The sequence below is a fragment of the Odocoileus virginianus genome, chromosome 17, assembly GCF_023699985.2.
Source record: "Odocoileus virginianus isolate 20LAN1187 ecotype Illinois chromosome 17, Ovbor_1.2, whole genome shotgun sequence".
Taxonomy (NCBI): Eukaryota; Metazoa; Chordata; class Mammalia; order Artiodactyla; family Cervidae; genus Odocoileus; species Odocoileus virginianus.
The window spans coordinates 3,587,403-3,659,491 of NC_069690.1; the positions used below are offsets into that span (position 1 = coordinate 3,587,403).

The 72,089-nt window shown below is 37.6% G+C and overlaps 1 pseudogene; it reads left to right on the plus strand.

The window, feature by feature from the left end:
* Positions 1–6,867: 6,867 nt before the first annotated feature.
* On the plus strand, positions 6,868–30,936 carry LOC110126645 (large ribosomal subunit protein uL3 pseudogene; annotated as a pseudogene).
* The last annotated feature ends 41,153 nt before the right edge of the window (positions 30,937–72,089 follow it).

Sequence of the window (72,089 nt, forward strand, 5' to 3'; positions counted from 1 at the left end):
AAGGAACACAGCCCCACCCATCAACAGAAAATTGGATTAAAGATTTACTGAGAATGGCCTGCCCATCAGAAAAAGACCCAGTCAGCCACTCCCATCAGGAAGGTCCTGTAAGCCTCTTGTCCTTACCTGTCAGAGGGCGAGAGAATGAAAACCACAATCACAGAAAACTAATCAAACTGATCACATGGACCACAGTCTTGTCTAACTCAATGAAACTGTGAGCCATGCCATGTGGGGCCATGACCCAAGACAGATGGGTCATGGTGGAAAGTTCTCAGGAAACGTGGTCCACTGGAGAAAGGGATGGCAAACCACCTCAATATTCTTTCCTTGAGAACCCCACAAACAGTAGGAAAACACAAAAAAAGATTAGGCACAGGACTCCATTATAACAGTGACAATGTCAGAGAAGGCTGAACTTTCAGCCTCGGTAAGCCTCCTGTGCTAAAGTCAGGGCCTGGATAGGGAAGAGTTAGGGTATTGACACGGGATGGGTAGATGCACTTAAAGTTAAGTCCTCTGATTACTCTGATACTGCTGGGTTTGCAGAAATGAGCCACTCACTCCTTGCCCCCTCACCACCTTTTGTTCAGTTGTACCATATGTCGTTATCTTAGTTATGGTGGTAGTGGTAAAGAACCTGCCTGCCAATGCAGAAGATGTAAAAGATCCCTGGGTTGGGAAGATTCCCCTGGAGAATGAAATAGCAGTCCACTCTAATATTCTTGCCTGGAGAATCCCATGGCTAGAGAAGCCTGAAGAGATACGGTCCATGGGTTCGCAAAGAGTCATGCTTGACCGGAGCGACTTAGCACGCATGCATGACTTACTTATACTTTCAGGTACACAACAGTAATTTTCGAAACTTTTAAAGATTGCATGCAAAAAAAATAAACAAATTAATTAAGATTGCATGCCATATGAAGTTATTTTATTGGCTACATCCCCTCTGCTGCACATTGTATCCTTGTAGCGTTGATTTATAACTGGTAACTTGTACTTCTAAATCCCTTTCACCTATTTCACCACTCCCTCCACCCTTCTTCCTTCTGGTAACCACTAGTTTTTGCTCTGTACCTGTGAGTCTGGTTCTGTTTTGTTATATTGGTTCAGTTTTTGTTTGTTTTTTAGATTCTACATACAAATGTAAACATAGCATGCTTGTATTTCTCCATGTGACTTGTTTCACCAAGTGTAATACACTCCATGTACATTCATGTTGCCACCAATGGCACTATTTCATTATTTTTAATGGTTGAGAAATATTGCAATAGTTTTATACATATATTTTGTATATATGTTTTATATATGTATGTGCATTATATAAAATAATATAATTATACTATATTAACATATTATATTAATTTTATTATATATGAGGATACAATCATTAATTGTATTATTAATGTATATTTGTATAATAATACATATTAAATATATTGTTTAACTATTGTGGTATTATTATGTATATAGCACATATACATATATAAAACATATAAGTGATATATATGTATAAATCTATTGTAAAAGATTTTACAATAGATTTTACAAAGTATCTGGGAGAAAAAAAAAAAAGATATTGCTAAAGCTATGGTTTTTCCAGTAGTCGGATGTGCGGATGGAATAGTTGGAGTATAAAGAAAGCTGAGCACCAAAGAATTGATGCTTTTGAACTGTGGTGTTGGAGAAGACTCTTGAGAGTCCCTTGGACTGCAAGGAGATCCAACCAGTCCACCCTAAAGGAAATCAGTCCTGAATATTCATTGGAAGGACTGATGCTGAAGCTGGAACTCCAATCCTTTGGCCACCTGATGCGAAGAACTGACTTACTGGGAAAGACCCTGATGCTGAGAAAGATTGAAGGTGGAAGGAGAAGGGGATGACAGAGGATGAGATGGTTGAATGGCATCACCGACTCAGCAGATGAGAGTTTGAGTAAGCTCCGGGAGTTGGTGATGGACAGGGAAGTCTGGAGTGCTGCAGTACATGGGGTTGCAAAAAGTCGGACACTCCTGAGTGACTGAATTGAAATGATTATATATATATGTATGTGTTTTATATGTATATGTGTATACACACACACACACCCCATATCTTCTTTATAGATTCATATTTTGATGGACTTTGATTGCATCTATATGTTGGCTAATGTAAATATGCTGCTGTAAACACTATGGTGCATATATCTTTTCTAATTAGTGTTTTCATTTACTTCAGATAAATATCCAGGTGTCTAATTGCTGAATCATACAGTAGTTCTATTTTTAATTATTTCAGGACACTCCATACTGTTTTCCATAGTGGTTGCACCAATCTGCATTTCCAGCAACAGTGTACTAGGGTTCCTTTTTATCCACACCCTTACCAACAAGTGTTATTTCTTGTCTTTTGATAATAGATGTTCTAATAGATGTGAGATGGTATCTTATTGTGGCTTTCATTTTCATTTCTCTGATGACTATGTTGAGCATCATTTCATGTGTCTGTTGGCCATCATGCATCTTCATTGGAAAAATGCCCATTCAAACCCTCTACCTACATTTTAATTGGATTGTTTGGTTTCTTTTGATGTTGAGTTGTGTGACTGCTTATATATTTTGAATATTAAGTCCTTATGATATATATCACTGGCAAGTATCTTATCCCATTCAGCAGGTGGTCTTTTCATTTATTGGTGGTTTTCTTTGCTGGACAAAAGCTCTTTAGTTTGATTAGATTCCATTTGTTTCTTTTTATTGTTGTTTCCCTTGCCTGAGGAGACAGATCCAAAAAAAATATTGCTAAGACTGCCAAAGAGGATTCTGTCTATATTGTCTTCTAAGAGTTTCACATCTTTAGGTCTTAAATGTAAACTTTAATGCATTTTGAGTTAATTTTTATGGTGAGAGAATATGTTCTAATTTCTTTGTTTCTTTCTTTACTTTCTTTCTTTCCCCCCCCCCTTTTATTTATTTTTTTTTTTTTTGCATATAGCTGTCCAGTTTTTCATGATTGCAGCCATGAAATTAAAAGACACTTGCTCCTTGGGGGAAAAAAAAAAAAAAAACTATGCTAAAGCTAGACAGCATATTCAAAAGCAGAAACATTACTTTGCCAATAAACATCCATCTAGTCAAATCTATGTTTTCAGTAGTCGTGTATGGATGTGAAAGCTGGACCATAAAGGAAACTGAGCACTGAAGAATGATGCTTTTGAACTGTGGTGTTAGATAAGACTCTTGTGAGTCCCTTGGACTGTAAGGAGATCAAACCAGTCAATTCTAAAGGAAACCAATCCTGAATATTCATTAGAAGGGCTTGTGCTGAAGCTGAAACTCCAATACTTTGGCCACCTGATGAGAAGAACTGACTCTTTGGAAAGTACCCTGATGATGGGAAAGATTGATGGCAGGAGGAGAAGGGGACAACAGAGGATGAGATGGTTGGATGGCATCACCAACTCGATGGACATGAATTTGAGCATGCTTTGGGAGTTGGTGATGAACAGGGAAACCTGGCATGCCGCAATCCATGAGGTCACAAAAGGTCAGACACGACTGAGCAACTAAACTGAATTGTCCAGTTTTCAAGATACCACTTATTGAGGAAACTGTCTTTTCCCTCTTTTATATTCTTGCCTCTTTTGTCCTAGATTAATTGACCATATGTGTGAGGGTTTATTTCTTAGCTCTTTATTCTGTTCCATTGACCTAGTGTCCATTACATGTGCCAGTACCACATATTTTATTACTGTAACTTTGTATATAGTTTTAAGTCAGGGACTGTGATATGTCAGGTTTTATTCTTTTTTTCTCAAAATTTCTTTGGCTATTCAGGGTAATTTGTGTTTCCATATGAATTTTAGTTCTAGTTTTGTGAAAAAATGCTGTATTTTGATAGGGATTGCATTAAATTTGTAGATTATTTGAGTGGTGTGGATACTTTAGCAATATTAATTAATCAATTCTTTGAATATAGAATATATTTTAATCCCTTTGTATCATCTTCAGTTTCCTTCAGTCTTATAGTTTTCAGAGTATGTGTCTTCTACCTACTTGGTTAAATTTATTCCAAGGCATTTTATTATTTTTGGTTTGACTGCAAATTGAATTGTTTTCTTGATTTTTCTTTCAGGTAGTTCATTTTTAGAGTATAGAAATGCAGCTTATTTCTATATATTAATTTTATATTTTATAACTTTACAATATTTATTAGTTCTAATAGTTTTTGTTAGTGTCTTTAGGGTTTTCAGTAAATAATATTGTGTCATCCGCAAATAGTTACTGTTTTATTTTTTCTCTTCAAGTTTGGATGCATTTAATTTTTTTTTTAATTTTAATCATCTGCTTACTATGGCTAGGACTCCCAATATCATGTTAAATAAAATTAGTGAGAGTTCACATCCTTGTTTTGCTTCTTATCTTAGAGGAAAAGCATTCATTTTTCATCATTGAGTATTATGTTAGCTGTGAGTTTATCATAAATGGCATTTACTACGTTATATGTTCCCACTATACAAATTTTGTTAAGGGTTTTTATCATGAATGCATTTAAATTTTGTCAAGAGCTTTTTCTGCCTCTATTGAAATGATAAGGTGACTTTTATGCTTCATTTTCATAATGTGGTGTATCACATTGATTTCCTAATATTGACATTCTTGCAAACCTGGAATAAATCCCATTTGATCGTGATATATGGTCCTTTTTATATGTGAGTGAATTTGTTTTACTAATATTGTTGAGGAGTTATTGAGGAGGTTTGCATTTACATACACCAGTAATACTGACCTGTTAGTTTTTGTTTGTTGTTGTTGTTGTTGTTTTGTTTTTGTAGAATCTTTGGTATTAATATCAGGCTGACCTTATAAAATGAGTTTGGAAGTGTCCCTTCCTCGTCACATTTCTGGAGTAGTTGGAGAAATATAAGCATTAACTCTTCTTTAAAAGTTGTGATAGAATGCCTCTGTATAGCCATCTGGTCCTGAAATTTTGTTTGTTGGGAGTTTTGTTTTGTTTTGTTTGTCTGATACTGGTAATTGGTCCATTCACATTGTATATTTGTTTTTGTTTCAGTCTTTGCAGAGTATACATTTTTAAGAATTTGTCCATTTTTTTTTTCTTGGTTGTCCATTTTATTGGTGTTTCTATTTTTTATTTCTAATCTGATCTTTATTATTTTCCTCTTTCTTCTTATTTTGAGATTTGTTTGTTGTTTTCTAATTTCTATAGGGTGAAAGTTAATTTTATTTGAGATTTTTTTCATGTTCTTGAAGTAGGCCTATATCACTGTAAACTTCCCTCTTAAAACTGCTTTTGATATGTTTCATAGATTTTGCAAAGTTATATGTCTATTTCCATTGACTTCAAGTCATTTTTGTCTTCCTCTTGATTTCTTTGTTGATCAGTTGATTTTTGGTAGCACGTTGTTTAGTCTCCAGGTGTTTGGATTTTTTCATTTATTTCCTGTGTTTGAATTATATTTCATACCATGTAGTTAGAAAAGATGTTCAATGTGATTTCAATCTTAAAATTATTGAAACTTGTTTTGTGGTCTTGGATGTGATCTGTTCTGGAGAATGTTTATTGTGCAGTAGAATAGAATATGTATTCTGCTATTTTTGAAAGGAATGTTCTATAGATGGGCTTCCCAGGTGGCACCACTGGTGAAGAACCCAATTCAAGAGGTGTAAGAGATGCAGGTTCAATCCCTGGGTCAGGAAGATCCCTTGGAGGAGGATATGGCAACCTACTTCAGTATTCTTGCCCGGAGAATCCCATGGACAGAGGAGGCTGGCAGGCTACAGTCCATAGGGTCTCACAGAGTCAGACACAATTGAAGCAACTTAGCACGCACACAGGCACATTCTGTAGATACCTCTTAAGTACATCTGGTATCATATGCCATTTTATACACTGCTTCCTTATTGTATGTTCTGTATTTTCTGTATCTTTATTGTTTTTTTCTGTCTGGATGGTGTATTCTTTGTTGTAGAAGAGCCATTCTGTAAGTCTTTTGGTCATTTTCAGAGAAAGTTGCTCTATATGTGGCTGCAGTTTTAACGTATTTGTGGGAGGAGACAAGTTCAAGGTCTTCCTATTCTGTTATCTTGATCGCACTTCCCACTGCCCCTTGTTGGAAAATGAAGCCCTTGTCTTTTGCTGAAAGATGACACAGAAGCCTCAATTAGACAGTTGCCATATAGCACAATGCTTGCCTTTCTCAGGGTGCTTCCATCTCCCCTCCTAGCTACTAGACCCAAAATAAAGGTCAAATCTCAGCATTACCTGGGTCTACTAAGGGATAAGAGTGAATATAAGTACATGAACTTCCATTCCTAGTTAATATACTGGCAGGAACCAAGATAGTATATCAAAGAGTGAATTCTGAGAGACCTGGCTCATGGAAGTTAAAATATATACCTAGATAAGGAAGATTTTTGTTAATATGGGAGCACCACAGGTGTGCCTCATTTTATTGCACTTTATTTTACTGCACGTTACAAATACTGATTTTTTTTTTTTTTTTTTTTACAAATTGAAGGTTTGTGGCAACCCTGCATTGTCAAATGATGGTTAGCATCTTTTAGAAAAAATACTTTTTAACAAAGATATGTAAAAAAATAATTTTAGACATAATGGTATTGCACTTAATAGACTGCATCATATTATAAACATAACTTTTATACACACCAGGAAACCAAAAAATTCATGTGACTCACTTTGTTGCAATTTTTGCTTTATTGTGGTGATATGGAACAAAACTGTCAATATCCCTGAGTTTTGCCTACATTGTGACACAGGATTTAATATTCTAGCAAGAGCTTCAGGAGAGGATTCTAGTATGCTGTTGGAATGGTGCTTGGAAGCTCAGAACAAGTAAAAGTACAGATGGCGGAAGTGCCAATAGCAGACTATGAAGAAAAAGATCAACAGGCTCAGAAAGTGATCCCTTTAAAAATAAGTTTGCTTTATAAGGTAAAAAAACAAAGTCAAAAAGAATTAGTTAACTCATTTCTCAGTAGGTCCCAGGGTACATTCCATTCCATTTACAAAGCTGATAAGGAATGCTGAGGAGAGGGCTGCCAGTGTGATTTAGAGCCTTGGGATAGCTTAGCTATGTAAGCAGTACCAACAATGGGCGAAACTATCACAAACTGCACCCTCTAGTAACAGTGGGTATGATAAGATGCTAGGAAAACAGAGGCCAGGTGGCAACACTTAGATGTCAGAAGCAAAGTGGGTGTAATTATAATGGTCCAGATCAGCATGGTAGCTGCAAGGCTTACTCACAGAGATGTATGGAGACAGTTAATAGAAAAGGACATTCTTAGGAACAGATAGATAAGGACCAGCATGGGCACTTTTTAATACATAGAATGAAAAGAAATTCAGAATAATTGGGCAGAAAGCTGAGGTCAGCTTCCCTGCAGAAAGCCACAGACCCCTATCCAATCCCCAGCACTAAGAAGTCCTTAAACCCAGAACGAAACAGCTGAAAACCTGGTGGCATCCCAGTGAAAAAAGAACCTACAAAACTACAGCAAGAGCAGGCAGTAGTGATTCCCCCCAAAGGACCTATGACTTTAACCTCCAGTAGCCACGCCCTGGAGAAGGAGGGGAAACCTGACCTTTTGAGCATCGTTGGATACAGGCTTAAGTTAATGCTGCTGTAGGTAGAACAGAAATGTGTGAGGAATGGGTCAGATGATGAATAGAGCCCTGGCCCATGACTCATTGGCAGCCTTCTCATTGTTCCCTTGATTGTGTAGATTCTTGTGTAATTCTGATTTTTCTATAGTTTTCAAATATATTATGCCAAGTATGCCAGATATGCCAAATAAATGCCAAGTATGATCAAGATTAGATTCTATGTCAGGAAAAAAAAAACACACACACAATCTTTTGTTATTAAGGACAATAGGAAGGCAGTTGGTCAAACTTAAATAAGGTCTGTGATAACAGTATTATGTCTTTGTTAATTTCCTGGTTTTGATAACTGTAGTATGGTTAACTTAAATATATTGGAGTATTACATATTTACAGGTAAGGGAATGGTATATCTGAGATAGAAAGAAACTATGGTAAAATATTTGGGTAATCTGGGTGAAGTGTATATGAGAATTCTTTGTAATAATTTTGCAACTTTTCTGTAAGGCTGAAATTATTTCATAATAAAAACTTAAAAAAAAAACATACAAAATTTGTAATTCTTCAAAGGAGTATATTTTTTTCATTCACAGTGGCATTTATATTTTAGTATTTTGTTGTCAACTTATAATGCTAATATATCTGGTAATAGCATAAGCATACCAAACACTTACTTCAAATTATCTCTGTATTGAAAAAGACTTTGCATGACAGGAGAAAAAGAGTGTAGAAAACAAGTAGCAGTTTATTTACATCAGCCTTCTTCCTTTAAGCACATCTGACACAATATATATGGACCACTAAATCAAACCATGGATCCCCCTGTGGTCTCCATGGCTGTCCCCAATACACTTTCTGATTTGATTTTATGTATGGCTTTGATTCTTGTCTCCAAATTCCATAGAGTCTTCATTTACTGTTCCTTGGATTTGGTGTCATTGTATTTTATTTGTTCATTCATCTGTAATTACTTACTGATGGTATAGTAGGTGCCAAATAACTGGAAATAGAGTTTTAAAAGATTGACATAGCCTCTTGCAGTCTTCAAACTGGCCTGTAAGTGACATTAATTTCTCTCTAAAAGCACTGACTTGTAGTCAACTACCTTGATTTGTCACAATTTGAGTATCTTTATAAGGATATTTTAATTCTTCAGAGCGTAACCTCAACCCTCTGATCCATATCTTATGCAATCATTCCAGTAACCTGCAAAGGGAAAATGAATTAAATAAAATCCAATGGATATTTCAATGAGATTTCCATCTGACCAATCTTCTTGATACGTTTCTTGAACAAATTTAAGCGATCAAAGAAAATATGTATATTGAAAATATGTCAAGGTATGTTAGTAGAAAACTATTTCAAGCTAAAATCTACACAAGATAGTGTTTTCACAAGCCAAATAGATGTAACACACTAAGGAAATAAAAAACAGCAAAAAATGTTTTTTTTAATTTCACAGTATTGGAAAATAATATTGGTCATGTTCCTAGACTTCCTTTGGGCAATTAGAGGGAAATTTGAGTGCTTTTTGAGGTTGAGAATGTCTGGTGAACAAAAGCACTGATTTTATTCAATGAAGTTATGACCACCCCACGATAGTTTTAACTTATTTCTCTGCCTAACAGAAGAATATTGATCCCTAAACACTAAACCCCTTTTTTTTTATGTTGTATATTTTGTCCAGAGACTTGTCTCATTCCAAAATATATTATTTCATCTTTTTCACAGTAAAGAGTGACACGGTCCTATAGGTAAATTAAAATAAATAAAACAAAAATTTGCTTAAAATTCTATAATTGTCAGAGCTAAATAATAGTGGTATTATTGATAAATCCACTCAAGCTATAGAAAGCACATGTATTTCTTTCCCCCCTAAGAATCATAAATTGTAAACTTTTGAGTAAATACTAAAATATTAACGATAAACTTTAATTTAATCAGTGGTACCTCAGCACTCTCTGGAACTGTAGCATCTAGTAGAGCTCATTTATTGTATAAAATAACTTGCCTGGACCCCCTAATTCCTTGTCATCTGACTCTGAAGTTGATATAGCAACAAGTCAGTGAAATTATCTATCTCTAACCCATATCAAGAGCAAGGTATGTTCTCTACATTCCTGAGTAAATTACATCATTGGCTATTTTGATGAGGTAAAAAAACTTGCTCACAAATTCTAGGGAATTGGCATTTATGGATTTTACCACTGCTGCCTTCAAAAAATCCATAAGACCCTGCATTTTAGGCAGGACTACTAAGGCAAATTAGTAATGAAATTAAAAGATGCTTGCTCCTTGGAAGAAAAGTTATGACCAACCTAAACAGCATATTAAAAAGCAGAGACATCACTTTGCCAACAAAGGTCTGTCTAGTCAAAGCTATGGTTTTTTCAGTAGTCATGTATGTATACGAGAGTTGGACTATAAAGAAAGCTGAGCGCCAAAGAATTGATGCTTTTGAACTGTGGTGTTGGAGAAGACTCTTGAAGAGTCCCTTGGACTGCAAGGAGATCCAACCAGTCCACCCTAAAGGAAATCAGTCCTGAATATTCATTGGAAGGACTGATGCTGAAGCTGAAACTCCCATACTTTGGTCACCTGATGCGAAGAGCTTACTCATTTGAAAAGACCCTGATGCTGGGAAAGATTGAAGGTGGGAGGAGAAGGGGATGACAGAGGATGAGATGGTTGGATGGTATCAGTGACTCGATAGACATGAGTTTGAGTAAACTCCAGGAGTTGTTGATGGACAGGGAGGCCTGGCATGCTGCAGTCCATGGGGTCGAAAGAGTTGGACATGACTGAGAGGCTGAACTGAACTGAACTAATGCAAAAAACAAACAAACAAACTTGTATTTATCCCACTGGTGTTGAATTCAAATGGTTAAGGTAGAAAGAAACTCTAGCAATTAATTCATGTAGTATTCTCATAAGGTCAAGAGATAAAATAAAGTCATAATCTGTATGAAATTTGGCTCAATCCTCACATTTTCATTTTCTTGAATTCCAATATTCTTGTCAGGCTTTTCTTTCTCAAAGTCATAAATTGTTGTATCTATTTCTCATTCTTTTTGATTTTACAAAATTTGTGATCTCTTAACCTTGAATTACCCTGCATTTTTTCCTGTATTTACACTCCCTTGGGATCTTACATATTCTCAAAACTTTGAATATCATATGCATATCCAAGTTCCCAAAATTATATCTTTATCTCATTCCTTTCCCTGAACTCCAGACTCATTTATCCAATGTGTACTTGACATCTCCACTTGAATACCAAATAGTTACATTAAAGTTAACATGCCCAAGACTCTATTCATAAGTTTCTCCCTCAAACTTCCATCTTTACATCTTTCTTCCACATCTCACCTAATGACAATTCAAACTGCCTACTTTCTAGAAGTACAAATCTTAGAGAGATTTATGGTTATGTTGAGTCCTCTCTTTCTCAAACCTTTATCCAATAAATTCAGAATATACACAGATCTCACTTCTATAAATATATACACAGATCTCACTTCTATAAATATATCTAAGACAAACATCATAATTGTTGTAGATAATACCATAACAATAGCAGCAGAAGAATAAAGTACCTAGGAATAAACCAAAACGCGAGAGATCTGTTGTTCAGTCACTAAGTTGAGTTCAATTCTTAGAGTCCTCATGGAATACAGCACACCAGCCTTCCCTGTTCTTCACTATCTACTTGAGTTTGCTCAAACTCATGTCCATTGAGTCAGTGTTGCCATCTAAGCCTTTCATCCTCTGTCACCCCTTCTCCTCTTGCCCTCAATTTTTCCCAGCATCAGGATTTTTCTAATGAGTCAGCTCTTCGCATCAGGTGGCCAAAGTATTGGAGCTTCAGTTTCAGCATCAGTCTTTCCAATGAAGCAGTTTAATTCAGTCACTCAGTCATGTTTGACTCTGCAATCCCAGGGACTGCAGCACGCTAGGCCTCCTTGTCCATCACCAACTCCTGGAGTTTGCACAAACTCACGTCCATTGAGTGGTGATGCCATCCAACCATCTCCAATAGTCAGGGTTCATTTCCTTTAGGATTGACTGATTTGATCTTGCTGTCCAAGGGACTCTCAAGAGTCTTCTCCAGCACTATAGTTCAAAAGTGTCAATTTTTCAGCACTCAGCCTTGTTTATGGTCCAACTTTCACATCTATACATGACTACAAAAAAAAACATAGCTTTGACTATAAGGACATTTCTTGGCAAAGTGATGTCTCTGCTTTTTAAAATGCTGTCTAGATTTGACATAGCTATTCTTCCAAGGCATTTTCTAGCCTGGAAATTCTTTCTAGCCCAGCATTTTTCATGTACTCCACACAAAAGTTATATAAATTAAACAAGCAGGGTGACAATATACAGCCTTGACATACTCCTTTCCCAATTTTGAGCCAGTCCATTGTTCCATGTACAGTTCTAACTGTTGCTTCTTGTCCTGCATACAGGTTTCTCTGGAGGAGGTTAGGTGGTTTAGCAACCCCATCTCTTTAAGAATATTCCACAGTTTGTTTTGATGCACACAATCAAAGGCTTTAGCATAGTCAGTGAAAAAGAAGTAGATTTATATTTTGGAATTTCCTTGCTTTTTCTATGACCCAACAGATGTTGACAATTTGATCTCTGGTTCCTCTGCCTTTTCTAAATCTAGCTTGTACATCTGAAAGTTCTTGGTTCATGTGCTGCTGAAGCCTTGTTTGAAGGATTTTGAGCATAATCTTGCTGGCATGTGAAATGAGTGCAATTGTAGGGTAATTTGAGCATTCTTTGACATTGCTTTTCTTTGGGATTGTAATGAAACCTGACCTTTTCTGGTCCTGTGGCCACGGCTGAGTTTTCCAAATTTGTTGTCATAATGAGTGCAGCACTTTAATGGCATCATCTTTTAAGATGTGAAATAACTCCACTGGAATCCCATCACCTCCACTAGCTTTGTTCATAGTAATGCTTCCTAAGGCCCACTTGACTTTACACTCCAGATGTCTGGCTCTAGGTGAGTGACCACATCATCATGGTTAACTCAGTCATTAAGAGATTTTCTGTGCATTTTTTCTGTGTATTCTTGACACCTTTTTCTTAATTTCATCTGCTTCTGTTAGGTCCTTACTCTTTTTGTCCTTTATTGTGCCTATCTTTGTATGAATTGTTCCCTTGGTAACTCCAATTTTCTTAGAGATCTCTAGTCTTTCCCATTCTATTGTTTTCCTTTATTTCTTTGCATTGTTCACTGAGGAAGGTTTTCTTATCTCTCCTTGCTATTCTCTGGAACTCTGCATTCAAGTTGAGTATATGTTTCCCTTTCTCTATTGCTTTTGCTCATTTTAACTTCTCAGCTATTTGTAAGGCCTCCACAGACAAATATTTTGCCTTTTGCAATTCTTTTTCTTGGGGATGATTTCGGAGATCTGCACATGAAAACAATAAAACTGATGAAAGAAATTGAAGAAGACAAATAAATGAAAAGATGATCCATGTTTATGGATTGAAAAAATTAATATTTTTAAAATGTCCATTCTACAAGAGCAATCTACAAATGAGCAAAAGCAAAGAGGCGATGCAATTTCTTTCAAAATGTCAATAACATTTTTCACAGATATAGAAAAAAAATTCTATAGTTTATATGGGAGAAAATACAGAGAGTCCTAGCTTACAGAAACACAGGCTTGCCAGTAGAAACCACAGTGCAAGCTAGTGCCTGAGTAGAAAAGCCTGAACTATAATTGATGATTTGCTGGAGGCTCAGTGTAGGCAAAGCTGAGAGTTGAAACTCCAGAGGGACCCAGTCTTGAGGGGAACCCCACAATATTGTGAGCTTTGCCTACAGGAGTTTGATCAGGTGCCACAGAAACATTATAGAAAAATTCCATTGTGCTTCTAATAGGAAGAGAAGAAAAGTAACCATTTTAAAACCGTCAGAACACTCTTCTTAACAAGGTTTGACCTCAGGGTAACTAGTTAACCATAATATCATTTTAACTATATTAGTCTGTTGGACTGACACTGGGCAAGGGAAATACTCAACTGCAGCTGATTCTAGTCTTTCATATGGGAAAAGGAAAATATTCAGCTCCAGTCCACTCTCGCCATTCTGCTACACCTAAGAGGGGAAGAGGAAAAAACAGAAACACGTGAATTTCACATTCCAAAGGCACAGGCTCACCGAAAGACTGATACCTAATCATAGGTCTCCTACCCCTGCTCCTCACCACAACACTACTGAAGATCAATTATAGTGGGCCAGTACATCATGTCAGACTATCAACAAAATTACAAGGCATATGAAAGGCAAAAAATACAGCTTGAAGAGACAGAGCAAGCATCAGAACCAGACATGGAATTAGACTGGGAATTTAAAACAGTTACGATTAATTTGGTAAGGGCTCTAATGGATGAAGTAGACAGCACACAGGATCAGATTTTTATTAATAGTGTAAATAGAGAAATGGAAATCTCAAGAATCAAAAAGAAATGCTAGAGATAAAAAAGATACTGTAACAGAAATGAAGGATACTTTTGGTGGGTTCATTAGCAAACCAGACACGGCTGAGGAAACTCTGAGCTAGAGGTTGTATCAATACGATTCAGAAAAGAAAAGAGCAAAGAGCAAAGACTAACAAACATAACACAACAGAATATCCAAAGACGGTGGGACAACTAAAAAGGGTAGTTTTCATTTTGCTAGCATCCTGTTTCACTCAGAGTAAAAGCCCAAGCTCTTAACAGTAGCTTAGAAACGCTGTTGCACTATCTGGCCTCATTATTGCTCTGACCTCATCTCACTCCCTCCACCCCAACCACACTGATTTTTTGCTGTCCCAGGAATACATCCTAACAGACCACAATTGTTCTCCTTGCCTGAAATGTTCTCACTCACCATTAGTGTGGCTTACTCTTATACTCTTTAAACCTTTGCTCAAACTTCACCTTCTCTGAGATTCCTCGTACATAATTTAAACATGTATCCCCCTCTTTTCCAGCTCAAAGTATATGTGCTATTTTATTTTTATTCATAGCCTTAGCAGATAGCTTACTAATTGATAATTGTATTTATTTTCTGTCTTTGCACTAGAATATAATCTCCTCTTAAGGGCAGAGACTTCCATTGATTTTAGTCACTACTACATCTTCCAAATTTAGAAAAGTGCTTGACAGATAACTCAATATTTTCTGCAGGTATAAATGAATTTCTTTTTGTATATGAATCACTCCTCTCATCTCTGAATCATCCTGGCAACTGCTCTGACAGCATCCTCTTAACATAACTCTGAATCAAAAATGTGTACATGTAGCAAATTTCACTAAAAATTTTGGTCAGCAGAGAAAGACTAAGTTGTTTCCCAGAAAAGAAGACTTCCCTGCTCCAAAAATGTCTGCACACACCCTGCATAGGGTTTCTTCCTTACTCTGTTTCCCTGCAGGCTCTAACCCTTTGTCATGCAGTTTATTTCCTCCTCCCTCTCTCACCACCTTACCTTCATCTACTCTGCTCTGCTCATATGTCGTTCCCCCAAGCTGTTCCCCATGTTCCAACATGTTGCTCACCATGTTGTTCTTTTAACCTGTTATGCAGAGTATTTAGTTACTTCTTTTAGTGCTATCTTTCTTTAGATCATGCTTTTTGTTAATATTGTGTTCACAATTTCAAAACCTAGCCAAGATGTGCTCATAGCCAAAGACAGTCCTCTCCTCAGGAGGAATTTTGGCTCAAGCTGTTTAAAATACAAAATCTGCTTTGCTGCATAAATTAAAAGCAGTAGCACAAGGAATTCTAGGATGCTTTTGATACCAAATTTCTCTGGAGCACCAAAACATAGACATGGATGTCAGCCAAATCTTCCCAGAGAGTCACTTTGTTGGAATTGTTTCCAAAAAAAAATCTCTGTAGATGTTACTGTCCCACAAATGTAGACATTGTGGTTCTGACCTTGAGAGTGATCATTTTGTGACAAAACAAAGTAAGGTGTTAGGCCCTTCAGTTGTGCCTGACTGTTTGTGACACCATGGACTGTAGCCCACCAGGGTCTGCTCTCCATGGGATTCTCCAGGCAAGAATACTGGAGCATGGAGCCACTCCCTTCTCCAGGGGATCCTCCCAATCCAGGGACTGAACCTGAGTCTCCTGCATTGCAGGCAGATTCCCCCATCTGAGCCACCAGGGAAGCCCCCACGGTGTGATACTTGGGTATATCAGCTTTGTGAAGAAAGTTATTTGGTTTTTAAAAAAAATACAAATTTATATAGAAAACTCACATTTGTTAATTGAATTTAAACAAGTCCAAACTATTAAGCCTTTTCATAATCAAAGCTTTGTTTTTTCCAGTGAGATGGACCATAAAGAATGCTGAGTGCCAAAAGGCTGATGCTTTCAAACTGTGGTGCTGGAGAAGACTCTTGAGAGTCCCTTGGACAGCAGGGAAATCAAACCAGTCCATCCTAAAGGAAATCAGTCCTGAATATTCATCTCAAGTATTGATGCTGAAGCTCCAATATTTTGGCAACCTGATGAGAAGAGCTGAGTCATTGGAAGAGACCCTGATGCTGGGAAAGATTGAAAGCAAGAGGAGAAGGGGTCAACAAAAGACGAGATGGTTGGATGGCATCACCGACTCAATGGACATGAGTTTGAGCAAACTCTGGGAGATGGTGAAGGGCAGGGAAGCCTGGTGTGCAGTTCATGGGGTCACAAAGGGTGGGACACAACTTAGTGACTAAACAGCAAAAACAGCAACATACGGCTAGCAGTTTATCTTTCTAATTAATGCTTAACATAATTTAACATTAGGCAAGTCACATTTCAGACTGGCTTGTTTCTCTCCAGTTTTTAGACCTTGTTTCCTTTGACAAATTGGTATGGCATTTCCTAAAATTCTGCCTCACTCCACAGATTGAGCTATAGAAACTTTTCTAAAGGTGTAATTGACCCTTGAGATTATAAATTATTCATTATGAAACTTTTCACAGCATGTCATCTTATTTGAACCATAATGTAGGAGAGTTTTGTTTATGAAAATCAGATCTTTTAATATATGCCCAAGGAATAATGCTTGAGAAAAAAAAAAAATATATATATATATAGCTTTGAAAGTTGTATCCAGAAATGATAACAATAACACACTGCCTCAGGGACCTCAGATTTAAATTAAGAATATTGCTTTTATTGCACTATGAACTATATTTTTTGGCTCAAGTTGAGACATTCAGCGACTAACAATGTTGCTGTTAATTGCTTTAAAAGTAAACTAGGGAATTTCTTTGTGTAAAGACACCAAAATGGGGAACATGCTGTAATCATATTGTATTTCTTAATGGGGCCATAGAGAAATGGACAAAGAACAAATATATACATAGATAAAACCCTTAGATATACCATAGACTATCTCTTATAAAATAATTTAATATAGATACATCTTTATAACAATCAACATTGCCTCAGGAAGGTAACACCACAAACTATTTTATCTGCCATAGAGTGAATACTGCAGAATTTCATAAATGTACTCCAAGCTCTTTGCAGACAAGGCAAAGTACAAGTTAGTTAAATTAATAAGTGATGCAATGATTGGCTAGAGAACTGTGTCCAAATGATAGAGCTGACTGTGTTATGAATAGGTTAATTATTTATCAGAAATATGGCTTTTAAATATAGGCTTCTTGGTAAGATCACATTTTCAACTCATTTATGACACAATTGACCTTAAGAATCAGTATGATGACTTTCTTATATTCATAAAGGGCCTTATATACATTTTCCTAATTTTGTCTTTGTAATTTTTAAAAATGCATTAGAAAAGATAATACCCTGGTCCACAATGACTATAAATTACCTGAATATAGAATCACCTTCAACTTCTCTGTGGAGAGGTTTCCTTTGAAACATAACCCAAGTTTTTCTGGGTTCTATATCATGTGTAGATGTCTAATACAACATGAAAAACAGTTAATGGATCCTTTTGACTGCCATAAGGAGAATAGTCGCCTACTTCCCTATTCCAAGAGGTTTATTCTAGTTGCAAGAAGCATATATAGGTATGGAATCAGACAAATTGGTATGAATCTACTTAATACTCCTGCGATAAGTTTAAAAGTCTGTTGAGCTCACCGATACCCCCTCCCCAGTCCACTGCTTCCTCCACTGTAAAATGTTTAAAACGTCACCAACCACTCCTGTGAGGATTAAATGATAGTTACACACAAGAAGCACAGCACATAGCAAGTATTAAGTGCATCTTTTTCCCATTTTCTTTTCTTGTCCTGAAAAATACACAGCAAGAAATTAAGTCTAATTCAACACAATTGAAATAAATTTTCTTGTAGGAAAACTTATATGTTTGCTTTTGTAAAGCATCTTGTCCTGTGACCAAATACATGGGAAAGTTTAGTGTGTGTTTCACTCCTATGGAAGAATATTTATTATTTGTCATAATATGATTAGTACCCAGCTGAGTTGAGCACAAGTTCAAACAAATATTTCTTCAGTGCCAACTATAACAGCATTATTCTAAGCACTCAGGATAGAGAGTTAATGAGCCATAGTCCTGTCCTTGGGGAGCTGAGGAAAGGCTTAAAGCAGACATGTCAACCTGTTCCAAGTACAGCTGCATGGTCTGAAGGCTAGTTCCACATTTTTAAAAGCTTAGTAAATTTTTACTTTATTATACTTTCAATTTAATTTATTTTTTACTTTATTTTACAAAAATAAGTAAAATATTTATTCATTTAATTTATTATAAATATATATTATTTATTATATTTATTATAAAATAAATATATTTTGTTTATTTATTATATTTGTTATGTATTTTTATATAATTGTTGTATGTTATTTTACTATTATTTATTATAAAATGCTATTTATTTATCTATTTAAAAAGCTTAGTGTGTATTTCACTCATATAGAAGAATATTTATTATTTGTGATAATATGATTAGTACACAGCTGAGTTCAGCACAAGTTCAAACAAATATTTCCTTGGCACCAACTATAACAGCATTACTCCAGGCCCTCAGGATAGAGAGTGAATGAGCCACAGTCTGTGTCCTTGGGGAGTTGAGGAGAGCCTTAAAGCCGACATGTCAACCTGCTGTTCCAAGTATAGCCACATGGTCTGAAGGCTAGTTCCACATTTTAAAAAGCTTAGTAAATTTTTATCATTTAAAACAATGAATTTAAGTGAAAAAAGTATCTGAAAAATACATGCCGAATAATTGTCTATAGGAAGACCGTGTTTCTTTATCACTTTATCTGAAAAGATATCACAGGAATTTCAAAAGATAATTAGCATTTTTAATAAAACAGGCACAATAACATTATCACTTGTAAAAATGTTAACCAATCTCTTAATATCACATAAATGGTATTCTTTCTTTTTCATTGTTTGTTATTTAAAGTCAGAATCCAAATAAGTTCTGTTCATTTTGATTGGTTGATAAAGCTCTTATGTCTCTTTAGTCTACAGATGCCCTGCTCTTCCCCTCTTCTCTCTTGATCTCTTTATCTCTTGAACTTTGCCATTTATTTGTTGAAGAAACCAGGTTGTTCATTTTAAGTGTCTCATTCTCTGTGTCCTTTTTGATACTTCCCTATGGTGCTGTAGTGATGTTCAACAGAAGTCTCTGTATTTTCTGTAAATTGGATTGAGAATTTGATTAAATCCAAGTTTTATTTCTCATGGAATTATTTTGCAAAGGTATTTGAATGACAGTGTTGTGCCCCCTTATCAGAAGGTATAGATATATTTGGTCATTTCTCTTTTTTGTGATAGTGGCAGCCATTGCTAATAGATATCTCAATCCATTCATCCTTTAGAGCTGAGAAATGGTGATATTCTAGTACCATCATTTCTTTTTCCTTTATTAGCTAGAATACATCTATAAAGAGAAAAATATCATCTACTACTTGATTTCCAATGGAAGAGTATATATAAAAAGTCAGGAAAGTGCTTGATACTTTACTTGGCAATTTTAAAATAAGTGAAATCACTATTAAACAGTATCACTTCTCTTTTTAATATTGTCATGGTCCCATGGGTTTTATATAATTTGATATATTTTATCCTTCAGATTTACTATGCTTACTAATGCTCAATTTGTCCCATTCTTGGCCAATGGAAGCTTCTGTTATTCTCTTGAATATTTTTAATACAATCATAGAGTCTATGATAGCCTGCTTGCATTCTGGTCATTATAAATTAATCCATGCATTTCTTGTACATACTGTGTGCCAGGTTTCTAATGAGCCTTAGTCCCTTTATAGTGGAAAATAATACTTAGAAACCACAGAATGTATACTTAGGTTGCTCATTTCCACTGAGTTGACAACTGACTCTAAACCTTTCCAGTGTACAGAGTTAAGAAATGTTTTCCTTCATAAACATAAAATATATTCACAATACATATCCATACTGATACTTGTAAGTCAGATTCTAATCTCTTTTATCAAATATACATTTCCCTTTTCTACTGAGAAATTCAAATTTTCAATATTACTTGAAATCAGAGAATCCAAACTATCCTACCTTTGTAAACAACACTTTAAATGCTTTAGTTACTTAATGTAATTTTAGTGGAACAAAATTTGAATGGTTCCAAATTCTATTATAATTAATAAAAATAACAATAAACACCTATCAAGCGTTTACTGTGTAATATTGTTTAAACTTTATAATAACCCCACACAAAGGTATTATTCTCAGTTTAAAAGTGAAGAAATTTGAAGTTCAGAGATAGTAATCTGTAGATGACACAATTGTTAATGGGGATCCCAATGGCTGATTTGTCTGACACTTAAAACCCACAAAGTTAACTAATTATTAATGATTATGCTATGGTGCCTATTTAATTAACAACATTCTCCTTCTGTTACAATTATCAATTGATCCAAGACTATCAGCCAGAGCTCTGCTGACATTTAGAGAAAGTGGTACATAAATGATTACAGTCTCATGGCCTATTATATCACACATGCTACTTAATTATATATGCACGTGTGTGTAACAAGTAGGGCATAACTTGGTAAAGTCAATAAATTTCAGACTGTGGGAGTTGTTTGACCGTAGGCTCTTCCTTATGATCTGATATGCTCCTAAGAGGACATTTGTAATGCTCTTCTAAGCAACAATTTTAAGGCCAGTTAGCAGGTTTTGTAAACCCTATTTTTATATCTTTTGTTAAAAGAATAGTTGAGTTTTGTATTTCCAGGCATTGTTTGAATATAACAATTTTAATTGGCTTTAAAGTTTTAGGTGAGACATGATAATATTCATTTTCAATTGGTTTTTGAAGTGATAAATGTTTATAGAGTACTGTACTTGAATCATAATAGTAAGCATTTAAACTACATATGTGTTATTTGTTCCCCTTGCTATGCACTGTAAAGACGGGGCACAAATTAGAGACTCTGTGTCCTCCCCTTTCATTAGCTTCAGGAAAAATGGTGCAATCCCTTTAAACTAATCAGAAGGTAGTGCTTGTGATCACATCTCCAAAAGTGAATTTTTTAGCTCCTAGGGCAATAAGCAGCCTGGTCATATATCTCCTGAAAGCCTCCATTGATGAAACTACATGAGGACATTCCTGCCACTAGGGGAATAAGTTCCCAGGGGTGGACTGCTTATAGCACCTCCAGCATTCCTTCTGAATGAATTATCTGCACCACTTTAGGAGATCCAGGGTGGAAATCATAAAGTGGGATGTGAGTGCAACTATGCAACTATCGGACACAATCCTATGCCATGAGTAACACTATTTTATGTGAGTTAAAAGAAAACAAAATAATGGGAAATGACTATAGAAGTAGAACTTCCCACTATAGTTTTCATCAATTATGCACTAAAAGTAATAGATACATGTTTTTACGATGAGGACAAAGCAAAGAAGGCTACTGCTTTGTCCATGTGCTATTCCATCTTATTCTTGTGTTATTGCTGTTCAGTCATTAAGTCACGTCCAGTTCTTTGAGACTCCATGGACTGTAGCACATCAGTCTTCCCTGTCCTTCACTCTCTCCTGGAGTCTGCTCAATTTCATGTCCATTGAGTTGGTGATGATATCTAACCACCTCATCCTCTGCTACCTTCTTCTCCTTTTGCCCTCAATATTTCCAGCATTAGAGTCTTTTCCAGTGAGTTGGCTCTTTGAATCATACGGCCAAAGTATTGGAGCTTCAGCTTCAGCATCAGTCCTTTCAATGAATATTCAGGGTTGATTCCCTGGTTTAATCTCCTTGCAGTCCAAGCAATTCTCAAGAGTCTTCACCAGCACCACAATGTGAAAACATCAATTCTTCGGACCATCAAACTTCTTTACTGTCCAACTCTCACACTCATACAAGACTACTGGATAAAAAAAAACAACAAGAACATAGGTTTGACTGTATGAACCTTTCTTAGCAAAGGAGTTCGTGATCTGAGCCACAGTCCGCTCCTGGTCTTGTTTTTGCTGACTATATACAGCTTCTCCATTTTTGCTGCAAAGAATATAATAAATCTGATTTCAATATTCACCATCTGGTGATATCCATGTGTAGAATCTTCTCCTGTGTTATTGGAAGATGGTGTTTGCTATGACCAGTGCTTTCTCTTGGCAAAACTCTGTTAAGCAATTGCCCTACTTCATTCTGTACTCCAAGGCCAAATTTGCCTGTTACTCCAGGTATCTCTTGACTTCCTACTTTTACATTCCAGCCCCCTATAATAAAAAGGACATCTGTGGAGGATGTTAGTTCTAGAAGTTCTTGTAGGTCTTCATAGAACCATTAAACTTCAGCTTCCTCAGCATTACTGTTTGGGGCATAGATTTGGATTACTGTAATACTGAATGGTTTGCCTTGGAAATAAACAGAGATCATTCTGTCATTTTTGAGATAGCACCCAAGTACTGTTGTTGACTATGAGGGCTACTTTATTTCTTCTAAGGGATTCTTGCTGATCACTGAAGAATTGATGCTTTTGAGGAAGAAATAAGCTGAGCACCGAAGAATTGATGCTTTTGAACTGTGGTGTTGGAGAAGACTCTTGAGAGTCCCTTGGACTGCAAGGAGATCAAACCAGTCCACCCTAAAGGACATCAGTCCTGAATATTCATTGGAAGGACTGATGCTGAAACTGAAACTCCAATATTTTGGCCACCTGATGTGAAGAATTGACTCATTGGAAAAGACCTTAATGCTCGGAAAAATTGAAAGCAGGAGGAAAAGGAGCAACAGAGGATGAGATGGTTGGATGGCATCACTAACGTGATGGACACGAGTTTGAGCAAGCACTGGGATTTGGTGATGGACAGGGGAACCTCGCATGCTGTGGTCCATGAGATGGCAAAGAGTCAGACATGACTGAGTGACTGAACTGAACTCTCTCTGTTTTTTAATATACTCTCTAGATTTGTCATAGCTTTCCTTCTAAGGAGCAACTATCTTTTAATTTTGTGGCTGCAGTTACCATCCAGATTGACTTGGAGCCTAAAAAAATAAAATCTGTCACTGCTTCCAATTTTTCCCCTTTTATTTGCCATGAAATACTGTGCCCAAATGCCATAATCTTAGTTTTCTGAATGTTGAGTTTCAAGCCAACTTGAAACTCTCCTCTTTTACTATCATCAAGAGGCTCTTAAATTCCTCTTGTCTTTCTGTCATTAGAGAGGTATCATCTGCATATCTGAGGTTGTTGATATTTTTCCTGGCTATCTTGATTCCAGCTTATGATTCATCCAGTCCAGAATTTCACATGATGCACTCTGCAAATAAGTTAAATAAAAGGGTGACAATATACAGTCTTGACCTACTCTTCATTATTGCTTCTTGATCTGCATACGGGTTTCTCTGGAAGCAGGTAAGGTGGTCTGATATTCCCATCTCTTTGAGAATTTTCCACAGTTTCTTGTGATCCACACAGCCAAAGGCATTAGTGTAGTCAATTGAGCAGAAGAAGATTTTTCTCTGGAACTCTTTTGCTTTCTCCATGATCCAACAGTTGTTGGCTATTTGATCTCTGGTTCCTCTGCCTTTCTAAATCCAACTTGTGCATCTGAAAATTCTCTGTTAATGTACTGCTGAAGCCTAGCTTGGAGGATTTGAGTATTATCTTGCTAGCGTGTGAAATTAGTGCAGTTGTACAGTAGTTTGAACATTCTCTGGCATTGCCCTTCTTTGGGATTGGAATGAAAACCAAACTTTTCCAGTCCTATGGCCACTGTTGAGTTTTACAAATTTGCTGTCAGATTGTATGTAGCACTTTAACAGCATCATCTTTTAGGATTTTAAATAGCTCAGCTGAAATGCTCTCACCTCCAATAGCTTTGTACATAATAATGCTTCCTAAAGCCCACTTGACTTCACACTCCAAGATGTCCAACTCTAGGTGAGTGACTATACTTCCATGGTTTTGTGAGTCATTAGCCCTTTTTTGTATAGTTCTTCTGTGTATTCTTGCCACTTCTTCTTAATCTCTTCTGCTTCTGTTAGGTTCTCACTGTTTCTGTCCTTTATCACGCCTATCCTTCCGTGAAATGTTCCCTTGGTATCTCCAATTTTCTTGAAAAGATCTCCAGTCTTTCCCATTCTGTTGTTTTCCTCTGTTTCTTTGCACTGTTCACTTTAAAAGGCCTTTTATCACTCTTTACCATTCCATAGCAGAATTCTACTAAGGAGGTAAAATGCACTGCTGGATCCATTTTGTGGTGTTGTAGTTTAAAAACGTATGTATTCGCATGCATTGGGGATTAGGAGAGAAGGATCATTTTAAAAAGGAGGGAGGTGGGAGGGGGGATCAGGATGGGGAACACATGTATATCCATGGCTGATTCATGTCAATGTATGGCAAAAACCACTACAATATTGTAAAGCAATTAGCCTCCCAACTAATAAAAATAAATGAAAAAAAAATCTACAAGAGAAAAAAAAATAAAAAGGAGCATTCAAATATTAATATTACCCATTACTTGTTTAGATATTCTACAATATTGTCTCATAACAACTTAAGACAGTTACTAGAATTCCCCACTTTATAGTGGGGAGTTATATCAACCTTAATAAAAGCTATACATGTGTGACACTTTCAGCATGCAGTATCTCATTTAAACCTCACAAAAACTCCTCTAAGAATAGCATTAATATAATCCCCAATTTGCAGATGAAAAATTGAAATCCTTGAAGATTAAATTAATTGGTCAAGGTGACATAATTAACAAAGGTTAGAGCTGGGAACTTAACATCTTGACTCTTAAAAGCTCCTGTATTACTTAAACTTCAAGCAAATGTGAATTCAAGGGCTCAGGGAGGGTAGTTAAATCTAGATAACTTTGAATATGAAATCAAAAGCTCTATTTTCCTATAGCTTGCAATTATATAGATAGCACAAAATAAACCTATGATAACTTCACTTACATTACCAAGTACATCCTTTGCTTTTAAGGCATACTCTGTAATAAACATTAATTAATATAGCACCAAGCAATGATATAAAAACTAAAGAAAGTCAAAATAAAAATTCAAGTTTAATAGAATAAACAGTTTATGAAATCAGTGGATTTCATTTTTACCCAAAAAGAAAGAAGAAAGTGAAAATAAAAAGGCATTCTAGGTAATTTTTTCCATACCACATTTGAGAGCTTTAGAAAAGTTGTCCTAAGTTGGAGAGATGAGAGCTGTTTCGTGTATTACAGCAATATTTCTTCACAGACTCTTCAATGGAGCTTGAAGAATTGAAAGTTGCCTTAGAGAAGTTATTGTTTTATCAGTATTAATAAATCTCCCATATGGAGCTTTACCTTACTTAACTTAAAACTTCCCTAACTGAAAAGAGAGTTCTTTTAGACAAAAATGCTTAGGATCTTCTAGCACATATGAGCAATATATTCTTCTAAGAAGAGGTATGGTTGTGCTGTTTTTACTGTCTTTAAGAAAAATAAAATCCATACAAAGTTAAATTGAAGTTAATTTACTCCAGTAAAGATTTCAAATTTTACCTGGAAATACAAACATTACATTTTATAAAGTTCCTTCTACATAGATGTGGGCTTTTCAGGTGGCTCAGTGGTAAAAGAATCCGCCTGCCAATGCAGGAGACACAGGAGGAGCCGGTTCAGTCCCGGAGCTGGAAAGATCCCCTGCAGGAGAAAATGGCAACCCATTCCAGTATTCATGCCTGGAGCATCCCATGGACAGTGGAGCCCTGTGGGCAACTAGTCCGCAAAGTCACAAAGAGTTGGACATGCCTGAGCATGCATGCACGCACTACCTAGATATTTCAGTTAGGAACTGGGGCACAGAAATCTGCAGGCAGAGGGTGCTGAGATGAACACTGTGCAGACTTCTGCATTGGATACAACTTTACTTACTTATGTTGCTGATTCTGTACATTCTGAGATTGCCACTAATTTTAATGTCAACTGCACTTTCTCCCACTTATGATCCACTTCTTGCTAACAACACTTTTCTTCTGTTTATGACCTTGTATCTCCTTAAATCTACCCAAATTGCCAATTTCACATGGTCTAACCTTCCAGTCCTCACATCCTGAGCTGTAATTTCTTACAGAGCTTCATTAGGGGCAATAGACTTCTGCCCTTGCTATTTTCCCAGCTTGATTGTCCATATTTTCTTTTCTTTACTAGACCAATTGTATTGATAGATTACCAAATAAATGGAAGCAATGGTCTGTATCTGTATTGGGTGATGATTCAGGAAATGCTGAGTTGTGTTTTGATGCAGAGAATTTTATGCTATAAGAAGAAAGTAACAGAGAAAAGATGATTTTGGCAGAAGTTGAGGTAGTATCTTGTTCCAAAAGGGTCAGCCTAATGGCCTTGGAAAAGAAAGATAATCATAATACAAAGCCAAATGATGAAAATCAAAACACCAGATTAGAGTAAGAAAGATAATTCTATTCATCCATTCATTCCATTTACCATATTGCTGTTCAGGGAATCTTGTAGATCATTTTTAGAATTCTGCCTATCACATCCCAGTACCTTAATAATACTCAGAACCTTGAAGGCATCTTCCCTGATAGCTCAGCTGGTAAAGAATCTGCCTGCAATGCAGGAGACCCTGATTTAATTTCTGGGTTAGGAAGACCCACTGGAGAAGGGATATGCTACCCACTCCATTATTCTTGGGCTTCCCTTGTGATTCAGCTGGTAAAGAGTCTGCCTGCAGTACGGAAGACCTGGGTTCAATCCCCAGGTTAGGGAGATCCCCTGTAGAAGGGAAAGGCTACCCACTCCAGTATTCTGGCCTGGAGAATTCCGTGGACTGTATAGTCCATGGGGTTGCAAAGAGTCAGACACGACTGAGCGACTTTCACTTTACTTCACCTTGAAGGCACTCTGAACTAGATCCTGTACCTGCTCACCTAAAAATCTCATAATGTCTTCCCATTGACACACAATCTAGTTTACAACAAATGAATTAAAAATAAAGACTTGAAAGCAGAACGTGAAAACATTTCTTCCCAGAAGAAAGTGACTTTTTTTTTAGTTCTATTTTTTTTAATTCTTTTTTTTTTATTATTAGTTGGAGGCTAATTACTTTACAATATTGTAGTGGTTTTTGTCATACATTGACATGAATCAACCATGGATTTACATGTATTCCCCATCCCGATCCCCCCTCCCACCTCCCTCTCTACCTGATCCCTCTGGGTCTTCCCAGTGCACCAGTATGTATATTATTCATGGTGAAACAGATCACCAGCCCAGGTTGGATGCATGAGACGAGAAAGTGACTTTTTAGTGATTGCTCAGAGCAGCGGCTCTTTAGAGAGGCTAGTCACAGCTGTAGTTTAAGTGCAGAACATGCTCTGTGAGGCTTCTTGCAAGATGAACAACATTGAAAATTTTTACATAGAAGCAATTTGTAAATAATAATAAAAAAATATTTACATGCAGAACCAGGCAACTTTCTTGTGTTTTCTGATTTTCTTAACTTTCCCTACTGATGGTATTTATTGTTCGCTCTGCAATGAGAATCTGTCACAACGTGGCAGCTCAAAGCCATTAAAATGCTGACAGTCATAGGGCAAGCTTTCAGTCTAGCTTGTAGGTCATTCTCTGGATTTCTGTTATAAATAGAATTTTAAAATTCAGGACTATGTTTGTTTTTATTTATTTTATTCTTTTCAAATGTTAACAGGTTTTCTTTCCAAAGACCTTCTCAAATTATTCTCTCAAGTTCCAAATTGAATTCTCAATATTGAATTCGTGGAGTTACATTTTTCTTCTCCTCTTTCTAAGAGATTTAGCCTTGTCAACCTTTTCATTAAGTGGCAATGCAAGGATCAGAAGGTAGAGAGTAAGCATTTTGAAAAGCTTAATAATAAGGATAGGAAAATTAAGACTCATCCGTGGCAAAAGTTTTTTTTTTTTTTTAAGCAATTATCTCATAAATTTAATTAGTATATGCAATCAATGTAAATTATCCTAAACAGAATCTTTACAAAAGGGATTTGAGCAGGAAATACTTAACACAGTTATCTTATTTGGTTGATATAAGCCTAGTATTACACTAGACATGCAAGTATTTTAAAATTTTGATATTTTTTCATTGTATGAGAACTAACTCTGAGTGGGACAGACATTACATAAGACTTCGAGGAGAAACTTATTTGAATCTTAAACTACAGGTTTTAGCATATTTACTTCCCTCTCTCCACATTTTTATGGTCTATAATTTGTTTATCAGTTTTATTTATATAAATCTTGAGCCATCCTGAATTCACTTAGAGATAAGCATGACAAGTTTTAGAAATAAATGATATAATAATTCTTAGACTTTGCATAAATTTCTTGTGCATTAACTGAAAAGCAGACGTAGGGGAAAAACACTTCTCAAAATGTAATCCATAGTAAATTTTAACAAACAAAAATATTTTTTAGGACTTTTTATTAGGAAATCTTGCTTCCATTACCATGGTTGAATCTACCTTTCCAGAGTTCATGTTTATACATGTCAATTTTAGTGCACACTCTATTCTTAATTAATGAATATTGCTCATAACTGAAGAAAGAAGTAATTATTATGAAGGTTAGTGCCTAAATAACTGAAGAAAATGTTTCAGCATATTGGATATTTTTAGCAAATGAATAGTCAAAAGGATAAAAAGTATAAAATTAATTCTCTAAGAGAAAACATTTTCTTAATTGCTCTTTGTGTGTTAGTCAATCAAAATCTGGTGTTTTCTATGGTCAGTGGACTTTTGTTTGTCAGGAGGTGAGGGTTACATTCACTGTTAACTGATTTGTTCACATATATTTTATTTCTTTGTCAATACAAATTTCTCATGAATTGTATAAATCTTTGTTTATGAGTATATTTTCTAAAGTTCAAAGAAAAATTTTAATTTGAAAAAAATTTTACTTAGATAATTCATTTTAATCACTCTTGCCAACTTAGTCAATGTATCCTGGATCAATGAATCAATGTTAATCCCTTAACTATCTTCTTAGTGCCTCTTCTCTGATTTTCCAACCAATCAAAACAAACAGCTTATCCTATTTCACTGCTCTCAATATCTTTCATAACTGTCCTGTGATGTTTAAAGTTGCAGATAATTCACATGTGAAATATGCTTATCTTTAATGTATCCGATTTCTTAAAATTCTCTGCCTTCAATGAAACCTGAAATTTAATTTAAAGCAAAGTTCAAAATAAGATCTGTGTAGCATCCATGCCAGTACTTTCACTTTGAAGATTTATGACCTGCTACAGCCTAGCTTTTTCTTTTTTTAAACAGAAATGAAAACAGTAAACATCAGAAAGAAGGGATTTTAGCTCAAAGTAAGTTGAAAACTCATAAGAAATTATCTGCTGCTTTGAATGAATCCATGCATTCCAGCCTTGACAAATTGATTCTCAGAATAATGAATTTGAAGGTGTTATTTCATGGCCGCTATCATTATTCTTGGAAAAACACAGGAAATGTGAATGATGTTATGACCAAAGACAGATATTAGCTCCATTTCCAAAATGGTAGATTCTGGAAACATGTGTGATATTTTTAATAAATTTGAGAACAGCTTGTTAAAGTAGTGGGCAATGGCCATATATGATGAAAAGTGAAGATTATTGAGTATCAATATGAGTTCCCTGGGAGGAAGCCAATCCAAAGTAACATAAAGTTGCTCAGCTGGCACCATTGGATGGCAGGATGCCTCCCAGGAAGTTCTCCAATCCCGGGGCTTCCTGCCTTGGAACTGCAGCAGCTGGCAGCACAGGAAGGTGAAGAGCTTCCCCAAAGATGAGTCTTGCAAGTCTGTGAACCTCACAGCCCCCCTCAACTACAAGGCTGGCAGGACCCACACTGTGAGGCAGATGAATCTGCCAGAGTCCAAGGTGAGCAAGGAGGAAGCTGTGGAGGCTCAGACCATAGTGGAGATGCTGCCCATTGTGACTGTGGGCATTGTGGACTACATGGAAACACCTAGAGGCCTCTGGACCATTGAGAACATCTTCGTTGAGCATATTAGCAACAAGGTCAAAAGACCCTTCTGTAGGGACTGGCATAAACCTAAGGCCTTCACCAAATAGTGCAAGAGAGGCAGGGTATAGATGGCAAGAAGCAGCTGGACAAAGGCCTCAGCAACATGAAGAAGTACTGCCAGGTCATCCATATCATCTCCCACACCCAGATGTGCCAGCTTCCTCTATGCCAGAAGGCCTACCTCAGGGACATCAGGTTAACAGAAGCACTGTGGCTGAAAACTGAGCTATGCCCATGAGAATCAAATATTTGTCAGTATCAGATGATTGATGTCATTGGGGTGACCAAGGGCAAAGGCTACAAGAGGTGACCAGCTGTTGGCACACCAATAAGCTACCCTCTAAGACCCACCAAAGACTGCACAAGGCTGCCTTCTTTGAGTTGTATTATCCTGCCTGGGTAACCCTCTCTATAGCTCTGATTGGGCAGAAAGGCTACCATCATACCACCAAGATCAACAAGATCTACAAGATTAACCAAGGGTACTTCATCAAGCAGGGCAAACTGATCAATAATAATGCCTCTACTGATTATGATCTGTCTGACAAGAACATCAACCCCCTGGGTGACTTTGTCCGCTATGGTGACATGACCAATGACTTTGTTATGCTCAAAACTGCATCATAGGAACCAAGAAGCAAGTGCTCACCTGCAAGTCCTTACTGATGCAGACTAAATGGTGGGTCCTGGAGAAGATGACTTCACGTCTATTGATCCCACCTCCAAATTTGGCCTTCACAGCTTCCAGGCTGTGGAGGACAAGAAAGCACTCATGGGACCACTCAAGAAGGACAGAATTACAGAGGAAGAGGGGGCTTAATATCAGAACAGATTGTACAACTGGTAGTATCTCAATAAAATGATTTTCCAGTGCAGAAAAAAATGTAAAAATGTTCTTTCTCCTATAAATTTTTAATGTTACTGATCAGCAAAACACTCCCAAGATAATATATTAATTTCAACAAAGAAAATATCATATAAAACTCTTGAAAATAAACTAACAAATATTAATTTTAACAATAGTACTCTTAAAAGGAATACTTAAGTATTGATTATGGCTATTGATGATCCCGAATAAAACTTCTACCATAACACTATAATTTTCTGCCTATATTTGGCACTATTTAATCACTGATTGGATGAGAAAAATGGTTTTCAAATCACATAATAATTTTAATATCAGTTAGATATCTAAAGCTGCAAAGATTTACTAGAGTGATATTCTAAAATAGCTAAAGTCCCTTGAACCAAAATCAACAAGGCAATGATTAAGTATATACAAAAATAATCTAAGAAGTCACACACAGTCCATTATGAAAAATCTGGTTTCATAGTTCAGTTCAGTTGCTCAGTCATGTCTGAATTCCTGTGACCCCATGGACTGCAGCACGCCAGGCTTCCCTGTCCAACACCAACTCCCAGAGCTTGCTCAAACTCATGTCCATTGAGTCAGTGATGCCCCAGCCATCTCATCCTCTGTCGTCCCCTTCTCCTCCTTAATGTTTCCCAGCATCAAGGTCTTTTCCAATGAGTTGGCTCTTGCGTCAGTTGACCAAAGTATTGGAGCATTAGCAAAAATATTTCCAGTGAATATTCAGGGTTGTTTTCCTTCAGGACTGACTGGTTTTATCTCCTTGCTGTCCAAGGGACTCTCAAGAGTCTTCTCCAACATCACAGTTTGAAAGTATCAATTCTTCAGTGCTCAGTCTTCTTTATGGTTCAACTCTCACATCCATATAAGACTATTGGAAAAATCATAGCTTTGACTATGCATCTACAGATTTTGTAGATGTCAGCAAATAGATGAGATTTAATGCTAATGAAGAATACAAAATGAGAAACTGTAGAATAGAAAAATGGAAGAAATAGAGCTAAACCTGAGATGTTTTAATATTTTGAGGTCAAATAAACAGATAAAGCAGTTTGAGAAGGAGGAATAAAAGGAAAAGTCAGGAGAATATTGTGCTACAGAGCCAAGATGAGAGATGATTTCAACAATGAAGAAGTGGGACTTCACTGGGCTAAGACTCTCCATTCCCACTGCAAGAGAACCAGATTCATTCCCTGGTCAGGTAACTAGACCCCACATGTTGCAACTAAAGACCCTGCATGACACAACTAAGACATCTGTGCAACCAAATAGATATTTTTTTGTTTAATGAAGAAGTTATCAACTAAGTAAGATATTGCAAAGAAGTTGAGCAAGATGAGGAAAAATAAGTGACCAAAGTGCCGAAGAATTGATGCTTTTGGACTGTGGTGTTGGAGAAGACTCTTGAGAGTCCATTGGACAGCAAGGAGATCCAACCAGTCCATCGTAAAGGAGGTCAGTTCTGGGTGTTCATTGGAAGGACTGATGTTGAAGCTGAAATTCCGATACTTTAGCCACCTGATGCGAAGAGCTGACTCATTTGAAAAGACCCTGATGCTGGGAGGGATTGAGGGCAGGTGGAGAAGGGGACGACAGAGGATGAGATGGTTGGATGGCATCACGGACTCAATGGACATGAGTTTGGGTGGACTCCGGGAGTTGGTGATGGACAGGGAGGTTCGGCGTGCTGCGGTTCACGGGGTCACAATGTGTTGGACACGACTGAGAGACCGAACTGAACTGAAAACTAAATTCAAGAATAAAAACTATAAAACTTCTAAAAGAAAATAGGAGAAAATCTTTAGTTAGACAATGATATATGTGTGTATGCTCAGTCACTTCAGTGGTGTCCAACTTTTTGTGACCCTATGGACCAGAGCCTCTCAGGCTCCTCTGTCTGTTGTATTCTTCAGGCAAGAGCACTGGAGTGGGTCACCATGCCCTCCTCCAGGGGATCTTCCTGACCCAAGGATATAACACATGTGTGCTGTGTATCCTGGATTGCAGGCAGACTCTTCACCACTGAGTCACCAAGGAAGCCCCAGACGATGCTATACAAGACACCAAAAGCAAGATCTAATTAAAATTATTAAATGACACTTCATCAAAGCTGAGAATATCTGCTCTTCAAAAGACAAATAATTGAAACACAAGCCCCATGTTTGAAGGAAATATTTTAAAATTATATATTTGGGGAGGGGGGATTGGGATGGGGAACCCATGTAAATCCATGGCTGATTCATGTCAATGTATTGCCAAAATCACTACAATATTGTAAAGTAATTAGCCTCCAGGTAATAAAATTAAGTGAAAAAAAATAAAATTATATGTTTGATCAACTATTTGTATCCAGACTCTTTTTAAATGGAAGGAAGACTCTCAATACTCAATAATAGAGGGTGGTGGTTCAGTGGTTGAGAATCCATCGGCAAGTGCAGGGCATGCAGGTTAGATCCCTGGCCTGAGAATTAAGACCCCACATGCTGTGGGAAAACTAAGACCATGCACCACAACTGCTAAGCCCACTTGCCACAACTGTTGAAGTCCGCACACCCTCCAGTCTGTGACAGAGTAGCCCCTGTGTGCCACAAGTAGAGAAAGCCTGTGCACAGCGATGAAGAGCCCCTCTGCACCAAAGACTCAATGTGGACAAAAATAAAAATTAAATTAAAACACACAGACACACGCATACAAAAACTCAATAATAAGTATACACAACTCAATAGCAAATGGGCATAAGACATAACAAAAAGCTTCACTAAGGAAGATGTATAACTGGCACACAAATAAATGGAGAGGTATTCAATATTGATAGTCATCAGGAAAATGCAAGTTCAAACTGTAATGAGATATCACTCAATACCTATTAAACTGGCTAAAATTTGAAAAATTGAATATATCACCTTTGGCCATAAAAAAAAAAAAAAGGTGAGACAATTGAAACTCCATACAAAGCTCTCAGGGATGTACCACCAGTTTGAAAAATAGTTTGACATTTTCTTTAAAAATTATACGTAAACCTATGATCAGACTCAGTCATTCTACTCCTAGATGTTTACTCAGGAACATGTATGCATGCTCAGTTGCCCAATTGTGTCCAACTCTTTGTAATCCTATGGACCATAGCCCATCAGGCTCCTCTATCCATGGGATTTCTCAGGCAAGAATTCTGGAGTGGGTTTCCATTTCTTCCTCAGGTGCCCTTGCTGACCCAGGGATTGAACCTGCGTCTCCTGCATGTCCTGCATTGGCAGGCGGATTCTTTACCACTGTGCCAACTGTTAAATGAAGGCAAATGTCCATGTGAAAATATGTGCAGGGATGTTTATGGAATCTATAACATCCAAACTTATAAACAATCCAATGTCTATAAATAGATTAACATTTAAAGAAATTGTGACATATTCACAGAACAAAATGCCTTTCAGCAATAGGAAAGTATGAAGAATGAAAGCATACAACAATATGGATAAGTCTTAAAACTAACACACTGAGTGAAAGAAACCAGATAAAAAAGAATACATGGTTATGATCTCATTTATACAAAATTATTTAAAATGAATGCCAGTCCATAGTTACAGAAAGCAGAACACATATTCCTGGAGGCTGGGGTATTCAAGGAAGGGAGAATGTCAAGTGGTCCAGGGAAAATTTGGAGGCTGGTTCTATGTTTATCTTGGTTGTGGTGATGATTGTAAAGGTGCATGTATATGTCAAACTTGTCCAACTGTAATTTATTCTTTTCTCTATCCATTAACCTCAATAAAGTTTTTGATAGTAAATGTAAAAACATCCTTATCTCTATGGAAATGAGAACCAAGGGAGATTTTTATCGTGCTCCTTTTTAAAGCATTTGGATTTATACCGTGCAAATGTTTTTTCTCAAAGTGAAATTAATTAAAAATTTCTATCCAAGATGCTCCACATAAGATATTTATCTTGGTATCATTCACCACTTACACCTTTCTCTTCTTCTTGTTTAAAAAATAAAATTCTGACAACTCTTAGAACCATCTTTTGAATCTGTAATATTTCTCCACTATTTCCACAGCTCTTGTCTCACTTTGCCAACTTTATAAAGATCACCTTGTTGGAGAAGCCTTTCTTAATTCCCCCAGGTAGGCAATTGCCTAGGCCTTTGACTTGGTCTTTTGACAGGTTTCTGCAACAGATTTTTGAATATTTATTACAACTTTGTCTTTCTATGCCCATCTCCCCCAAACAATGTCTCATTCTTGTTCAACAAAGCTCTGCTTCAGTGAATGTGAATAATAGATGAAAAAGAAAAATTTCTCCTGGAAAGATTACCAAAGGATGATGCAACTGTTTTCATCTATTTTAAAAGCTATCATTTTTAGATAGATACACATGCATTTTGTGGGCTTTTTAAAGATATAAACCATAGAAAATAAATGTAAAATAATTTTAATCAAAGAAATACTTTATTTAAGATCTATTTTAATTAGATCATTAACACACAAAACCAGTAGGTTTAAAAGATTATATAGGCAAAACAAAAGTTTCTTTTATACAGCATACTCAGTTTTTGCCCTTACCCCTTGCCAAAGATAACCAGTATCGTGGGTTTCATGTGTATTCTTCCAGACTATAAAATTAATGTCTTCATCACCAAATTTCCCCCAAATAAAATAAGGTGTCCCATGCAGTGATGGAGGTGAGTTCCTTCATCATAGCTACCCAGATGTCCAAATGTTATGAAGACTCTCATTGTAAAACCTGCACGATAAATTCTCTACATGCAGACAAATTCTGTTCCAAGAGCAAATTTGTAAGCTCAGGTTGTTTTTAAGTACAACAAAATTAGCTTAGGTACCCAACTAGCACAATTGACTATATAATACTATACTGTAATAGGTTTATAATACTCTTCACACAAATAATGCATAAAAACAAACATAAAAAAATAAAGAAAAATTTTTAATCTTTTAGTACAGTACCTTGAAAAGTACGATGGTAACACAGTACAACAGCTAGCATTGAGTGAACTGGCAAGAAGAGTTACGGACTGGAGGAGGGAGAGGATGTAGGCAATGGTAGAGCTGACAGGTCATCAGCAATAAGAGATGAAGGGCAAGCTGAAATTTCACTCAAGTCTGATGTTGATGGAATGCAAATTCACATCTTTGAAAAGATGCAACTTGAAGGTTTGTATGTAGGGGAATTACAGTATTAGTTAGAAATTTGAATGTGGTCTCAAATATGTCTTCCAGGAATATTACTATGTAACTATATATTTCTGCACCTGCAAATAGGTACATTTTGTCCACTTTACTATAGCAACTATTTACAGCCCAAGCCCTTAGGACTTTGTATCTTTAAAAAATATCTGTATTCAAGTGACACTTCTACCTCTTCACTGTCTTCCAAGACTCCCAGTTCTCATACTTTTAATAGTGTTATTCTTTTAATATCTGCAAGTGAGGACATAGAAATATTCTGCCATAGCATTACTAATAAACTTTTTCAGAGTGTATTGACATCAACATTTTTGGAATGAAACTGAGCTGTTCTCTCTAAGTGATCTGGTTATAAATATGTGATTTTGTGATTTATAATAAAAATATATATCCCCATTTTGGCACAGAGCTCCTAAAACCCTTAGAATTCCCTAAGCGGTGAGAGTCATAAACGTGTCTTTGGTACTTCAATGAGGTGAATTTTGGACCTCACCTTAGGATGGAGATTCCTTGCTGATGGAGCCAAACAAGGGACTGGAGGGTTGAAACTTTCAGTCCCACTCCTCCAACCTCCAGAAAGGGGAGAGGGGCTAGGGGTTGAATCAATCACCAATGATCAAGGATTAAATCAACCATACCTATGTAAGGAATCCTTCATAAAAACCCAAAAGGATGGAGTTCAGAGCTTCTGGGTGTGTAAACAACACATGGATGTTCAGAGAGAGTGGCAATCCTGGAGAGGGCACGGAAGTTCTGCATCCTTTCCCCGTATCTTGCCCTATATCTCTCATTTGGCTGTTCCTGAGTTATACCTTTTATAATAAATCCACAATTTAGTAAGTAAAATGTTTCTGTGAGGCATGTGAGATGATCTAGGAAGTTAATAAAACCCAATGAGCCTCTGATTTATATAGCCCATTGGTCAAAAGTACAGGTAAGGCAGTGGGGGTGGATATGACGCTATCCCCAGGTATATACTTTCAGAATTGAGTTGAATTGTAGGATATCCAGCTGGTGTTTGGACAATTGTTTGTTGTTGTTGTGAGGAAAGCCTCTATCTCTCCTACCTTGAACTTGAAATATGAAACCCACATATGAAAAACCCATACCCATTTTTATATGTGATATTTTCTAATTAAAGACCCGTCAAAAAATAAAATAAATAAACAACACCATATGTGAAATAGATGGCAGTCCAAGTTCGATACATGAAACAGGGGACTCAAAGCTGGTGCTCTGGGACAACCCAGAGGGATGGGATGGGGAGGGAGGGAGGCGGGGAGTTCAGGATGGGGGACACATGTACACCCGTGGCTGATTCATGTCAATGTATGGCAAAACCACTACAGTACTGTAAAGTAGCTAGCCTCCAACTAAAATTAATTAATTAATTTAAAAAAATAGTCAATCTAAGAAAGAAATGGAAAATTTTATTCCAGCAAGCCTAAGGATTATAACCCTTAGAGATAATCTTTCAGAAAGTTCTGAGGACTGTTCTGCCTTTAGAGGTCAAAGCACAGTTATATTAGTTTTTAAGACAAAGGGTTTGTGGACAAGGAATGTCACCTACCATTCCAGAAACAAAGAAAGTTGCCCAACGTCCTAGTTCTATAAGGATCAAGCCATCAACCACAACAGTTGCCCACTGACAGGGAAATCATGATAGAGACAAGCAGAAAGCATTCTCTAATTTGAATACTGTTAGGATGCATATCTAAGGAATAACTTCAAGGAACCCAGATCCTTGCATCTTCCCGTATATAGAAAAATGATAAAATAATTAACTTAAGATGCCTGTTTTTCGTGTGGTTAGCAGTAATCTTTTGACGATCTACTACATGTTGTTTTGCTGTTTTTTCCCCAGCAAAAATCCTCCTATATATCCTGGCATCTCCTGTAAGGAATTGGTCTTTGGAGCCATTCCTCAGAGTCATCAGAGAGGTTGTCTCCTGGGATATAGTCCTCAGAGAGATCCTCAAGTAAAACTGAACACACAACTTTTAGGTTGTGCATTTTCCTTCGGTAGACAGGCTATACATCAAAGTAACATATTGACAGTTTACATAGTCCAACAAGGTGAGCACTGGATCATCTTGACTCCTCATAAGATTGAGAAATGAATGTTATCTACTAAGGAATTACCTTGTTGGTGCCAAGAGGAAATTGCCTTTCCATTTCTCTCTTTCTTTTGACTTTTTTCCAAGTAGACATTCCTGTGTCTCCATGGGGATCTACATAATGCATAATACAGATGCACAGTTCACATTAGATGGGAGGGGATAGTGGCTCAAATGGACAGAGAGAGTTTTATATTTAAGAAACTTCTTAGATGGCAGAGGAGTAGGTGGACATACAGTACATCTCTCTCCATGGATGCATCAGGAATACACCTTCAGACACAGAAGTGTGTGCAGAACATTAGCTGAGAGCAGACAGGTGTACCTGACCAGTGGGAAAGAATATATAGAAGCACACAAAACTCGCTAGGACAAAGGAACTAGGAGGAAAAACAGGAGTGTTAGTAGGACTGGACCTGCCCTCAGCGGGTGGGGGAATTGAAGAAGGGGTCCGATCCCCACATCAGGACAATTGTCTGAGTCAGAGGAAAAACACTGAAGGCTGAGAGTGAAAGAGCTGATCTGTGGCAGCCTAAATGGAATGAGAATCAGACAGTCCTTGTCACAGCCATGCAGACCCTGGACAGGAATGATGGTCCCTAGGAAGGTGCAGTGGCTGGGAGCTGGAGTTGAGGGATTGTGGAGCAATCCCAGGGCGAGCGCTGCTGTTGACTGCAGAGAGACGGATTGAGGAGATGTGAGGGAGGAGACTGTGGTGGGAAATGCCTGTGGAGAAAAGCTGGGCAGCCATGGAAGCAGGGCGATACCGCCGAGTCACACGTAGGGGCTGGAGCCATCACCATAGCCTCTCTCCCCCCACATGCCGTCACTGGCAGCTGAACAATAGAGAGCCTGGCCCACCAAGTGCCTGACGAACTGAACAACAGCGTAAGACCCCAGCCAGGGTGCCCCTTTAAGTGCCTGGCTCACCAATCTGCAGAGTAACACCCCAGCCAGGGGGCCCCCTCTATGTGCCTTATGTGCTGAACAACAGACAAGTACCGCAAGCAAGGGAACCCTCCGAGTGCCTGAACGGGTGGAACTACAGAGGAAGACTGGCAAAGAAGTTTTCTGGTCACCAGCTACAAGAAGCTCAATAAAAGACGCTGATAGGGCCACAACTCCTGCAGCAGAGGCCGTCCATGTCCCTGAGTACTTGGCACCACTAGGGTCCCCGCAAGCCAAGCAGCCGTGCCACCTTCACACTCAACTCTCACTGGGGCCGAGCTGTCACCGGCAAAAAGTGTCTTCCGTCTATGCACACAGGGTCACTTCAGTAGTGTCCAACTCTTTGTGACCCTGTAGACTGTGGCCTGCCAGGCTTCTCTGAGAGAGAAGGGGGTTCTTTAAGCAAGAATACTGGAACATACTGGTCAAGGCTGGTTGCCATACCCTTCCAGAGCACTATATTTCCTGCTGCTCTAGCCATCAACTCCCCTGAGTGCCTGGTGCTGCCAGAACATGTAAAAGCCTAGAAACTGCATCATCTCCACACCTGGCCCTCACATAGGCAATCCCAAGTCCTCCAGGGCAGCCCCAGGAACAAACCCCAGTGGACAACCCACATGCAGAGGTGGAAATAAAAACACAGTTGAAACCCAAGGGCAGTGTGGCTAAGGAAGAAGACCCAAAACCTTCCCACCAGCTATACAAGCTGCAGATTAAATCCACACGATCAACTAGGCAAGCTCTATGCCTATGGAATATACAAAAAGTCATTGAGCGCTCCCACAAAGGAAAACGTAGTAGTTCTGATACCTGTGGACCCTGGAGGTAAGAACACACAGGAGTAGGGCCAGATTAGAATCTGAGCTGTCCCCAGAGCAGGTCCAGAGATCAGCACAGTGATGAAGGGCATCCTAGGGAAGTGAGGTGGACTGTGACTCCCAGGGAAGGAAAGGACTCTGACAGCAGTGACTCAAGACAAACCTTTATTATTCTTACATTTTGACTTGTTCTGTGGATTTGTATAGATTTTTTTTTCCTTTTCCCCCCACTCTGTTGAAGTTGTAGATTTTATTGGCACTATGATATCTAATTAAGCTTTTGAACTTTTTTTTTTTCCTCAGTCACATTTTTTCTTGTTATAAACCTCTGCCTCTACATTGGGCTTTTGCGGTTCTGAGCAGTTCTCCTATTTTTTTTTTCTTTTTTAATTTTAATTTCTTAAAATATTATTATTTTCTTTATGTATATCACTTTGTTTGCTTTTCCTACTGTTCTTTTCCCCTTGCAGTTAATCTTTAATGTATATGAATCTTCTTCATCTACTTCTAATTAATTTTGCATATCTATTCTTTCTTTCTTTTCTTTTTCTCCTTTCCTCTCACCATAATTTTTAGCTTTAATTTCATTGCTTTATTCTCCACTCAGCACTTTGCTTTAGTTTCTTTTCCACTTTGGGATTTAGTTAATTTTGTTCTCAACTGGGTAAATAGAATTTTTGATTTCCCTTGTTAGCCAGGACAATCTATTATATTTTATTTTTGTTGGACTGTTTTGACTTTGCTCATGGGTGTATAATATGTGTATATTCTATTATTTTGATTACCATTTGCCTGATTTTGTAACTGCCATTTGTCTGGGTTCATCTTTGGTTTCTTGTTTCTGAATATTTGTTTTAATCTCACTTAGGGCCTTAAACACTTGTAGAATCTTCACTCCTGACCAGAGATCAAGCCCTGAGCCTTTGGAGTGGGAGCGCTGACTCCAAGACCCTAGACTACCAGAGAACTAACCCTAGGGAGTATCAAATAGTGAGAACTCACACAAAGGAAACCACTTGAATCCAAGACCCAGCATCACCCAACCAACAGGAGCACCCTGTGAAGGATGCCTCATCTATACAACAAACAACAAGAACAAAAAATACAAACCCAGTCATCAACAGACACGATTACCACCTCACTCAACCTTGCTCATCACAGGAAAAGCAAACAAACAAAAAACTCGGCACAAATCTCACCCTATATGAAGCTTACATAAACCACTGGACCAAACTTAGGAGGGCAGAAATCAAAACGAAGAAAGAATTTAACCTTGAAGCTTGGGAAAAGGAGACCTCAAATGCAATAAGTTAAAATAATAATAATAATGAAAAGGCAGAGAAACACTACGCAAATGAAGGGACAAACAGAAACACAGAAGTCCAAATAAAGGAAGAGGAAATAGGCAAACTCCCTGAAAAGAACTTCAGGAAAAATGATAGTAAAGATGATTATAAACCTTGAAAACAAAAAGGAGAAAGTGAAAGAATCAACTAAGAAACACCTAGGAAAATTAAAGAATAAACATACAGAGAAAAAGCACAATTACTGAAATTAAAAATACTCTAGAAGGAATCAATAGCAGAATATCTGAACCAGAAGAACAAATCAACGAGCTGGAAGATGAAATGGTGGAAGTAACTTCTGAAGAGCAGAATAAAGTAAAAAGAATGAAAAGAACTGTGAATAGTCTCAGACACCTCTGGGACAATATCAAATGTACAAATATGTGAATTATAGGGGTTCCAGAAGAAGAAGAGAAAAGGAAAGCATATGAGAAAATTTTTGAAGAGATTATAGTTGAAAATTTCCCCAACATGAAAAAGAAATAGTCAGTCAAGTCCAAGAGGCACAAAGAGTCCCATACAGGATAAGCCCAAGGAGAAACACAGCACAAAACATACTAATCAAACTGACAAAGACTAAACGCAAAGAAAGATTATTAAAAGCAGAAAGGGAAAAGCAACAAGTAACATACAAGGGAAATCCCATACACTTAACAGCTGATCTTTTTCAGCAGAAACTCTGCAGGCCAGAAGGGAAGAGCAGAATATATTTAAAGTACTGAAAGAGAAAAATCTACAACCAAGATTACTGTACCCAGTAGCAATCTCATTCAAAATTGATGGAGAAATAAAAAGCTTTCCAGACAAGCAAAAGTTAACAGAATTCAGTACCACCAAACCAGCTTGACAGCAAATGTTAAAGGGACTTATATAGTGAAAAAATACAAGAGAAGAAAAAGGATCTACAAAATCAACCCCAAACAATTAAGAAAATGACAATAGGAACACATATATATATATATATATATATATCAATAATTACTTTAAATGTAAATGTATTAAATGCTGCAACCAACAGAAACAGAGTGACTGAATGGATACAAAACCAAGACCCATATATATGCTGTCTACAAGAAACCCACTTCAGACCTAAAGAAACATATAGACTGAAAGTGAGAGGATGGAAAAATATATTCCATGCAAATGGGAAGCAAAAGAAAGCTGGAGTAGAAATCCTCATATCAGACAAAATAGACTTTAAATAAAGAAGATTACAAGAGATGAGGAAGGACATTACATAATGATCAAGGGATCAATCCCAGAGGAAGACATAACAATTGTAAATATCTATGCACCCAACATAGGAGTTATCTCAATACACAAGACAAACACTAACAGACATAAAAGGAGAAATAGACAGTGACACAATAATACTAGGAGACTTTAACTCCCCCACTCACACCAATGGACAAATCAACAAAACAAAATATTAATAAGGAAACACAAGTCTTAAATAATACAGTAGATTAGATGGATCTCATTTATATCTTCAGGACATTCCACCCAAATGCAGAATACACCTTCTCAAGTGCACATGGAACATCCTCCAGGATAGACCACATCTTGGGTCACAAATCAAACCTCAGTAAAATTAAGAAAACTGAAATCATATCAGGCATCGTCTCTGACCCCAACACTATGAGACTAGCTATCAATTACAAGAAAAAAACTGTAAGAAACACAAACACATGGAGATTAAACAACACTTTTCTAAATAACCAACAGGTTACTGAAGAAATCAAAAGGGAAATCAAAAAATTTCTAGAAACAAATGGCAATGAAAACATGAGGACTCAAAAGTTATGGGATGGAGCAAAAGAATATCTAAAAGGGAAGTTTATCGCAATGCAATCCTACCTCAAGAAACAAGAAAAAAACATTGAATAGACCACCTAAATTTACAACTAAAACAACTGAAGAAGAAGAACAAAAAAACACCAAAATTAGTCGAAGGAATCAAATAAAGTTGAGAGCAGAAATAATTGAAAGAGAAATGAAAGAAACAATAGTAAAGATTAATAAAACTAAAAACTGTTTTTGTTGTTGTTGTTGTTTTGTTTGTTTTTGAGAAGATAAATAAAAATTGACAAACCTTTGGCCAGGCTCATCAAGAAAAAAAGAAAGAAGAATCAATCAACAAAATAAGAAATGAAAATGGAGAAGTTACAACAGACAATGCAGAAGTGCAAAGGAATAAGAGACTATTATGAACAGTTATATGGCAATAGAATAGACAACCTGGAAGAAATGGACAAATTCTTAGAAAAGTTCATTCTTCCAAGCATGAACCAGGACGAAATAGAAATTAGGAAGAACCCAAGTGCAAGCACTGAAATTGAATCTGTGATAAAAAATCTCCCAAGACACAAAAGCCCAGGACCATATGGCTTCACAGGAGAATTATATCAAACATGTAGAGAAGAGCTAATGCTTATCTTTCTAAAACTATTTCAAAAAATTGCAGAGAAAAGAACACTTCCAAACTTATTATACAAGGCCACCATCACTCTGATACCAAAACCAAAGACAACACAAAAAAAGAAAAATTATAGGCCAATATCACTGATGAACATAGGTGCAAAAATCATCAACAAAATATTAGCTAAAAGAATTCAGCAACATATTAGAAAGCTCATACACCATTATCAAATTGGTTTTATCCCAGTAATGCAAGGATTCTTCAAAATATGCAAATCAATCAATGTGATAAACCATATTAACAAATTGAAAGATAAAAACCATATGATCATTGTAATAGATGGTGAAAAAGCCTTTGACAAAATTTGGCACCCATTTATGATTAAAACTCTTCAAAAAATGGGCATAGAGTGAACCTACCTTAACATAGTAAAGGCCATATATGATAAGCTTACAGAAACATTATTCTCAATGGTGACAAATGGAAAGCATTCCTCCTAAAATCAAGAGCAAGACAAGGGTGTCCATTTTCACCACTATTATTCATCATAGTTCTGGAAGTCCTAGCTACAGCAATCAGAGAAGAAAAAGATATAAAATGAATCAGGATTGGAAAAGAAGAAGTAAAGCTCTCACTGTTTGCAGATGACATGACACCACACATAGAAAACCCTAAAGATAATGTCAGAAAATTATGAGAGCTAATCAGTGAATTTAGCAAAGTCACAGGATATAAAATCAATACACAGAAATCACGTGCATTTCTGTACACTAACAATGAAAATTCAGAAAGAGAAATTAAAGAATCAATCCCATTCACCACTACAACAAAAAGAATGAACTATATACACATAAACTTACCTAAGGAGACAAAACAACTGTACACAGAAAATGATAAGACACTAATGAAAGAAATCAAAGGTGACATAAACAGTTGAAGAGATATTCCATGTTCCTGGGTAGGAAGAATCAATATTGTGAAAATGACTATACTACCAAATGCAATCTACAGATTCAGTGTGATCCTTATCAAATTACCAATGGCATTTTTTACACAACTAGAGGAAAAAGAATTCACAATTCATATGGAAACACAAAAGACCCCAAATGGCCAAAGCAGTCTTGAGAAAGAAGAATGGAGCTGGAGAAATCAACCTTCCTGACTTCACATTATACTACAAAGCTACAGTCATCAAGACAGTATGGTAGTGACACAAAAACAGAAATATAGACCAATGGAACAAGATAGAAAGCCCAGAAATGAACCCATGTACCTATGGGGACCTTATTTTTTGGCAAAGAAGACAAGAATTTACAATGGGGTAAAGACAGCCTCTTCAAAGAATGGTACTAGGAAAACTGGACAGCTACATGTAAAAGAAATTAGAACACTTCCTAACACCATACATAAAGATAAACCCAGAATGGATTAAAGACCTAAATGTAAGACCAGAATCTATAAAACTCTTAGAGGAAAACATAGGCAGAACACTCGATGGCATAAATCAAAACAATATCCTCTATGACCAACCTCCTAGAGTAATGGAAACAAAAACAAAAGTAAACAAGTGGGACCTGATTAAACTTAAAAGTTTTTGCACAGCAAATGAAACTATAAGCAAGGTGAAAAGACAACCCTCAGAATGGAAGAAAATAATAGCAAGTAAAATAACTGACAAAGGATTAATTTCCAAAATATACAAGCAGCTCATACAACTCAATACCAGCAAAACAAACAACTCAATCAAAAAGTGAGTAAAGGACCTAAGCAGACATTTCTCCAAGGAAGACATACAGATGGCTAACAAACACATGAAAAGATGCTCAACAACGCTCATTACTAGAGAAGTGCAAATCAAAACTACGATAAGAAATCACCTCACACAAGTCAGAATGGCCATCATCAAATATTCTGCACACAATAAATACTGGAGAGGATGTAGAGTAAAGGGAACAATCTTGCACTGTTGGTGGGAATGCAAATTGATACAGTCACTATGGAAGGCAGTATGGAGATTCCTTAAAAAACTAGGAATAAAACCACTATATGACCCAGTAATCCCACTCCTAGGCATATACCTGGAGGAAACCAAAATTGAAAAAGATGCATGTATCCCATTATTCATTGCAGCACTATTCACAAAAGCTAGAACATGGAAGCAACCTAGATGTTCATTGACAGATGAATGGATAAAGAAGAAGTAGTACATATACACTATGGAATATTACTCAGCCACAAAAAGGAATGCATTTCAGTCAGTTCTGATGAGGTGGATGAACCTAGAACCTATTATATGGAGTAAAGTGAGTCAGAAAGAGAAAGATAAATATCAATTCTAGTGCACATACACTGAATCTTGTAAAATGGTACTGAAGAATTTATTTACAGGGCAGCAGTGGTGAAACAGACGTAGAGAATAGACTTATGGTCATGGGGAGAGGGGAGGAGAGGGTAAGATGTATGGAAAGAGTAACATGGAAGCTTACATTACCATATATAAAATAGATAGTCCGCGGAAATTTGCTGTATGGCTCAGGAATCTCAAACAGGGGCTCTGTATCCACCTAGAGGAGTGGGATGGGCAGGGAGATGGGAGGGAATTTCAAAAGGGATGGGATATATGTATATCTATGGCTGATTCATATTGAGGTTTGACAGAAAACACCAAAATTCTGTAAAGCAATTATCCTTCAATTAAGAAAAAATACATTATAAAGAAAAGAATCTTGTCCTACATGGAATATAATTTCATTTCATCAGCCCATAACACTTATAAAACTGTCCAATTCATTCTGCATGCAGAAATGTTTTAAAATTTCAGAGTTACTAAATAGCTGCAATGTCTGTGTAGTACTAAAATAACAATTATTACATTATAAAGTAGTGTACAAGTAAAATAGCAAATAATGATTTGTATCACAAATAGTATTAAAATATAATATCTTCTAGATTAGGGAAACTTTTACCAACATTTTTTCTCTCTAAGAACAACAACAAAAAAATGTCCAGTTGTGTTGCTAAATTTTTTTTCTGAGCCAGAAGGAATATAATAGATTTTTCAGAGATGTGTAGTATGTTACTTAGATATGTGTACCCTGAAAACACCTGATGGATTTAGGGCGCAGGAGGGAAATTATCACTAGTGTGCTTTGATATGATCAAAGGGTATGATTAAAGTTTACCCGAAGGACTTCCCTGGTGGTCCAGTGATTAAGAATCTGCTTTGCAATGCAGGGGACCTGAATCCAGTCCTTGGTCAGTGAACTAAGATCTCAGATGCTGTGGAGCAACCAAACTCATGTTCCACAGTGGAAGCCCATGTGCTACAACTACTGTAGGCTGTACACCTCCACTTCTGAACCCACATGGCACAATGGAGATCTCATGTGCCACAACTCAGGCCTGATGCAGCCAAATAAATTAACTAATTAACTGCCAAAATTTTTTTAAAAGTCCACCTGGAACAATGTCTCAAAGAGTCATTTTTTTCCCCTTCACTCCTTGCCTTCTAACTAGATGTCAACTTGGATTTGTGTTCCTTCATCTTGTCTTGTGCAAAAATTAGTTCAAGAGAGCCACTCTAGATTTGATATAATTTACAAGAACTAAACAAGATTGGAGTATTTAACACTGACTTTTAAAAACTAAAATACAAAGTTTTGTAAATAATCCAATACATCTTTAAATTCAATAAAGTAGTAACTTAATAAAACAACACTGTTTACTTTGTTTAATAAAGCTTTTTGTCCTACCAAGATAAACATTGCCAGTGGCCAGTCAATATCTATAAGATTGACTTTTGTATTTCTAGCATAGAATTGATGACATGTCTCAGTTTGGCCTCTTGCTTCAATCACTTGCTCAACAGCATCATCAGTGTTTTTTTAATACAACCTGCATCTTTAAACCTTTGTGATTTGGGGATAATTATTTCTACAGCAAAACATTTGAGAATGTATTTTATGTGAAATGTACTATGCTAGCTTCTGGAAATATAAAACTGGATAAGCCAGAATCATTAAGAAAATGAACAAATATTAAGTATTAAGAAACAGGCCATATAGTATGGACAGCTGCAATAATAGTTATGTAGAAAGTGTAATAACAGCTCAGAATAGTACTTCCATATCCTCTTCTTGAAATATCTGTTTGACATTTCTCTCATAGAATGCCTCTGATCCTTCCAGGAGTAGCACAATGAGTCCATCTCAATGTTGTTTCAAGAACGAACAGACCTAGAGCGGACCAAGAGGGTGACAGGTGGTTCTGAAAGTCCCTTCCTCCGCAGACGCACCAGACGTTCGGCTACACACGCCCAAGGACTCTGAAAGAAACCCATAAACTAGCTGAGTAACTCCTACACTTTAGATGAATGCGAAAATCCCCATAACAAAATGGGTAGGAAATCTAAGACAAGCTCTAGCCACAAACCCCATCCCCAGCACAAGGGTATGTAATCAGAAGGAAATCTCAAACTTCCAGCTTCCCTCGGCAGTGAAGAGCTTGACTGTACATCTAGCACCTCAAACTTTATAGCTACCACCTGAGGCAGGCACCCCTAATATACCCCCATAGGACGGTAGCAAATTAAGAAGCATTTTTCTATGGGGCAGAGGCATGGAACACTCTCCAAGGCTATTCCCAGGACTCAGCACAGAAGGAGCAGGCAGAAATAACACCTCCCAGTCTCCTTTAAAGAGATTTGTCTGCATACTTTACAGCTGTTGCCTGGGGGTCAAGTTTCTTATTTAAGAGCATTTAGGGGCTGACTGCAGTCTTCCCTAGAAACTTTCTTCTCCCTTTGATCCACTCCAACAATAAAATCAAGTTGCTGGCATCTTCCTGCTTCCCTGGTGGCTTAGATGGGAAAGAATTCGCCTGCAATGCAGGAGACCTAAGTTCAATCCCTGGGTTCTTCTGCACAGCAAAAGAAACCATTGACAAAATTAAAAGGTAACTTATGGAACTGGAGGAAAATATTGCAAACCACATATCCAATAAGGGGTTAATACATAAAGTTGAAAAGAAACCTGGTGGCTTAGTTGGTAAAGAATCTGCAAGAGTCTCCCTGCAGTGTAGGAGACCCAGTTTCGACTCCTGGGATCTTCTCCAGGAAGATCCCCTGGAGAAGAAAATGGCAACCCACTACAGTTTTCTTGCCCGGAGAATTTCATGGACAGTGAGACCTGGTGGGCTACTGTCCACAGAGTTGCGAAGAGTCAGACATGACTGAGTGACTAAAGCCTTCATTTTCATATAAGACAAGAGCATAAAATCAAATAACACAATAAAATTCAACAAAAGACTTAAATTGACTTTTTTTTTAAGAAAAAGCATATAAATGGTCAAAAGGTACATGAAAAGATTCTCAATATCACTAATCATGAGAGAAATGCAAATTAAAACAATGAATTGTACTTCATACCTTTTAGGATGTCTCATTAAAAAATCAAGAGATAACAAATGCTGGTGAAGATGTGAAGAAAAGGGAATCTTTGTACACTGTTGGTAGGAATGTAAACTAGTATAGCCACTCTGGAAAATAATACGGAGGTCCCTCAAAAGTTAAAAGTAGAACTAATATGGTATCTAGAAACTTAACTTCTGGGTATATAGCCAAAGAATTCTTGTACTCCCATATTCATTACTGCTTATTCAAAGTAGCATATTAGCTCTACTTTTAACTTTTGAGGGACCTCCGTATGTATATATACATTATTTTGATGTATGCAACACACACACATGACATTATTCAGCCTTAAAACAGGAGAATGGAGAAGGAACTGGCAACCCACTCCAGTATTCTTGCCTATAGAATTCCGTGGACAGAGGAGACTGGTGGGCTGCTGTCCACGGGGTCGCACAGAGTCAGACACGACTGAAGCAACTTAGCATGCTTGCATGCATTGGAGAAAGAAATGGCAACCCACTCCAGTGTTCTTGCCTGGAGAATCCCAGGAACAGAGGAGCCTGGTGGGCTGCCGTCTACGGGGTCGCACAGAGTCGGACACGACTGAAGTGACTTAGTAGCAGCAGCAGCAGCAGAAAACAGGAGAAAATCATGCCATTTGCAACAACATGAATAAACCTGGAGAGCAGGTAAAATAAACCAGACAGAAGAAAGACAAACACAGTATAGTATCATTTATATGTAGAATCTTTTTTAAGAAAAAATCAAACTAAAGAAAAAAAGAAAAAATCAAACTAATAGGAACAGAGAATAGAAAAATGGTTGTCAGAGTCTAGGGCAGGCAGGGATGGGTGGTGGTGGGAGAAATAAGCAGAAGTGGTAAAAGTGCAAACTTTCAGTTATAAGATAAAAAATAACTGAGGGTCTAATGTTGGACATACTGACTATAATTGATAACACTGTGTTGTATAACTGAAACTTACTAAGAGAGCAGAATTTAAATGTTCTCACCTAAAAAATTAACTGAATATGAGAGGTGAATATGTGTTATTTACCTCAGCGGGGGTTGGGGGGGATCTTTTCCCAATGTAATATGTCAATCAAAACTTCATGTTGTACACTTTAATTATCTTACAACTTTGTCAATTATACCTCAATGAAGCTGAAAAGAGGAAACATATCCATTTCTTTATCTTCTTCTTAGCAGTTCACTTCAGTCGCTCAGTTGTGCCTGACTCTTCGTGACCCCATGGACTGCAGCATGCCAGGCTTCCCTATCCATCACCAACTCCCATCACATTGTATGCTAAGAATCCACCTACAATGCGGGAGCCACAGGAAACATGGGTTTGATCCCTGGATCAGGAAGATCCCCTGGTGGACGGCACAGCAACCCACTCCAGTATTCTTTCCTGGAGAATCCCATGGACAGAGGAGCCTGGCAGGCTACAGTCCACAGTGTTGCAAAGAGCTGGACACAACTGAAGTGACTTAGCATAGCACAGCATGATAAGTATCTGTGGTTATATAGTTCTTTCCCTAGATGATATGTGAAAGTCTCAAAAGCAGGTAGCCTATATAAACCAAAAAGTAAAAAAGAAATCAAATATCATATTCACTGTTTGTCATAATCAGAACACTTTTCATAAATTATCTCATTTAATCCTAATAGCATCTATTGAAATTCATTTTATTATGTCAATATTGTACCTGAGGAAACTCAGAGAGATTTTGCTAGCATTGCACAGCTACCAATTTTTCCACTAACCTTTTTCACACTCAAACCAAAGTCCTTGTTGCTATGTTGCAGGACAGGGAGCTGTCACATACTGGGACCTGCGGAAGTCCTTAGGACAGAGCTCCAAGTGAGCATTCTTGGCTTTGTGCAGGAAAGAATTCAAGAGCGAACCAGAGTAAGGGGAAAACAAGTTGATTTAGAGAGATACACAATCCATATGCAGAATGTGGGCCAGCTCAGAAAATGAGAGCAGTCCCAGGGCATGGCGTTGTAGGTATTTGTGATAAGTAATTTCACAGGCTATTTAGGGAATCGGGTGAGGATTTCTCTGGAATTGGGCCACTTTCTGGCCTCTTATGTCTTGGAACTGTCATGGGATGAAGGGGAATGACTTTCAGTATTATAATGAAGGTATAATGAGCCAGAGATCAGTGACCAGACTATTCTCAAAGCCACCTTGGTTTCAGTTGTTCAAGCTTGGGTCCTTATTCCAACCCAACAGCTTCATGCTTTCTTCATTAGTGTTTGTGTTTTCCCCCTTTCCATCCTGTCTCAGTTACATGGCAGTAATGATTTTTAACCCTTAACACACTGTTTAAGTTAATTGATTGCTTTGCATGATATATTAAGTTGAATGCTTTTTATGTGCCCTATATATTAGTTTGACTCGCAGAGTACAGATGTTGAAGATCTTCTAGAAAAGTGAATTCTCCCTCTGGTTCTGTAGTAGCAAATGTATATATATTAGCCAAGAAGGTATGTAGATATGTTAAATATGTCACTATCGAGTGACTCTAGTACCTTTCCTCCAAATACAATGGTCCACTGAAACAGAAATTCTATAAAAGCATTTAAAACCAGAGAATAGGTTGTAAATAAGATCAGAAATAGGGAACGCACTATTATTTGTGTGATAAAAGTGTGGAAATTTCATCTCAGCAGAAGAGGCCTAATATTTTGGATTCAATTTTAGTTTATGTTTTTGTCTCTTTTTTTTTTAATTGAAGGATAATTGCTTTACAGAATTTTGCTGTTTTCTGTCAAACCTCAACATGCATCAGTTATAGGTATACATATATCCCCTCCCTTTTGAACCTCCCTCCCATCTCCCTCCCATCCCACCTCTCTAGGTGGATACAGAGCCCCTGTTTGAGTTTCCTGAGCCATACAGCTAATTACTGTTGGCTATCTATTTTCCATATGGTAATGTAAGTTTCCATGTTACTCTTTCCATAAATCTCACCCTCTCCTCCCTTCTCCCCGTGACCATAAGTCTATTGTCTATGTCTGTTTCTCCACTGCTTCCCTGTAAATAAATTATTTGGTACCATTTTTCTAGATTCTTTATATATGGCTTATAATATGAAATTAATCTCCCTCTTTCTGACTTAACTTCACTATAATAGTTTCTAGGTTCATCCACCTCTTTAGAACTGACTCAGATGTGTTCCTTTTTACAGCTGAGTAATATTCCATTGTGTATATGTATCACAACTTCTTTATCCATTCATCAGTTAGTGGACGTCTAGGTTGCTTCCATGTTCTAGCTATTGTAAATAGTGCTGCAATGAACAATGGGATACATGTCTTTTCAATGTTGTTTTCCTCAAGGTGTATGCCTAGGAGTGGGATTGCTGGGTTATATGGTGGTTTTATTCCTAGTTTTTTAAGGAATCTCCATACTCTCTTCCAGAGTGGCTGTATCAATTTACATTCTCATCAAGACTGCAAGAGCATTCCATTTACTCCACACCCTCTCCAGCATTTATTGTGTGTAGATTTTTTAATGAGGGCCATTCTGACTGGTGTGAGGTTATATCTCACTGTGGTTTAGATTTTGTTAGCCATCTGTATGTCTTCTCTGTAGAAATGTCTGCTTAGGTCTTTTTACCACTTTTTGATTGGGTTGTCTATTTTTCTGGCATTGAGTTTTATGAGCTGATTGTATATTTTGGAATTTAATCCTTTGTCAGTTGTTTCATTGACTATTACGTTCTCCCATTCTGAGGGCTGTCTTTTCACCATGCTTACAGTTTCATTTGCTGTGCAAAAGCTTTTAAGTTTAATCAAGTTCCACTTGTTTACTTTTGTTTGTATTTCCATTACTCTAGGAGGTGGAACACAGAGGATCTTGCTTTGATTTATGCCATCAAGTGTTCTGCTTATGCTTTCCTCCAAGAGTTTTCTAGTTTTTGGTCTTACATTTAGGCCTTTAAGCCATTCTGAGTTTATTTTTCTGTATGGCATTAGGAAGTGTTCTAATTTCATTCTTTTACATTACATGTAGCTGTCCAGTTTTCCCAGTACCATTCTTTGGAGAGGCTGTCTTTGCTGCACTGTATATTCTTGCCTTCTTTGTCAAAAATAAGGTACCCTTAGGTGCATGGGTTCATTTCTGGGCTTTCTATCTTGTTCCATTGGTCTATATTTCTGTTTTTGTGCCAGTACCATACTATCTTGTATGTAGCTTTGTAGTATAATGTGAAGTCAGGAAGGTTGATTTCTCCAGCTCCATTCTTCTTTCTCAAGACTGCTTTGGCCATTTGGGGTCTTTTGTGTTTCCATATGAATTGTGAATTCTTTTTCCTCTAGTTGTGTAAAAAATGCCATTGGTAATTTGATAAGGAGCACATTGAATCTGTAGATTGCATTTGGTAGTATAGTCATTTTCACAATATTGATTCTTCCTACCCAGGAACATGGAATATCTCTTCAACTGTTTATGTCACCTTTGATTTCTTTCATTAGTGTCTTATCATTTTCTGTGTACAGTTGTTTTGTCTCCTTAGGTAAGTTTATGTGTATATAGTTCATTCTTTTTGTTGTAGTGATGAATGGGATTGATTCTTTAATTTCTCTTTCTGAATTTTCATTGTTAGTGTACAGAAATGCACGTGATTTCTGTGTATTGATTTTACATCCTGTGACTTTGCTAAATTCACTGATTAGCTCTCATAATTTTCTGACATTATCTTTAGGGTTTTCTATGTGTGGTGTCATGTCATCTGCAAACAGTGAGAGCTTTACTTCTTCTTTTCCAATCCTGATTCATTTTATATCTTTTTCTTCTCTGATTGCTATAGCTAGGACTTCCAGAAAGATGATGAATTATAGTGGTAAAAATAGACACCTTTGTCTTGTTCCTGATTTTAGGGGGAATCCTTTCAGTTTTTCACCATTGAGAATAATGTTTGCTGTAAGCTGATCATATATGGCCTTACTATATTGAGGTAAATTCATTCTATGCCCATTTTTTGAAGAGTTTTAATCATAAATGGGTGCTGAATTTTGTCAAAGGATTTTTCTGCATCTATTGAGACTATCAAGTGTTTTTTATCTTTCAATTTACTAATATGGTATATCATATTGATCAATTTGCATATATTGAAGAATCCTTGCATCTCTGGAATATACCCAATTTGATCACAGTGTATTAGCTTTTTGATGTGTTGCTAAATTCTGCTGATATTTTGTTGAAGATTTTTGCATTTATTTTCATCAGTGATATTGGCCTATAATTTCTTTTTGTGTGTTGTCTTTGTCTGGTTTTGGTATCAGGGTGATGCTGGCCTTGTAGAATTAGTTTGGAAGTGTTCCTTCCTCTGCAATTTTTTGAAATAGTTTAGAAGGATAGGCATTAGCTCTTCTCTACATGTTTGATAGAATTCTCCTGTGAAGCCATCTGGTCCTGGGCTTTTGCTTTGTGGTGTATTTTTGATCACAGCTTCAGTGTCAGTGCTTGTACTTGGGTTGCTCATAATTTCTATTTCTTCCTGGTTCAGTCTCGGGAGATTGAATTTATCTAAGAATCTGCCCATTTCTTCCAGATTGTCCATTTTATTGCCATATAGTTGTTCATAATAGTCTCTTATAATGCTTTGCATTTGTGCATTGTCTGTTGTAACCTCTTCTTTTTCATTTCTAATTTTTTTGATTGATTCTTCTCTCTTTTTCTCTTGATGAGTTCAGATAAAGATTTGACAATTTTGTTTATCTTCTCAAAGAACCAGCTTTTAGTTTTATTAATCTTTACTATTGTTTCTTTCATTTCTTTTTCAATTATTTCTCCTCTGAACTTTATGATTTCTTTTCTTCTGCTAATTTTGGGCTTTTCTGTTCTTCTTTGTCCAGATGTTTTAGGTGTAAAGTTGGGTAGTCTATTAAATGTTTTTCTTGTTTCTTGAGGTAGGATTGTATTGCTATAAACTTCCTTCTTAGAACTGTGTTTGCTGCATCCCATAGGTTTTGAGTTGTCATGTTTTAATTCTTATTTGTTTCTAGAAATTTTTGTATTTCCCTTTTGATTTCTTCAGTAACCTGTTGGTTATTTAGAAATATATTGTTTAATCTCTGTATGTTTGTATTTTTTACACTTTTTTCTTGTAATTGATACCTAGTGTCATTGCATTGTGGTTGGAGAAGAAGCTTGATATGATTTCTATTTTCTTAAATTTACTGAGGTTTTGTGACCCATTATGGTCCATTCTGGAGGATATTCTATGTGCACTTGAGAAGAAAGTGTATTCTTCTGCATTTGAATTGAATGCCCTGAAGATATCAGTGAGATCCACCTCATCTAATGTATCATTTAAGACCTGTGTTTCCTTATTAATTTACTCTTTTGCTAATCTGTCCATTGGTTTGATTGGGGAGTTAAAGTCTCCTACTATTACTGTGTTACTGTCAATTTCTCCTTTTATGTCTGTTAGTGTTTTCTTATGTATTGAGATTCTCCTATGCTGGGTTCATAGATATTTACAATTGCTATGTCTTCTTCTTGGATTGAGCTCTTGATCATCATGTAATGTCCTTCTTTATCTCTTGCAATATTCTATAGGTAAAGACTATTTTGTCTGATATCAGAATGGCTACTCCAGTTTTCTTTTGCTTCCCATTTGCATGGAATATATTTTTCTATCCTCTCACTTTCAATCTATATGTGTCTTTAGGTCTGAAGTGGGTTCATTGTAGACAGCATATATATGGGTCTTGTTTTCATATCCATTCAGCCAGTCTGTTTCTTTTGGTTGCAACATTTAATCTGTTTACATTTAAAGTAATTATTGATCTATCTATCTATCTTTATATCTATCTATATATCCCTATTGCCATTTACTTCATTGTTCATGGTTGATTTTGTAGAATGTTATCTTCTGTTTTACTTCTTGACTATATCAATTCAGTTCACTTCAGTCGTTCAGTCATGTCCAACTCTTTGTGACCCCAAGAACAACAGCTTGCCAGGCCTCCCTGTCCATCACTAACTCCCGGAGTCCACCCAAACCCATGTCCATTGAGTTGGTGATGTCAGCCAACCATCTCATCCTCTGTTGTCCCCTTTTCCTACTGCCCTCAATCTTTCCCAGCATCAGGGTCTTTTCAAATGAGTCAGCTCTTCGCATGAAACAACCAACGTATTGGAGTTTCAGCTTCAACCTCAGTGCTTCCAATGAACACCCAGGAACTGATCTCCTTTAGGACGGACTAGTTGGATCTCCTTGCAGTCCAAGAGACTCTCAAGAGTCTTCTCCAACACCACAGTTCAAAAACATCAATTTTTCAGTGCTCAGCTTTCTTTATAGTCCAACTTTCACATCCATACATGACCACTGGAAAAACCATAGCCTTGACTGAACGGACCTTTGTTGTCAAATTAATGTCTCTGCATTGTAATATGCTATCTAGGTTGGTCAAACTTTCTTTCCAAGGAGTAAGCCTCTTTTAATTTCATGGCTGCAATGACCATCTGCAGTGTTTGGAGACCAAAAAAGTAATGTCAGGCACTGTCTCCACTGTTTGCCCATCTATTTGCCATGAAGTGATGGGACCAGATTCTGCGATCTTAGTTTTCTGAATGTTGAGCTTTAAGCCAACTTTTTCACTCTCCTCTTTCACTTTCATCAAGAGGCTTTTTAGTTCCTCTTCACTTTCTGCCATAAGGGTGGTGTCATCTGCATATCTGAGGTTATTGATATTTCTCCCAGAAATCTTGATTCCAGCTTGTGCTTCCTCCAGTCCAGCATTTCTCATGATGTACTCTGCATATAAGTTAAATAAGCAGAGTGACAATATACAGCCTTGACGTACTCCTTTTCCTATTTGGAACCAGTCTGTTGCTCTATGTCCAGTTCTAACTGTTGCTTCCTGACCTGCATATAGGTTTCTCAAGAGGCAGATCGGGTGGTCTGGTATTCCCATCTCTTTCAGAATTTTCCACAGTTTATTGTGATCCACACAGTCAAAGGCTTTGGCATAGTCAATAAATCAGAAAAAGATGTTTTTCTGGAACTTTCTTGCTTTTTTGATGATCCAGCAGATATTGGCAATTTGATCTCTGGTTCCTCTGCCTTTTCTAAAACCAGCTTGAACATCTGAAAGTTCACAGTTCACGTATTACTGAAGCCTGGCTTGGAGAATTTTCTTTAATATTTGTTGTAAAGCTGACATGGTGGTACTGAATTCTCTTAACTTTTTCTTGTGTGAAAACTTTCTATTTCTCCATTAATTTTGAATAAGATTCTTGCCAGATATAGTAATCGTTGTTGTAGATTTTTCCCTTTCAGTACTTTATATATATATCCTATCATTCCCTTCTGGCCTGCAGATGTTCTGCTGAAAGATCAGCTGTTAAGTGTATGGGATTTCCCTTGTATGTTATTTGTTTCTCCCTTGCTCTTGTTAACATTATTTCTTTGTGTTTAGTCTTTGTTTGATTAGTATGTGTCTTGACATGTTTCTCCTTGTATTTTTCCTGTATGGGACTTTTTCTGCCTCTTGAACTTGATTGACTATTTCCTTTCCATATTGGGGAAGTTTTCAACTATAATCTCTTCAAAATTTTTCTCATAGCCTTTCTTTTTCTCTTCTTCTTCTTCTGGGACCCATATAATTCTCATGTTGGTGTTTGATATTGTCCAAGAGGTCTCTGAGGACTATCGTCAGTTCTTTTCATTCTTTTTACTTTACTCTACTTTTCAGAAGTTATTTCCACCATTTCATCTTCCAGCTCACTGATTTGTCCTCCTGCTTCAGATATTCTGCTATTGATTCCTTCTAGGATACTTTTAATTTCAGTAATTGTGCTGTTTGTCTCTGTGACGCTTATTCTTTAATTCTTTTAGGTCTTTGTTAATTGATTCTTTGATTTTCTCCATTCTGTTTTCTAGGCTTTTGATCATCTTTTCTATCATTATTCTGAATTCTTATTCAGGTAGTTTGCCTATTTCCTCTTCATTTATTTGGACATCTGCTTCTAGTTTGTTCCTTCATTTGTGTAGTATTTCTCTGCCTTTTCATTATTATTATTTTTTTTTTTAGCTTATTGTGTTTGAGGTCTCCTTTTCCCAGTCTTCACAGTTGAATTCTTTCTTCCTTTTGGTTTCTTCCCTCCTAAGGTTGGTCCAGTGGCTTGTGTAAGCTTCCTAAAAGGTGAGATTTGTGCTGAGTTTTTGTTTGTTTTTTCCTGTGAGGCACAAGCTGAATGAGGTGGTAATCCTGTCTGCTGATGATTGGGCTTGTAGTTCTGTTTTGTTTGTCATATAGATGAGGTGTCCTACACAGGGTGATACTGGTGGTTGGGTGGGTCTTGTATTCAAGTGGTTTCCTTTGTGTGAGTTCTCATTATTTGATTCTCCCTGAACCTGGAATGTTAGGTACATGAATCAAGGCAAATTGGAAGTGGTCAAACAGGAGATAACAAGAGTGAACATCGACATTCTATGAATCAGCAAACTAAAATGGACTGGAGTGGGTGAATTTAACTCAGATGACCATTATATCTACTACTGTGGGCAGGAATCCCTTAGAAGACATGGAGTAGGCATCATGGTCAGCTCAGCAAGAGAGTCTGAAATGCAGTACTTGAATGCAATCTCAAAAATGACAGAATGATATCTGTTCCTTTCCAAGGCAAACCATTCAGTATCACTGTAATCCAAGCCCATGCCCAACAAGTAACGCTGAAGAAGCTGAAGTTGAATGGTTCTATGAAGACCCTCAAGACCTTTTAGAATTAACACCTAAAAAAGACATCCTTTTCATTATAGGGGACTGGAATGCAAAAGTAGGAAGTCAAGAAACACCTGGAATAACAGGCAAATTTGTCCTTGGAGCACGGAATGAAGCAGGACAAAGGCTAATAGAGTTTTGCCAAGAGAACACACTAGTCACAGCAAACACCCTTTTCCAACAACACAGGAGAAGACTACACATGGACATCACTAGATGGTCAACACCGAAATCAGATTGATTATATTCTTTGCAGCCAAAGATGGAGAAGCTCTATACAGTCAGCAAAAAAAAAAACCACAGGAGCTGACTGTGGCTCAGATCATGAACTTCTTATTGCCAAATTCAGACTTAAATTGAAGAAAGTGGGGAAAACCACTAGACCATTCAGGTATTACCTAAATTAAACCCCATATGACTATACAGTGGAAGTGAGAAATAGATTTAAGGAACTAGATCTGATAGACAGAGTGCCTGATGAACTATGGCTGGAGATTTGTGACATTGTACAGGAGACAGGGACCAAGACAATCCTCAAGAAAAAGAAATGCAAAAAAGCAAAATGGCTGTCTGAAGAGGCCTTACAAATAGCTGTGAAAAGAAGAGAAGTGAAAAGCAAAGGATAAAAGGGAAGATATTTCCATTTTAATTCAGAGTTCCAAAGAATAACAAGCAGAGATAAGAAAGCCTTCTTCAGTGAACAATGCAAAGAAATGGAGGGAAGACAACAGAATGGGAAAGACTAGAGACCTCTTCAAGAAAATTAGAGATATCAAGGGAACATTTCATGGCAAATATGGGTTCGATAAAGGACAGAAATGGTATGGACCTAACAAAAACAAAAGATATCAAGAAGAGGTGGCAAGAATACACAGAAGAACTGTACAAAAAAGATCTTCATGACCCAGATAATGATGGTGTGATCACTCACCTAGAGCCAGACATCCTGGAATGTGAAGTCAAGTGGGTTTTAGAAAGCATCACTATGAACAAAGCTAATGGAAGTGATGGAATTCCAGTTTAGCTATTTCAAATCCTAAAAGATGATGCTGTGAAAGTGCTGCACTCAATATGCCAGCAAATTTGGAAAACTCAGCAGTGGCCACAGGACTGGAAAAGGTCAGTTTTCATTCCAATCCCAAAGAAGGCAATCCCAAAGAATGCTCAAACTACTGCACAATTGCACTCATCTAACACGCTACTAAAGTAATGCTCAAAATTCTCCAAGCCAGGCTTCAATAATACGTGAACCGTGAACTTTCAGATGTTCAAGCTGGTTTTAGAAAAGGCAGAGGAACCAGAGATCAAATTGCTAACATCTGACGGATCATCAAAAAAGCAAGAGAGTTCCAGATAAACATCTATTTCTGCTTTATTGACTATGCCAAAGCCTTTGACTGTGTGGATCACAATAAACTGTGGGAAATTCTGAAAGAGATGGGAATACCAGACCACCTGACCTGCCTCTTGAGAAACCTATATGCAGGTCAGAAAGCAACAGTTAGAACTGGACATGGAACAACAGACTGGTTCTAAATAGGAAAAGGAATACCTCAAGGCTGTATATTGTTACCCTGCTTGTTTAACTTCTATGCAGAGTACATCATGAGAAACGCTGGACTGGAGGAAACACAAGCTGGAATCAAGATTTCTGGGAGAAATATCAATAACCTCAGATATGCAGATGACACCACCCTTATGGCAGAAAGTGAAGAGGAACTAAAAAGCCTCTTGATGAAAGTGAAAAAGGAGAGTGAAAAAGCTGATTTAAAGCTCAACATTCAGGAAACTAAGATCATGGCATCTGGTCTCACCACTTCATGGGAAATAGATGGGGAAACAGTGAAAACAATGTCATACTTTATTTTTGGGGGCTCCAAAATCACTGCAGATGATGAGGGCAGCCATGAAATTAAAAGACACTTACTCCTTGGAAGGAAAATTATGACCAACCTAGATAGCATATTAAAAAGCAGAGACATTACTTTGCCCACAAAGGTCCATCTAGTCAAGGGTATGGTTTTTCTGGTGGTCATGTATGGATGTGAGAGTTGAACTGTGAAGAAAGCTGAGCACTGAAAAATTGATGCTTTTGAACTGTGGTGTTGGAGAAGACTCTTGCGAGTCCCTTGGACTGCAAGGAGATCCAACCAGTCCATCCTAAAGGATATCAGTCCTGGTTGTTCACTGGAAGGACTGATGCTGAAGCTGAAACTCCAGTACTTTGGCCACCGCATGTGAAGTGTTGACTCACTGGAAAAGATCCTGATCCTGGGAGGGATTGGGGGCAGGAGGAGAAGGGGACGACAGAGGATGAGATGGCTGGGTGGTGTCACCAACTCGATGGTCATGAGTTTGAGTAAACTCCGGGAGTTGGTGATGAACAGGGAGGCCTGGCGTGCTGCAATTCATGGGGTTGCAAAGAGTCGGACGTGAGTGAGCGGATGAACTGAACCAAACTGAAGGGTGAGTTCTCAGGTAGTCTAGGGCCTTGGAGCCAGTGCTCCCACTTCAAAGGCTTAGGTCTTATTCTTGTGTTGTGGTCTCTCAGGGCACTTGGTCCAGCCCAACTCCTCTCTCAAATGGCCCTTCTGCCAGGTATAGTTGGAAAGACAAGACAAAGAAATATTGCAGGGATCCTGAAAAGATTACCCAAAGGGAGTCTTCAGGCTAAAATTGGACATGAGCAAAAGCAGGGCACGACTGCACACACCTGCACACGGCACCACCACGGGGTGTGAAGCCACCCCAGCCACCTGTCTCTTCATATCTGGTCACTCTCTTGGATGTTCTAAAGTAAAGCTTGTGGTTGTGAAAAGAATATATAATACCAGAAATGGGAAAACAGATTGCTTTGGGTTCTGAACTCAGAGCAAGTGCTAAGGTTTTCCAAGAACCACTTCTTTTACATGGGAATGTATAGCTGACCAATTCTTTCCTGCTTTATTCCTTTTCTTCACATCTGATGTGACCTCTGACAGTGAGCCTTCTTGTGTCTGATGTAATGCAAACTGTATCAGAGAATTGGTACTTACTGAGCAACTCAGATGCTTAGGATCAAGTGATCTGATTTGTTCCATTTGTTAGGAATAACCTGCCCTGAATTGATCAATTCCAGGTGTCCCCCTGATAAAAATAGTGCCAAGGACTTCACTTTGCAGTAGCTTAATATTACATTTTAAATGTAATATGGTACTAATCACTACTTCCTTTGAGATATCAATGGAAAAGTATATGCCAAATATTCTGGCCAGTTTAGGAAAGAGGTCCCAGCTACTAGAGAGTTCCACCTACTTTCACCTGAAAGGCAATTTTATTTACACAAGTTATTTTTTAATAAAGCAAACTTACTTGGAAAATCTCACAAAATGTATTCAAATAAATTCTTGGAGTTTTAGATACTCAATTTTCAATTTGATTGTCTGACATTGCTTCATTAATGCTTTCTTTGTCCTCCAAGCTTTGCAGAAGCAGGCATATGTTTTACAGAACCAAACTTGATTCCATTCACTCATGCATAGTCGAGCCCATTTACTGACACCAGGTTGTGATGAAGGAAATTGCAGCATTTATTGTAAGGCATTGTATAAGGAGAATGGGTGACTTATGTTCAAAATTCTTGATGGGTTTCAGCAAAGCATTTTTAAAGGCCAGGTTAGGAAATGGGGGTCGCAGGTACATGATCAGCTCACACATAATCTTCTGACTGGTTGATGGTGAGGTAACAGGGATGTACCATAGGGGGGTGTGTGTTCAGTCACTTCAGTCATGTAATGACCAATTCTTTGTGACTCTATGGACTGTAGCCCACCAGAATCCTCTGTCCATAGGAGTCTCAAGGCAAGATTACTGGACTGGGTTGCCATGACATCCTCAGAGGTTTTCCCAACTTGGGGATCAGACTCATGCCCACCTACGTATCCTTCATGGCAGGTGAATTCTTTACCCACTGAGCTGTCACAGAGGTAAACATCAATTCTTTTGCTCCAGGAGGCCTGGGGTCTACATGTGCTCATGGTCATCAAGTAGTTAAAATTTTCCTTTTGGTGTGGGTTTTGGTGTCTGTACAACAACTGGGAAAATGTGCATCAGATGCTGTTGTTTAAATACTTCAGAGAAACTGGAGGATATTAGGGAGGATTATGTCTCAGGAGAGCCACATAATTTCCTGCCTCGTTACTCATGAAATTGGGATCCAGAGAGATTTGGACCTGAAATAAGGTTCTGAATCCAACCAGGAATCACAGATATGGGTTATAATCAAGGGATGCCTGAGAGAATACTAAGTAGCTTCAGTTGTGTATGACTCTTTGCGACCCTATGGACCATAGCTCACCAGACTCTTCTGTCCATGGGATTCTTCAAACAAGAATATAGGAGGGGGTTGCCATACCCTCCTCCAGGGGATCTTCCCAACCAGGTCGAACCCGTGTCTCTTACATCTCCTGCATTGGCAGGTGGGTGCTTTACTATTAGCACCATATGGAAAGCCCAATGAAGGGATAATCTTAAAGAATCCTTTTCTTCACCTGCAAGTTCAGCAAATGTACATAAATAACCTGGTAGAGGGCACAGTCCCAGTTCAGTACAGTTCAGTTGCTCAGCTGTATCTGACTCATTGTGACCCCATGGACTGCAGCACACCAGGCTGTCTATCACTAACTCCTGGAGTCCACCTCATCTTCTATCGCCCACTCTCCTCCAGCCTTCAATCTTTCCCAGCACCAGGGTCTTTTCCAATGAGTCAGTTCTTTGCATCAGGTGGCCAAAGTATTGGAGCTTCAGCTTCAGCATCAGTCCTTCTGATGAATATTCAGGACTGATTTCATTTAGGATTGACTGGTTTGATCTCCTTGCAGTCCAAGGGACTCTCAAGAGTCTTCTCCAACACCACAGTTCAAAAGCATCAATTCTTCAGCACTCAACCTTCTTTATGATCCAACTCTCACATCCATACATGATTACTGGAAAAAAATACAGCTTTGACTATATGGACCATTGTCAGCAAAGTAATGTCTCTGATTTTTAATATGTTGTCTAGGTTGGTTGTAACTTTTCTTCCAAGGAGCAAACATCTTTTAATTTCATGGCTGCAGTCACCCTATGCAGTGATTGGAGCCCAAGAAAAGAAAGTCTTTCACTCTTTCCATTGTTTCCCCATCTGTTCACCATGAAGTATTGGGACCAGATGCCATGATCTTCGTTTTTTGAGTGTTCAGTTTTAAGCCATTTTTTTCCCTCTCCTCTTTCATTTGTATCAAGAGGTTCTTTAGTTCTTCTTCCCTTTCTGCCACAAGTGTGGTGTCATCTCCTTATCTGCAGTTATTGATATTTCTCCTGGCAATTTTGATTTTAGCTTGTACTTCATCTAGCCCGGCTTTTCCCAGTATGTACACTGCATAGAAGTTAAATAAGCACAGTGACAATATACTGGTTTTCCCAATTTGGAACCAGTCTGTTGTTCCATGTCTGGTTCTTTCTGTTACTTCTTGACCTGCATACACATTTCTCAGGAGGCAGGTAAGGTGGAATGGTATTCCCATCTCTTGAAGAATTTTCCACAGTTTGTTGTGATTCCACAGTCAAAGGTTTTGGCATAGTCAATAAAACAGAAGTAGATGTTTTTCTGGAACACCCTTCTTTTTCAATGATACAGTGGATGTTGGCAATTTGACCTCTGGTTCCTCTCCATTTTCTAAATCCAGCTTGAACATCTGGAAGTTCTCACTTCAGGTACTGCTGAAGCCTTGCTTGGAGAATTCTGAGCATTACTTTGCTATCATGTGAGATGAGTGTAATTATTTGGTAGTCTGGACATTCTTTGGCATTGCCTTTCTTTGGGATTGAAATGAAAACTGACATTTTCCAGTCCTGCAGTCACTCCTGAGTTTTCTAAATTTGCTGGCATATTGAGTGCAGGACTTTCACAGCATCATCTTTTAGGATTTGAAATAGTTCAGCAGTAATTCCACCACCTCTACTAGCTTTATCTGTAATGATGCTTCCTCAGGCCCACTTGGCTTTGCATTCCAGGATGCCTGGCTCTAGGTGAATGATCACACCATTGTGATTATCTGTGTCATGAAGATCTTTATGATATACTTCTTCTGTGTATTCTTGCCACTTTTTCTTAATATCTTCTGCTTCTGTTAGGTCCATATCATTTCTGTCCTTTATTGTACCCATCTTTACATGAAATGTTTCCTTGGTACCTTTAATTTTCTTAATAAGCTCTCTAGTCTTTCACATTCTATTGTTTTCCTCTATTTCTTTGCATTGATCACTTAGGAAGGCTTTCTTATCTCTCTTTTCTATTCTTTGGAACTCTGCATTCAGATGGATATATCTTTCCTTTTTTCCTTTGCCTTTTGCTTCTCTTCTTTTCTCAGCTATTTTAAGGCCTTCTCAGATAAACATTTTGCCTTTTTTTGGATTTATTTTTCATGGGGATGGTCTTGATCACTGCCTATGGCACAGTGTCACGAACTTCCGTCAGTCATTCTTCAGGTATTCTATCAAATCTAATTATTTGAGTCTATTTGTCACTTGCCTTGTATAATCGTGAGGGATTTGATTTAGGCCATACCTGGATGGTCTAGTGGTTTTCTCTAATTTCTTCAATTTAAGCCTGAATTTGGCAATGAGGAGTTCATGATCTGAGACAGAGTTTGCTCCCAGTCTTCTTCTTTGTTGGCTGTATAGAGATTTTCAGCTGCAAAGAATATGATCAATCTGATTTCGATATTGACCATCTGGTGATGTCTATGTGTAGAGTCTTGTGTTTATGGAAGAGGGTGTTTGCTAGTGCATTCTCTTGGCATAACTCTGTTAGCCTTTGCCCCCGCTTCATTTGTTATAAGGCCAAACTTGCCTGTTACTCCAGGTATCTCTTGACTTCCTACTTTTACATTCCAGTCCCCTATGATGAAAAGATATTTTTGGTGTGTTAGTTCTAGAAGGTCTTTTAGGTCATCATGGAATTGTTCAACATCAGCTTCTTCAGCATAACTTGTTGGGGCATAGTCTTGGGTTACTGTGATATTGAATGGCTTCCCTTGGAAACAGACAGAGATCTCTCTGTCATTTTTGAGATTGCACTCAAGCACACCATTTCAGACTCTTTTGCTGACGATGAGGGCTATTCCATGTCTTCTAAGGGATTCTTGCCCACAGTAGTAGATACAATGGTCATCTGAGTTAAATTCACCCATTCCAGTCCATTTTAGTTCACTGATTCCTAAAATGTCGATGTTCACTCTTGCCATCTCCTGTTTGGCCACTTCCAATTTACCTTGATTCATGGACCTAACATTCCAGGTTCCTATGCAATGTTGTTCTTTACAGCTTTGGACTTACTTCTATCACCAGTCACATCCATAACTGGGTGTTGTTTTCACTTTCATACTTTCTCTTCATTATTTCTAGAGTCATTTCTCCACTCTTTTCAGTAGCAAATTGGGCACCTATGGACCTGGGGAGTTCACCTTTCAGTATCATATATTTTTTGCTTTTCCATACTTTTCATGGGGTTCCCAAGGCAAGAATACTGAAGTGGTTTGCCAGTTATTTCTTTAGTGGCCCATGTTTTGTCAGAACTCTCCAGTATGGCCTGTCTGTCTTATGTGGCCTGACAATGTGGTTCATAGTTTCATTGAGTTAGTGAAGGTTGTGGTCTATGTGATCAATTTGGTTAGTTTTCTGTGATTGTGGTTTTCATTCTGTGTGCCCTCTGATGGATAAGTATTAGAGGTTTATGGAAACTTTCTAATGGGAGAACCTGACTTTGGGGGAAACTGGATATTGTTCTGATGTGTGGACAATGATCAGTAAATATTTAATGCAATCATATGTTGATGGGTGGGGCTGTGTTTCCTCCTTGTTGTTTGGCCTGAGGCCAAACTATGCTAGGGATAGTGAACATCATGGAGACCTCCTTCAAAAGAACTTGTGCACATACTCTTGTATTCAGTGTCTCTGACCCTGTAGCAGGCCACTTTTGACTCTTGTCTCTGCCAGAGACTCCTGGACACTCACAGGGAAGTCTGGCTCAGTATCTTGTGGGGACACTGTTCCTTTCTCCTGGCTTGTGGTGAGCACAAGGTTTTGTTTGCACCCTCCATGAGTCTATTTACCCAGTCCTGTGGAAGTTCTAAAATCAACTTCCACTGGCCTTCAAAGTCAAATTCCCTGAGGGTTCTCAGTCCCTTTCCCAGATCCCCAGGTTGGGAAATCTGTCCTCAGGGAGTAGACTCTTGGCAAACAAACAAAAAAGGGTCTGGACTGAAATTTGGTCATTCCCGCCCAGGGAGCAAGCCCCTGAAAGATCCAAGCACAGAGAAACCTTTGCACAGCGATCGAAGATGAGAGCACGGGGCATCCGGAGCTCCTTAGGTGTGGCCACCCCTGGACTGGAGGAAGTGACTGGGTGGGCACTCAGGCTCCAGTTAAGGCACTGAACTCCCTGGCAAAAGTCCCCTGGCCTCAGGCCCCCGGCATCCCTCCCTGGAATTCCCAGCATGGAAGGCATGCCCGCCCATGGGTTCCTTCTTGTTTCTTTGCTCCGCTCCACTGGCCCGTGTGTTCAGAAGCACCTGGAAAGCCCTTGACCACTTCTCAAAAACACAACTCCAAAAACTTCCAAAAACCTCAAATGCCCCACTCCAAGGAATCTCACTTCATTCTCTAGTAACCTACACATGAGCCTGCACAAATGGTAAGGAGGCATTTCCCGAGGACTGGGGGTTCTGGGGAGGCCTGAGAGAGCTGGGCAGAGGCAGGACAGAGCGGGCAGGAACCAAGAGGAGGGGTTGCCACGAGGGAGTCATGATAGGGGAAAGGCAGTTGGGAGGGTGGATGAGGGGGTGAGGTTGGGAGTGGGGGAAGAGCTCTGGGAGAGAATTGCAGACAAATGTTGTAGGGTTGGGTGTTGTCCTGGCTGTTGGGGACCGGGGAAAGGGTATTTGGGTTTGTGAAGTATATATGCACTTGAGTGAGTTGGAGGGGATGGGGCGAACAGCCTCCGAGACTTGAGTGCTGGTTGGAAAAAGAATTGGTGATTGTGAAGAGAACAGTTCCAGTAGGCCACCTGAAAATCATAGATACTTACATTTTTGTATTGAAATCACAGAAGGAAAGTGAAAAAGGAGGTATAAAAATAATTAAGATTCAAAAGTACATTAGGGGGAGGTGAATTTGCCACCCCCAAATATGCCTTTATAGCAAAAGCATTATTTAAGTCTGATTACTTTTAAGAAAAAGCAGACATAAAAAAAAAAGCTCTGAAAACTGAGCAGAAGTCACCCTTTTATAAGAAACATTTGTAAGATGTTTTGTTCATCCATTTGTGAGGATGTCTTCGTTGCTATACCAGGAAGCGAAGGATGACTAAACTCTAGAAGCTGTTATTGTTGGAGAAGGCAAATACCTTAATCTATATACTAACCTTACCTTGTTTACTGTGCTTTGCCTGATAATCTCCCATAACTGACTCTCCTCATCTCCAACTTCTTTCTTTAGTCTTTAGCTTAAGATTGTTTTCAGTTGATGGTTTGGGCCATTTCAGAGAGTTACTCAGTTTTCCTGAGTATCTCTCATTAAACTTCTCATTGTTTTCTACTAATAATTTTTTTTTTTTTATAATGGGGTCTCAGCCAAGAACCTGAAAGGGTAAAGGGAAACATTGTTTTCTTCCCCTATAATATAAAAATGTGATTCCTGTATCCAAGATAGTGTATTTAATCATTATTAGTATTTATTAGTAATTCTATTCATCAGAATATACAATTACAAATATTAAGAGTAAAAATAATCATTAGCAATCAAATATTAAGAGTAAAAAGAATCATTAGCAATTATTTAACACTTCACATTGTGTCAAAGATTGAGCATTACCTTCAAAATTCTCCAAAAGAAAAAAGAAAAAAAATTACTATGTGGGATGTAACCCCAAACCGGAACCTTCAGGGAAAAGAAAGGTGTTGGGAAAGAATTACATAATTAACACAACAACCAAACCAATACACAGGCTGCTCGTACCTATATTTTGGGTTAACTTTCCAAAATCCTAATTCCAGTTTCTTTTTTTTTTTTTTTTTTTTGATGTCTCTTAGCTTTGCTCTCTGCAGGTAATTCTATTCTGCTTCCAGCCTTTAGATCCAGAGTTAAGCCATGTTTATTCATGAAAAACAGGTACAACCTTTTTGCTACTTCCTCATTCACCATTCACAAAGTCCATCCAAGTTCCTTTCTCACAAGTTGCCACATCAGTTTGAACCTAATGGTTGTCACATATGTATGTATGTATGTGCTCAGCCGTGTCTGATTCTTTGAAGACCCCATGGACTGTGTGTAGCGCACCAGGCTCTTCTTCCCATGGAATTCTCCAAGCATGAATGCTGGAGTGGGGTACCATTTCCTACTCCAGGGGATCTTTCAAACGCAGGGCTCTGCATCTCTTGCATTGGTGGGTGGGTTCTTTACCACTGAGAAGTCCTATATGTATATATATTCCTTTGTAGACAATCTGTGAATTACATAAGGTAATGGATATATTCACATTTACAGAGAATCAAAATTAGAGATGGAAGAGGAAAGACTTTAACTAAAGTAGTAAATACGTATCAGAGCTTAGATACAAATCTAGGTCTTCTAAATCTACATCCAAATTTAACTCATTATACTGCTCTGTCTCAACGTAAGTAAAGATGTTTATCACACTAGTAACACAAAGGGATAACAACTCCTTCCCCTCCTCCCCCTACAATGTACCAGGTAGCAGAAAAAAATAAGTGTTTCCATACAGAGCACTCAGTTATAAAAAGAACTTGTTGCTGTTAAGAGCAGCAAAAGTATAAATTATTCACATACAGTACATTCAGCATTAGCTCAATGAATAAGAAGCAGCTTTTATCTAGTATAGACTAATGACTCTGGGATGTTTCCTGAGAAAATATGCTACCTTCTGAAAACAGGCAGCATTTTTCTAAATTAACAGTACAGTCCTCCTATCTAAAGAGGCCTTGTACTGAAGAAGTCTGTGACATTTAAGGAGAAAGCAGACATTAGGATTAATTGGATGAATGGGACACCGCTTGATCATTGTCATGAAAAATAGAGTGTCTGATTCTTTTCTGAATGAAATGCCTAAGACTGGAAATAAAAAAAAACCATGGAAAATGTTCTCAATGAACCCAAAGTATTTAGTATGCATAGTGTCAACTAAAAAAAACAAAGAACAAAAAACAAGCACAACCTAAAAGTTGAGAATTGTGTTTTATTTGGCAGACAAAACCGAGACTTAAGTCCTGGACACAGCATCTCAGATAGCTCTGAGAGACTGCTCCAAAGAGGTTAAGGAGGAGCCAGGATATATGAGGTTTTGCAACAAGGACCAAGTAGTCAAAACATCAAAAGATTACTGCTAATTAAAGAAAGCCAGATATCTCAAGCTAAGGAATTTGGTGCTTTTCTATATATGGGAAGATGCAAGAGTCCACACTCACTGAAATCATTCTTCTGATATGTCCCTCAGCCATCTGGAAACAGTATATTGTGCGTTCTCATTCTGAGTCCCCTCAGGGTGCACCATCAAGGATGGATGCAGTGGTTGACTGCTAGACGGCAGGGCATTCTACCACTACCCATATATTCCCTATAATGTGATGGCTAGTTGACTACAACATTCTTTATTTACTGATATGGTGGGCCTTTTTTTTTTTTAATAATAGCCGTAAACAGGAAACTTAATGTCTATTTTTAATATGATCATTGATCACATGTTGACTTGCATATTCAAATAGTCTATCACAAAAGAAATATATGTAAAACCCAATTAACTCATAATAAAGAAAGAAAACATACAAAATACTGAAAGATATTGAAGCTATATGAAGAGTATATGTGGCTTCATTTTATTCTTCTCTCAATTTTTTTATGCTTTACATTTTCCATAATAGTTTTTAAAGTTAAAAGAAATGTTCTCTGATCCCCTGTCTCATTTGCTTTAATTTTCCAATTGCAAGCTTAAAAAATATTATTAAAATATTTTCAAAAGTGAAAATGTTGAAGAGGAGGAGGTAAAAATAAAAATCCATCAGTTACCAAAAAGATGATTGAGAAAACTTTCTTCAGACATATAAATGAAAAAAAAAAAAAAAAAGAAAATATTGACTTACATTCTCATACATTTCTTTTTGGAGGATCTGCTACCTTAGATAAAATTTATATCACAAGACCGTCTACTGAGGGTGTTATAATGCTATGGCTATTAGCTCATAATGAGGGAAACAGTGATGGCTGACAAGTAAAAAAATGGGAGTTCTAGAAACTTATCATTATGAGCAATATTTATATCAATTCTTTGTCCTCAAAGCTGAAACTTTATTTTCTTAAATACTCCTATGATTACTAGATGAAAAACCTAGCAAGCTCTTAGATTGAAAACAAAGAAACTGACCCAATGTTCATTTCCAGAGTTGCTAGCTTCTGTTCAAAAATAACCCAATAATGCACCATAGACAACCTAGTTGTGTGGTGAGAAGTGAATCTTCTTTTTTTTTTTTGAAGTGAATCTTCTTAAATTCACTTTTTCTCAGCAGCAAATGAAAACAAATAATGTCTGGCTTTGCACATGTCAACACTAGTTGAAATAATAAATTCCAGGAAAATTGGATTATAGTGAAGACTTTAAAAGATGGCTTATGTTGCAGAGAAGTGAATTCTGACTCCATGTTGGAAACTGTTTCTTTTACTTGCTTTTTGTTGCTTTTGTTATTATAACCACTTATAATAGCCTGCCTCTGAAGACATTACCCCTCTGCCTGACTGTAAACTAAAGTGCCTTTGTTCAACTCACAGAGAGATAATCTGATCCGGCCTACTTGTGAATGACAGTAAGAAAGGAGAGACTAACTCACACCACTTCCAAAGGCTGTCCCTTTCCTGAGAAGTTCTGCAAGCCTGAAGACATTTTCATTTATTTCCCCAAGGCCTGTTTCTCCCTTTCTGTCTTTTGCCTTTAGTTCCTCCTTGCCCTCTCTCTGACTCTGTAAAAGAACTTGGCTTGCAGACCCCAACAAGATGGTACTCTGAGATATCAGTCTG